General features: G+C 42.4%; 1 protein-coding gene across 1 annotated transcript; it reads left to right on the top strand.

Moving 5' to 3' along the window:
- Positions 1 to 5,193: 5,193 nt before the first annotated feature.
- Positions 5,194 to 45,031, top strand: NR1D2 (nuclear receptor subfamily 1 group D member 2). The gene is made up of 8 exons (XM_073677975.1): positions 5,194 to 5,482; positions 18,939 to 19,253; positions 20,929 to 21,017; positions 23,118 to 23,262; positions 28,844 to 29,517; positions 29,671 to 29,856; positions 33,876 to 34,086; positions 37,090 to 45,031. The coding sequence occupies exons 1-8, from the start codon at positions 5,467 to 5,469 to the stop codon at positions 37,284 to 37,286; spliced, it is 1,833 nt and encodes a 610-aa protein (XP_073534076.1). The 5' UTR covers positions 5,194 to 5,466; the 3' UTR covers positions 37,287 to 45,031.
- The last annotated feature ends 27,058 nt before the right edge of the window (positions 45,032 to 72,089 follow it).

Genomic DNA, 72,089 nt, shown 5'->3' on the forward strand with positions numbered 1-72,089 from the left:
TCAATAAAGATGAATATACTTTTATTGGTGAACTATTTAGCTCCTCGTTCTCAGTGTTCTATTCAAAAGACATACTGATCAGAAATTTAGAGTGTAAACTCCAATGGGGGCAGTGATGATAATGTCTGTAAAGTGCTGTGGAATTAATGGCGCTATATACAGGTGCATCTCACTAAATTAGAATATCATCAAAAAGTTAATTTATTTCTGTTCTTCAATACAAAAAGTGAAACTCATATTATATAGAGTCATCACAAACAGAGTGATCTATTTCAAGTGTTTAATTCTGTTAATGTTGAAGATTATGGCTTACAGCCAATGAAAACACAAAAGTCATTATCTCAGTAAATTGAAATAATTAACAAAAAACGAGGGTTGTGTAGATTGGGAGAAAGAAGGCGCTATTAGGCCGCTCACTATGGTGGCTGCGAGTTTGTGGACAGGGAACCGATTCCTGTCCGTAGGGATGTATGTATTGTAGATTTAGAGTTTAAATTTGCGCCAGCGATAGTGGAATGGATTAGGGAGACGAGGTAATTAGTTAAAATTCCTTTATTGGGTTACAAATTATTAAAATGTGTAAAAGTGAAATGAGAATTGATATAAAATAGTCCGTAAAAAGTACACTAAGTCCGGGTGTGTACAGTAAATATTCAATAGATAAAATAAAATGAAATAAAATTCATAAATTTCAATATATCAGTGTATAGTTCAATAAGCCAGTAGGTAGTTCAATGGAAATAGGTCAATTGTGGCATATGATCCCGGTTTTCCTTGATGGAGGTATTGGTACGGAGACCTGGTCAAACGTGATGATCGATCCTCAGCGTAGTGGGGGGTATTTTTGTCAGCTGCTTCTTTTTGGACTTAGCTAGGGAGGAGGGGGGAGGGGGAATTTTATTTTTGGAGTGAGGGGATTCTTTTTAGTATAGGGTTGTGCATACAGTTTGGTGATCAGGTGTGTGATCACGTACCTCCTGCCGGATTGGTGGAGGTCCAGCTGCTGGGTGTGATTGTCCCATTTTTTCCGTAGATCCTGTCTATGGAGCCTTTAGGGCCTGTAGACTTCACAGTATATTAGTCATATTCAACCGCTTTGTCAGATTCAAACATGGCCAATGTCCTGAGGAGGAATAAGCAGGGTGAGCTGAGTCCTGCCTGGGGACCCTGTTAGAATGGGGTCCGACCTAGGTGGGGTACCCGCCCTTTTGTGGACGTGCTTTAGTGTGTAAGTTCACTGACCTGTGATGGGTCCAGAGGATGGGTGTCGTTGCTGAGAGTCACCTGGGTCTGAGCGGGGTGGGTGCAGCAGGAGGCTCTGGTTGAGCTGTCCGTGGCGGCTGTGATTGAGGTTAGCGTCCTGAGGGGCTGAGCAAAGGTGAACAATGGAGGTGGTCACAGAGTGATGCAAAGCAAACACAGAGGGGTTACTGTAGTGCAAGGAGTACTTACACTGAGTGGTCATGCCTTAGGTAAGCCAAGGGGCTTAATGGTGGTCCAGAGGAGTGGTAGTAGAGTATTATGGAGAGGCACTCGGTGTCATATGGTCAGGTGCAGCAGGAGAGGCACTTGGTTTCATAGGGTCACGTGTAGCAGGAGGCTCTGGCTGCGCTATAGGGGAACAGTGGTAGGCAGTCAGGAAGTTGTCACAGAGTGATGCAAGGCATATACAGAGGGGTTGATGTAGTGCAAGAAGTACCTTAGATGAGCTGCGAGGCTTATTGGTGGTCCAGAGGAGTGGCAGAGTATTATGGAGAGGCACTTAGTCTCATATGGTCAGGTGCAGCAGGAGAGGCACTTGGTCTCCTACGGTCAGGTGCAGCAGGAGGCTCTGGCTGCGCTATGGGGAACAGTGGTAGGCAGTCAGAAAGTAGTTTAACGTTTGCGGTTGGGTAGTATACGTTAGGGGGCCTAAGCCCACTGGTACTCACGGTCCTGACGGTCCTGGAGGTACAGTCGTGGCGTCTGATACCCGGAGCGGGTGCGGTGTCCCGGCCGGTGACTGCCGCAACCTGCGTAGTTCCGGTGTGAGGAGATGGAGAGGAGGAGATAGGGACGCGCGCTTCCTTTTCTAGACATATTTTTTATGTGGTCACATAGGAATTGGAGACTAGGTGACCACATAAGAAATATGTCTAGAAAAGAAAGTGAATGGATCTTCAAATTAAATACACTAAAACCAAAGGGACTGAACACTGAATTAGAGCTATTCGCCTTTAATGATTGACAGGTGGACTGCGTACACTATACCACCACAAGGTATATAAGGACACCATACTACTGGGCAGGGCTATCCCTGATGAAGACAGCCGCAGCTGTTGAAACGCGTTGGAAGGACTGTCTCTAACCCAGACCAGGAAGCACACCCAGGCTTCCGTACCTCGTGCACTCGTGCACCGCGTGACGCTGTGTCACACGCCCAGCATCTCGCGCGCTTCTCTGTAGGAAGCACGCGTCCCTATCTCCTCCTCTCCAGCTCCTCACACCGGGACACCGCACCCGCTCCGGGTATCAGATGCCACGACTGTACCTCCAGGACCATCAGGACCGTGATTACCAGAGGGCTTAGGCCCCCTAACGTATACTACCCAACCGCAAACGTTAAACTACTTTCTGACTGCCTACCACTGTTCCCCATAGCGCAGCCAGAGCCTCCTGCTGCACCTGACCGTAGGAGACCAAGTGCCTCTCCTGCTGCACCTGACCATATGAGACTAAGTGCCTCTCCATAATACTCTGCCACTCCTCTGGACCACCAATAAGCCTCACAGCTCATCTAAGGTACTTCTTGCACTACATCAACCCCTCTGTATATGCCTTGCATCACTCTGTGACAACTTCCTGACTGCCTACCACTGTTCCCCTATAGCGCAGCCAGAGCCTCCTGCTACATGTGACCCTATGAAACCAAGTGCCTCTCCTGCTGCACCTGACCATATGACACCGAGTGCCTCTCCATAATACTCTACTACCACTCCTCTGGACCACCATTAAGCCCCTTGGCTTACCTAAGGCATGACCACTCAGTGTAAGTACTCCTTGCACTACAGTAACCCCTCTGTGTTTGCTTTGCATCACTCTGTGACCACCTCCATTGTTCACCTTTGCTTAGCCCCTCAGGACGCTAACCTCAATCACAGCCGCCACGGACAGCTCAACCAGAGCCTCCTGCTGCACCCACCCCGCTCAGACCCAGGTGACTCTCAGCAACGACACCCATCCTCTGGACCCATCACAGGTCAGTGAACTTACACACTAAAGCACGTCCACAAAAGGGCGGGTACCCCACCTAGGTCGGACCCCATTCTAACAGGGTCCCCAGGCAGGACTCAGCTCACCCTGCTTATTCCTCCTCAGGACATTGGCCATGTTTGAATCTGACAAAGCGGTTGAATATGACTAATATACTGTGAAGTCTACAGGCCCTAAAGGCTCCACAGACAGGATCTACGGAAAAAGTGGGACAATCACACCCAGCAGCTGGACTTCCACCAATCCGGCAGGAGGTACGTGATCACACACCTGACCACCAAACTGTATGCACAACCCTATACTACAAAGAATCCCCTCACTCCAAAAAATTTTTTCTCCCCCCCCCTCCTCCCTAGCTAAGTCCAAAAAGAAGCAGCTGACAAAAATACCCCCACTACGCTGAGGATCGATCATCACGTTTGACCAGGTCTCTGTACCAATACCTCCATCAAGGAAAACCGGGATCATATGCCACAGTTGACCAATTTCCATTGAACTACCTACTGGCTTATTGAACTATACACTGATATATTGAAATTTATGAATTTTATTTCATTTTATTATATCTATTGAATATTTACTGTACAAACCCGGACTTAGAGTACTTTTTACGGACTATTTTATATCAATTCTCATTTCACTTTTACACATTTTAATAATTTGTAACCCAGTAAAGGAATTTTAACTAATTACCTCGTCTCCCTAATCCATTCCACTATCGCTGGCGCAAATTTAAACTCTAAATCTACAATTAACAAAAAACACCTGCAAAGGCTTCCTAAGCATTTAAAAACGTCCCTTAGTCTGTTTCAGTAGGCTCCACGATCATGGGGAAGACTGCTGACTTGACAGATGTCCAGAAGGCAGTCATTGACACACTCCATAAGGTCCCAGAGTTCCATTTTTCATTTGGAAATCAAGGTCCCAGAGTCTGGAGGAAGAGTGGAGAGGCCACAATCCAAGCTGCATGAGGTCCAGTATGAAGTTTCCACAATTAGTGATGGTTTGGGGAGCCATGTCATCTGCTGGTCCACTGTGTTTTATCAAGACCAAAGTCAGCGCAGCCGTCTACCAGGAAATTTTAGAGCACTTCATGCTTCCCTCTGCCGATAAGCTTTTTGGAGATGGAAATTTCATTCTCCAGCAGGACTTGGCACCTGTCCACACTGCCAAAAGTACCAATACCTGGTTTACAGACAACAGTATCACTGTGCTTGATTGGCCAGCAAACTCGCCTGACCTTAACCCCATAGAGAATTTATGGGGTATTGTCAAGAGGAAGATGAGAGACACCAGACCCAACAATGCAGATGAGCTGAAGGCTGCTATCAAAGCAACCTGGGCTTCCATAACACCTCAGCAGTGCCACAGGCTGATCGCCTCCATGCCACGCTGCATTGATGCAGTAATTGATGCAAAAGGAGCCCCGACCAAGTATTGAGGGCATTTACTGAACATACATTTCAGTAGGCCAACATTTCGGATTTTAAAAACATTTTTCAAGCTGTTGTTATAAAGTATTATAATTTACCGAGATAATGGCTTTTGTGTTTTCATTGGCTGTAAGCCATAATCATCAACATTAACAGAAATAAACACTTGAAATAGATCTCTGTTTGTAATGACTCTATATAATATATGAGCTTCTCTTTTTGCATTGAAGAACTGAAATAAATTAACTTTTTGATGATATTCTAATTTAGTGAGATGCACCTGTGAGTAAACTAAATGTGTGATTAGTGACAATCTTTAGTCAGAAGCATCTGACACACTGATTGATAGTCCAGCCTGGAGGTCGGCTCCTCAGTGGTGCCCGGCAATGCTAGCACAGCACACCGTGTCCCATAGAGGCCCCGGGTGGCAGCTGTCAGGAGGACACGTGGCAGGGCCGGCTGTCACTGGGAGCTCCGCCCCGGAGGAGGAGCTGCTGCAGCAGTCAGCCCACAGATCCGCCCTGGGGGGCAGTGTCACAGCAGAGAGCAAAATAGTTCATCATTTACGGAACCTGGGGAAGAGAAGGTTACACAGCCCGGACCGGGGACAGCACTGGCCGCCTGCACACGTCAGTGTATGGACCACCACAGCAGCGAGGAGGGCGCCCACCATGGATCTGCGGGCCGCATGAGCAGCTGAGGACAGGAGCCGGCGGAGGGGAGCGCCACCTGCACCGCACAGCAGCCAGCCGGGCAGGAGGTCGCCTCAGCGCCAGTCACCATGGAGGGGTCCGCAGGTGAGTGCAGCCCTGGTGGGGGAGGAGGACGGGGTTATCAGCCCTGTAAGGAGGCTCAGGCTGGAAACTTTAACCCTTTCACCCCTATAAAGAGCACGTAGGGACCTGTAGAAATGCTCTTCAGCGGTTGTCACACTACAAGTCCCAGCGTGCCTGTCTCGGTTGTTGGGAGCCCTATTGCGGCAGAGTATGGCGAGAAAATGGGTTACAGGGAGGAGGAGGCGGCCGCTGTGCTTCCCGCCTGCATCCTGTCACCCAGCGCATTCACATGGCCTGCCCTTCCTAGCCATGTGCCGCTTGTGTTTACGTTCTGCCCAGCGCGGCTTCTGATTGGCCCTCAGCCTGCGTGACGTAGTGATTAGATAATGGGACAGGGCGCCGAGCGGCTCTCCAAGTGAGGCTCCCGGGGGGGGGGGGGGGCGCGCTGCACTGACCTACTTTCTGCTACACGTGGATTCCAGACATCAGCTCTCCAACCAATCAGCGCCGGGACTGCGTGACTGGGGCCACGCCCATTCATAGACCTTTCACGACGTCTCCAGGCGCTCGCTGATTGGCTGGATGCGGAGAGTCAGCTGTCAGGACATGCGAGCACACGTGTGAGGCGCCGCGGGCGGGAGAAGGCATGAGTCAGGCCTGGTGACTGGGGCGGCACCCCACCGAGCCTGGTGCCCCGGGATTAACCCCGTTCGTCTCCTCACACAGGCCCCGTGTATGTTGTGTGACGTCACACGGACATGGGCCGCACACACAGGGGCTACTGCTGTCCACGGGGTGGCCCTCACCGACTTCCGTACATTTGAAGGGAAGTTCCAGTTTGGGCGTCCTGTCCTGGTGACTGGTTCTGTGTGTGCCTAGACTTTTTATAATGGGGTCACAGTGTACCTGTCTGGTATTAGCCGGTTTTCACTGGGCAGGAACACTTGTTACAGCTATTCCCCTCAGTGCCCTGGTTCTGGGTCCAGAGCTGAACCGCTGAATAAAATATCTCATTCTCCCATCTACAACAAACCACTGACCAAAAAGTCCACCATGGCAGAATAGCTTAACTGATTTGTTTTCTGAGTTATTCCTACTAATAATAATGGGGGCGCACACGTCACTATGTCTGTCAGACCCCTGGGACCACCACTGATGTGTAGCTGGACCCCCCTTTCACTGCTTCCTGGGCACTCACTGTTCTCAGGATCAGTATGAGGGCAGACCCCAATCATTAGAGTAGTTGCATGTGCTAGGTGGCACTTTAAAGTGGTTATTTTACTTAAAGGGGTTGTCTATTCTTATTAAACTGCTAAAATTGCAACATGTTTGTAATAAAATTAGCAACTTTGCAATTTACCTCTGTTCTCAAGACTGGAGGGATTTTTCATTCTATAGTTTAAAGCTTGGTGCCATGGTTACTGGACACCTAATAGGAGGAAGTGGCTGGTTTCCTAGACAAGGATTATTATTATTTATTATAGCGCCATTTATTCCATGGTGCTTTACATGTTAAAAATCATGGCACGTTACATAAAAAATAAAAAAAAGGTATGACCTTAAGACAATATAAGTTGCTGACTGGTACAGGAGGGCTCACAATCTACAAGGGATGGGTGAGGATACAGTAGGTGAGGGTAGGGCTGGTCGTGCAGCAGTATGGTGCAGCGAGGGTTACTGCAGGTTGTAGGCTTGTCGGAAGAGGTGGGTCTTCAGGTTCCATTTGAAGGTGTCCACGATAGGTGAGAGTCAGAAATGGTGGGGTAGAGAGTTCCAGAGTAGGGGGGACGCACGGGAGAAATCTTGTATGCGATCGTGATAAGAGGGGAGTAGAGAAGGAGTTCTTGTGAGGATCGGAGGCTGCGTGCAGGTAAATACCGCGAGACTAGATCACAGATGTATGGAGGAGACAGGCTGTGGATGGCTTTGTATGCCAAGGTTAGGGTTTTGAACTGGAGTCTCTGGGCAATGCCAGAGAAGGGATTGACAGAGAGGAGAGGCCTGAGAATAGCGGGGCGACAGGTGGATTAGTCGAGCAGCAGAGTTTAGGATATATTGGAGGAGTGCGAGAGTGTTAGAAGGGAGGCTACAAAGCAGGAGGTTTCAGTAGTCGAAGCGGGAGGTGATGAGGGCCTGCACTAGTGTTTTTGCAGAGTATTGGCTGAGGAATGTGCGGATCCGGGAGATATTTTTGAGTTGGAGTCGGCAGGAAGTGGAAAGGGCTTGGATATGTGGTTTGAAAGAGATAGAGATAGAGTCAAGGGTTACCCTGAGGCAGTGAGCTTGCAGGATTGGAGAGAGTGAGCAGCCATTGATCTTGATGGGTTGATCAGATGGGGGGGTTGAGTGAGCTTGACAAAGCAAAATTAATCATCTTTCCCCCATATCAAGTTTTAGAAATATAGCAGAGAGGAAAGATGAAATAGCGGACAGACCTTGTGGGATTCTGGTTAGTAAGGAAGAGTCTGTAATAAGAGGGAATGGTCCACTGTATCGAAGGCAAATGACATGTCCAGGAGGAGGAGGACAGAGTAGTGTCGCTTGGATTTGCCAGTTAGTAGGTCATTGGTGGCTTTAGTCAAGACCATTTCAGTGGAATGATGCAGCCAGAAGCCAGATTGTAAGCGGTCGAAGAGGGGGCAGGAGGAGAGGTGGGAGGACAGTTCAAGTTGAATGTGTTCCAGTAGTTTTGAGGCATAGGGGAGAAGTGACAATAGCTATACACACAGGATGAATCAAGGGAGGGCTTTTTTGATGATGGGTGTGATTGAGGCATGTTTAAAGCATTAGGGGAAAACACCAGTTGTTAGTGATAGGTTCACATACTTGTAAGCTAGCGTCACTGCGCCCGCTCTCCTACCATACTGCGGCCGCACAGCTGCTTCTACTTGCACCATTGGAGAGGGTACAGGTCAGTGCACACTGACCAGTCAGTTTTCTGGAGTGCAATTTCCCTGGGAATTGAAAGTGAGACAACTCCTTTAAGAGTTTAATGGCATGTAATGAAAATTTGGCATCAATGGTTTAAGTGTGGGAGTCCAAGCACTGAGCACTAGAATATTTCCTTAGCATAGCTAATGCACAGTGTCCTGACTGCTTCTTATTGCTCCGCCTTTATATTTTCACGATTGCTCCACTACAGCCAATGTTCGACTATGCAGCATCAGTAATCACACACTTGGGGTACGTGCCTATGATCCGTAATGTCAGTGGTTTGGACACAGCTCACCTGCGCTGCTTCCAAAATGCTGCGTTGCACAGTGGATGGGATATATAGAAATCTCACGCCCACTGTGCTTCTATTTGACGTTGCGTAAACTCAGTCGGTGCGGCTCCACGAGCTGCAGCATGTCAATTTTTATTGCAGAGGCGTCTCTGCAACAGAAATTTCCCCAATACAATTGTATTGGGTGCGGTACCTCTGTATGTCTTCAATTAACACATGTGGATTTATCTGCGTGATCGGACGCAGTGAAAATACGCTGCGTCCAAAGCACTGCTATAGCCTGATCGTGGGCAAATAGCCTTACAGCAATGGGTGGGGGTCACAGGGGTTGTGTCCCCCGCCACCCCAGACACTGATAATTATGTTATAACATATCCTATTAGTATGCCATTAGAGAGAGCCTGTCAGTAACACTATGCTGCAGAAGTAGAGGGAGTGCATAATACGGCAGTGTAAAACATTATTTGCTATATTAGGATTCCTCTAACAGCGCCATCTGTTGCACTGAAATGTGTATTTTATTAATATGCAAATTAGACTAGCCAATGCACCTCCCAATGTAAAAGCAAGCCAAGCAGGAGCAAGGCCTCATTCAGGAGTCCGTTATTATTTTCTCTTCAGTGCACTTTCCATCTGGCTCCTTCTCACTTCTCCCTGCTGGCGTCACCCTGCACATGGTTTACAGTAGATAAGTGATATTACATAGCAGAGCTTCAGTCTCTACTGTCAATCAAAAAGCGGGCGCTAATGGGCAGAACAGGATTTAAAGGCCCTTATTTATTAAGACCAGCGTTTTTCACACTGGTCCTGGATAAGGAGGCGTGCTGGAGTCAAGCTATTTCATAGAGAGGCACACACTGCTTAATGAATCCAGTGCATCTGAAAAGTGTCGTGTGCCTTGTGTTCTGTCTCCACACACGGTGATTGGAGATGTAGCTGATTGATAAGCTGCTGTCAGATTTTTTCCCTTACCTCCATATCCAAGATGCTCATCGTCTGTAGACTGAAATGTAGAACCACAGCAAGGTTGCAATTCAAGACTTGGTTTATTTAAACCCGGATACAGGAATAATACTTGTTAGTACAATCCTGTAGCTTTCTCTAAAGCCGTTGACATCGGTTGCTGCTGGTCAGAAATTGATAACTTCACAAGCATGAGCTGCTGCGTGAAGCCACGCCCTGTTGGACCCAACTTAATAGGAGCGAACAAGAGCCAGCCGTAAACAAATACTTGCCAGCAGATGGCGACATAGCAAGATAATACATTTAGCAAGTAACAAACAAATGTAGAACTTATTTTCTAACATATGCGAACCAAACAGCTGAATAGTAATTTTCTCTGGGGGAGCAGCATACCTTGCCACCAAAAAATGGTTTCATAAGAGTATTTCTAGTGGAAAAGAGAGGTGCAGCTGTTACTAATATTTCTAGTGATTGCTCAGTTTTGGGTTAAAACACATGACCATTTTCTCTTGATCCCATGAACAACAGTCTGATTATGCTAATATGAGTTTGATCAGAGAGGGATCCGGTTTTCTTGGAGGTGGAGAGAAAAAATGTTTCTCAACCTCCTCCATTCGGTCAGTCTGTGAAAGTCGAACTGCACTTTGTGTCATCTGAGGGTGGTCTGAAGTTTTTCACGGACCCATAGACATGCATTGGTGATTTTGATCCGACAGATCGAAATCAGACAAGTCAGGATGCGACCTGTCAAAATCATGGATGGCACTCGTCTGAGCTAGACTGCCATGTGCACGAGCCCTTTAGATGAGACTACACTGTCCAGCAGGCTACGTGGCTGAAATGCCTTATGATATCCCTGTAGAATGTAATCCCGCAAGGACAGAGTCCTCTTCCCTCTGTACCAGTCTATCATTGTTAGTTTGTTACTGTAAGTGATATGTATTTTGGATGTAATCCCTTCTTATGTACAGAAACATGGAATCAATGGCGCTATATAAATTAATAATAATGATATAGGCCTACAGGTAAATTCCTATGCTGCAGATTTTGCTGCAAAAATGTCCGTGACTGAATTTTGTTTCTATTCGTCTTTCTGATTGTGGTAGTTTAAAATGAATGGCACACGTGCAGAACAACAATGTTCCACAGCAAAATCTCCAGCAGGTGAACTTACCGAATGAGGTAGTGGAGCCAAGTCTTCCCACCCGAGCACAGTTCCTGTATTATCACCGATGGGGCCGCTTTGAGTCGCTGCTGCTTTCAAGTGAATTAGAAATTGAGTGGAAATTGTTTGCTATTATTATTGACCGCATGGTTGTGCAAAAGCTGCACACCCATTAGCAGTAAGTGATCAATTACCACCTAATTGTAATCTACAATTTGAAAGTGACCTGTAAATGTGGCATATTTGCCTTGACTGCCAAATCCTTTGATAGTCGCTTCTTTTTGTCCCAAGACGTGTTCTGGGATTCTCCTTGGTGGCCATACACATCAGATGCATGTCACCACTATCTTTCCCAATCACCCAACACGATCTGTTAGGTAAAGTCTGCTAGTTGTCATACAAATTACATGGTTGTCTGGTTGGGCTGAAATTGGTGAGATCACCTGACATTGACCTGTATGGCCATCTTGTCTCTGTCTATGGTCAGCAGCCATATTTGTGTATAAAGTATTCTGTTGTGGTGTATTTCAAATCCTCATTTGACCTGTTGGAGACGAGCCTTGGAGCTGTGTACATTTTCCTCACAAACATCCGGCTGTCACCCATATTTTGTTGACATGTCTAATTTATCTTGCTAATGTGGCGCCCCTGAGGGTTCGACCGCCACAGCAATGCTGCACTTCTGTAATGGAGTGTAGTGTTCCTCCTCTGAGGTAAGAACCGTGTGATGATCAGGACACTTCCTTTACATCCAACACCACATTTCTCCACCAGAGGGGGCTAGAATGCACTAGGTGCTGCCCTCCTGGTTACAGGGAGACTGGGGAACCAAGAGTGAGGGGAACCAGTTAGTGGGTGAGGGTGGAGGACTTACAATTTAGTGACACTTAAAATGTCATATTTAATAAAAAGCCATTTTGGCTTCTTGTCCTTTTCGAGCCTAGTTTTTGTTAGTCAAGTCTTGTGGGGCCGTCCGGTACTGTGATCTCCCACCCTGAACGTGGATCCTGTGTGGACCTGCAGCGGATGGAGACACAGCCCTCGTACCTTAGCCTTGGGTCAAGGGGCAGGTTGCAGACAAGGAATGTCTCAACCCGGTCAAGGACCACAACCAAGAAGGCCCGGAGCTTAAGAGTGTAGCTCCACAGCAAATGGATCCCAGGGAGGATACAGACGGAGCGGTGTACGCCACCTGTCCTCACCACCTGATATATTCAGAGGGAGTCCTGCTGCAAGAGGGGTACTGGCCCCCGACACCCGACCTTGCTACTCCATGTCCTGGTCGGGAAAGCCCGGTAGGCCCTGAGGATCCCACCGGGTATCGGAAGGAGCGGAGCTGCCACCCGTGCCCTTGTTCTGAGAGGAGTTCAGAGGGAGACCCGGCCTATCTACACACACAGACAGGAAAGGATATGGTCTGTAGTTCAGGAACACTCTGGTGCGGGGTCCCGATTGAACGCTGGACTTGCTCGGAGGTAGTCGGATCCCCGTCCCCGGTGACCGCAGGACTCCGCGGGGAGCAGGGAGTCGCCTTCCTTCTGCCGTTTCTTATGTGAGTAAAGCCTTGGAAGTTCACCCCTATGGCTTCCGGAATGTTTATTCTGCGCTACACCGCACGACGCGACACCCGTTCTCCTCTACTACTACCCCCCTCCATCCTGTCCCTCTACCCTGGGGCCTTGCTCCGCCTGTGGGGAGTAGTAATAACGACGGCCTCCATAACATCATGCCTCAGCGGACTGCAGTGGCGCTGGTGGCCTTCACCAGGTACCACAGGTGGCGTAGTCGTAATCAGTCACTCAACCCGGATAAGCCCACACCATCCAATTTAATGTGACGGCCCTGAGCACGGGTCGGGTCCGGGCCATGGCTGCACCCCATCTCTCCATCACAGGACCCGACTCCGAGTCCCCCATCTCCCAGGGTAAACCAAAAAGGGCTTCCGAGAAGAGACGTCACACTACCAATTCTTGTAAGCTAAATACTAGCACTTAATGTGACAAAACAATCTTAGGTCACTAGCGAGTCATTGTGATACATAGAAGAGCTGTCATGTGTCCTAAACCTTTATTACCTTGCCAAAATCCCAGTGCTCTGGATCTGCTGCTGCTTTCCTTTTTTAATTTCGTCCCTCTGTCACGGAGATTGTGTGTGTGTTTTTTTTTTTGTTTGTTTTTTTGAATATATATAAGAGAGAGGGTGTATCTCTCAAAGTAAGAGACAATTAAAGCAGCGACAGATTCAGGACAGTGCAAGGATTTTGGCAAGGAAGTACAATTTATTTATTTATTTTTTTGGACACGTGACGCTAGATGGGTTGTATATGTGCCTGTACAATAATAAGATAACATAATAAGCAGATGATAGAGAAGGTCACACATTTCTATAGAAGACACTCAATATTTGATACTGTGGGAAAACACGTGTTCAGCCACTTAGATCCCGATTAATAGAGACACAAGGACACTGTTAGCAAAACATGTGTTTTTAGTATGGGGAGGGAGTGTGACCGCACAGGGGGATTTATGTAACTAGGAGCTGAACGAAGGAGAAAGCAAATGTTTTATTCTAGGTACAAGGACACTGCACTCGATGTTGGAAGGGCATAATAGAAGGAAGAATAGAGCTGTTCTGTACAGATATGGTTTTCTTAAGATTTCACAGTTCAGCCCCAGCTTTGTACAGATAAGAGCATTTTTACATATCAGTGTTTCTAATAATAATGGTTACCCGTTAGTAAGGCTGTGACATTATTAATTGCATAAAAGGTTTAAAACAAACCCTAATCTAAGAAAGGCCAGTGAAAGCTATCGGTTCATGTGGGTGCAAGTGTATAGATGCGCGGTTATTCATAAATCATTCTTTCTTTGAAGTAAAACATTGATTTAAAAACAGTCAGGGAAATGTTTTATGTCACAGAAAGAATCAGCTGTGATCCCCTGCTGTACTGTCTGTATACTCTTTTGCTTCCTCCCCTGCCCAGGAGATGTGGTATGATCAGATCATGTACCTGCACAGTCAGACACAGTCATTACACAGTACACAGCAGGGGCACATTTATAAGATTATCTCCGCACAGGAACATTTTATTTACACACATTCAGTTGTGGAACTTATCATTCCAAGATCTACTGATTAAAATTAACTTTTGTTTGTGGGAAAACCCCTTTAAAGTGGTTGTCGTATAAAGACAACCTATAGGGCATATAGGTGTCATAGAGGAGGCCCATCTCGTGGACTGGAGCTGGTCATGTATTACACAAACACCTATCTTAAAGAAGTTGTCCACTACTTTTTACAATTGCCCCTATGTATTTACCCTGTGCCGATAAGTGTTTTTGTAAATACCTTTAGTTGTCCTCCTTGCCTGTGAGCGGCTTTAGCTCTTCATTCATTGGGAAAGCATGTGGTGGATGCTGGGTGTGACGTGTCAGGTTATCCTGCCCATATCCAAGCATCCACCGCGGGGACCACGTCACTGATGTCACGCCTCACTTGACGTGACCTGAGCTGAAGGAAGAGCCGGCTGCAGCCGGGGGTCACGTGATGCCTGTGAGCAGTCAGTGATAGCGCCGCTCACAGGCAAGAAGGACAACTAAAGGGATTTACAAAAACACTTATCGACACATACATACTTCGGCAAATACATTGGGGCCATTGTAAAAAGTAGTGGACAACTTATTTAATTGCCGTTATGTAATTCTGTTTTACCACAATGGCTTCAGAAAGAAAATATCTGACCACCATTTCCAACTGCTTGCCGGGAGCTAGACCACCACTGCATGAATGCAAAACTAAGGCCACATTCACATGTTGAGTATTTGGTGATTTTTTTTTTTTTTTTAATAAACCTCCGTATTTATAAGCCAAAACCAGCAGTGGGTGATTAATAGAAACATGTCACCACTTCTGTATTTATCACTCCTGGTTTTATCTTACAAATACTGAGGTAAAAAACTCACCAAATACAGGGCCCAGATGGGGATCCCCTTTGATGGAATTATCAAAAATTGTCAGCAGATTCTGCTTGTTCTTTCAGGACCGAATAAAAGCTAGTATAAGGCTATGTGCCCACGATGCAGAAATGCTCAGGATTTTTTCCTGAGCGTTTCTGCATCTCCCTGGCAGAAAAAAACGCATGTGGATTGTACATGCGGATTGTACATGCGGATTGTGCATGCGTTTTCCTGCCAGGGACATGCGGATGTGAAGTGTTCTTCACATGCATTTCCGCATGCTGGTTGACAAGCGCTTTCCAAGCGATTTTAGCATCACTTGGAAAGTGCTTGTCAACTTGGTCACACTATATAAATCCATGCAAAAGGCATGGATTTATATAGTGTGACCGAAAGAACAGAAAAAAATAAATATATACTTAGTCTCCGATGGCCCCCGGAGTGTTGTTTCCCTCTGTCCCGGCTGCCGGCATCGGTAGAGTGAAGGACCTGCCAACGATAGCGTCGCGTGACCGGTCACATGACTCTGACGTCAGCGCAGGTCCTTCATTCCATCGCGAACTGCTGCCAAGCAAGGAGGAGCGCACCGCGGGCCGCCAGAAGGTAAGTATATATTTATTTTTTATTTTATTCTTTTTTTTTTTACAGTTTTCTATGGTACCCGGGTCCGGAGGAGAGTCTCCTCTTCTCTAGACCTGGGTACCATCCGCACATTGGAACGCATGGAATGCGTATCTACATATACAGTGATGTGTAATCCATGCGTTCTAATGCAAGTCAATGGCGGCGAAAACACAGCACTTCCGCAAAATAATTGGTAGTGCTGCGTTTTTTTCTGCAGTGATAATCCGCAGCGGAAATTTCCGCAGCATGTGCACAGCACATGCGGATTATCATTGGGGAACATGGCAGGCCTTCTACCATGCGTTTTTTAAGCGTTTCTGCCGCTGCGGAAACGCTTAAACGCATCGTGTGCACACAGCCTAAGTGTATGATGGCTGCACAGTTGTCCACAGATATCGTCTGTTGGGGAAAACGAGCTTCGATATAATATGTTTAATCCTTTAATCAGTTTTCCACTGATATTGCAATTGTCCATAGACTTTCCCTGTTTAGAAATAACAAAATGAACTTTACTCTGCACCTGCTACTCCCCTGGGCTTTATTGACTGCATTGACGTCACGTCTACTGCATGTAACCACTGCAGCCAGTCACTGGACTCAGTAGTCACTGCCTAAAGCTACTTTTTTATTTGTAGCCAAAGCCAACTTATGGACAATTGTTTAAAAGTAGTTAATGCCTTTAACTCATTTGTCCTTCAACTAGGAGGTACTGGAGAGAACTGGCCCCTGTGATGGTAGAGCCCTATGGGAAGTTACCCCATTTACCTTACTTATAATCCAGCTTTATGTACAGCGCTGAGCAGGGTAATTAATTGTCTGAATTATTGTAAATATACTTAAAGGGATTGTCCACTACTCAGACAGCCCTTTCTCAAGCTGAGTGTTTGCCCCCATTAAGATAAAATCACTTATACCCGCATCTCATGCTTGCGCCGTTCCAGCAGTGTCGGCACTCACTCTCCCGAGGCTCGTGAGGTTGTAGGTCATGTGAGCTCTACACGAGCCTTGCACCCAATCAGCACTGGCGTCACTGTCTCCGTCTTCGTTTCAATGAGTAATCAAGAAGTCAGGGTTGCTGTTGCTCTCTCACTCACTCTTGATTACTTATACGTCCAAAGGTGGGACAGTGATACCAGCACTGATTGGGTTGGGTGCCGGGATCACGTGGCATAACAACCTCATGTGAACCCCGGGCGCACGAGTGCCGACATTGCTGCAATGGCGCCAGCGCAGGGAGTGAGTACAAGTGTTGAGTACAGATTGAGAAGAGGGTTGTCCTAGTAGTGGACAACTCCTTTAAAGCGCTGCTCCAAATTATTAAATTGCTTCTGTTAGACAGCAAGAAAATAAGCAAGTTTGCTATTGAGTTACTTTTTCTACCTCATATTTTCCTGCAATGAGAGCTTTTATTGTGATTACAGTACAGCTTTTTTTCCGTAGAGCTCAGCTACCAGAGCCTGCCGAGACCCTGGCTGAGAGCGCGCAGTAGCTGCATTCCAAAAGAGGGGGTTAACTCCTAACATATCAGCCACCTCTCTTCAGCCCACTAATTTTATACAGCAACTAACTGCTAATCTTCCTCTCAGCTTCTGATAATCTTTTGGCCTCAATCTTGTAAATTCACCAGCCCACACCATAGACCTTTCCCTGAGCAGGTCTCCTGTTTATGGCTGTCTGTCCAGACCTGTATGCTTGTTCAAATGCACTGTTATCTCTGTGTAAATACAGTGATAACTGTGCCCACTCCAGAACAAACCACTGATGGCTGAATGTGTTACAGCAGAACTTGTGCAGAGCTTTATAGTTCTACTAATACTACAGCAATGCTATTCCCCAGAGCTGTAACTCGAGGAGAGCCTTATTGAAGAAACCAAAAAGGTATCCAGCTCCAGGATCCGAGGAAACAGGAACATTTTAAAATGGCAACTTTATTAGAAAAATCATAAAAATTACTCCATCCAAAAATGAAGGAATGAATAAATACAACTGAGGTACAGGTGCAATTGAATAGCTGTTACTAGGACATTTTCAGCACTCAGAGGCAGTCTTTTTCAAAGCTTAAGAGCCTTAGCCTATGTGCCCACGATGCAGAAATGCTCAGGATTTTTTCCTGAGCGTTTCTGCATCTCCCTGGCAGAAAAAACCCATGTGGATGGTACATGCGGATTGTACATGCGGTTTCCTGCCAGGGACAAGCGGAAGTGAAGCGTTCTTCACATGCATTTCCGCATGCGGGTTGGGTTAACAAGCGCTTTCCAAGCGATTTTTAGCATCACTTGGAAAGTGCTTGTCAACTTGGTCACACTATATAAATCTATGCAAACTTTATATAGTGTGACTGAAAGAATGTTAAAAAATAAATATCATACTTACCTTCTGATGGCCCCCGTTGTCCTTGTCTTGGCTTACCGGCAGCTCGCGGTACACTGAAGGACCTGCCGACGTCAGCGTTGCGTGACCCGTCACATGACTAAATGACATCAGCGCAGGTCCTTGAGTCCACCGCGATGTGCCGGCAAGCCAGGACAAGCACACCGGGGGCCATCAGAAGGTAAGTATAATGTTTATTTTTTATTTTCTTCTATTTTTTACTGGTTATATGGTACCCGGTCCGGAGGAGAGTCTCCTCTCCTCCAGACCCGGGTACCATCCGCACATTGAAATGCATGGAATCCGCATGTACAGATCCAGTGATGCGGATTCCATGCGTTCCAATGCAAGTCAATGGTGGCGATAACGCAGCGCTTCCGCAAAATAATTGGTAGTGCTGCGTATTTTTCCGCAATAATAATCCGCAGCGGAAATTTCCACAGCATGTGCACAGCACATGCGGATTATCATTGGGGAACATGGCAGGCCTTCTACCAAGCGGTTTTAAGCGTTTCTGCAGCGGAATTGCCGCTGCGGAAAAGCTTAAAAACGCATAGTGGGCACACAGCCTTCCTTTTTATTCAATGTCATTAATTAGAAAAAATATTGAGGATTTTACGAGCATGTCACAATAATGTATTGAATTTGTAGCATGAGAAATTTGAATCTTTAATGAAATTTGTAGAAAGGTAAGGGTGGAAATATCTGTAGTGATCACATGTGCAAGGGAAATACAACAGCATGAGATCTCACACAATGTGCGTTCAGACCACCATAGTGTATTACATAGATGGAAAGCAGCGCTGCAGATATTAATGCGAATCAACCCTGGGAACTGGCTAAGGACCCTAGTCAAGAAATCCCCAAAAAATAAAGATGATTCCACCCTTCCGAACTTAGTAAAAAGAAAAAAATGGATAATTATTCACCGCTCTGCGATGTTTAGCCTCCACTCCATTGAGCAGAGCTGGTTCACTGAGCTTGGAAGTTCTGCCACATTTTACTACACGGATCAGTTGGAAAATGCTATAATTGGACTGTGAGTGAGGGCACAGGGCAGTGTATTGCAGCACATCAGGACTACTGTTTGCGGTATTACAATGCTATAACATACTATGTTGTCTTATGTGTATGACATCGTCAGGACTCATGGCTATGCCTTTTCTTGTCTAGGTGGTGTTATTGCATACATCCGCTCCTCGAGCTTAGCCTCCAGCCCTTCCTCCTGCCACAGCGACAGCTCCAATAGTAGTTTCCAGTCTGCATCCTCCTCTCTTCCATCTTCCCCCAGCAGCTCTGCTTCTGAGGGCAGTAGCGGTGGGAGCAGCTGTGGAAGCACTGGGAATGGTTCCAGGAGTGGCCTTTCAAGTGGGATCTTCACCACCATAGATGAATCTCAGAAGAACCAGCAAGTGGACACACTGTGCATAAAAACAACCTACACTAGTGCCGCCATCCTAACCAAAGCCCAAGGCGGAGGCAGCACTAGTAAGTCTGAATTTTTGCTTATAGTACTGAATTTTGACTTTGGTATAATGCCAAAAAAAGAAAACAAAAGTCAATGTGAGTGGTACTACAGGTGAAACCATGATTTCTCCATGTAGATGGAGCTAAACAAGCATCTATTGACTTGCTATATCGTCAACTGGCACTTAGTCACATTCACACATCCGTGTGTCATGGTTCGATTATAGACCGGCATACATGGACTGCCCAGAGGTCTCCTGACCCAAACTTCATAGGGATATATGAAATGTCAAGTTCAAGTCAAGAGATTCACCGACAGCCCGGGCATCTCTGTCTGTTCTCAGACCGTGACACACGGATGTGTAAGTACGGCATAAAAAGTAAGGCGCTTGTCACAAATCTGCCGATCAGACCCCTACAAATAATATCCTCTGACATATTTCAGAAAATATTAAAAGGTGACCCTTTATATAGGGAATAAGTCAGTAAGATCAACCTAAATAAACTGCATATATGGTCATGCAGGTCTTTGAAATTTAAATCCATACACATCTCTTTCTGTATTCTTGAGAAATTGGTGTTTTAATCCAAATGCAAATTAGGTGTTAAGTGCTCTTGGCGTGACAGAGCACTTCCTGAGCCTCAGTCTCTGGAGGTTGTTTCCCTGCTCAACACCAGCCTCTGTACCTTGACTGATAGCTCAGGCAAGGAAATCAGACAATGAGCTAAAGAGGTGGGAAAATAACATCAGTAGGCCAGAGCACTTAACACCTAATTTGTATATGGATGAAAACGTTAAGTTCTCAGGAATGCAGCAACAAATAGAAAATATAAAGATGTCAATGGAGTTAATTTTCAAATGGCTGGCTGCTCATATAATAAATATATATATATATATATATATATATATATATATAATTGGTAAGATCAAACAGATTCTCTTTTTGGCTATGTGCGCATGTTCAGGAATTGCTTGCAGAAGTTTCTGCACCACTTGGCAGCAAAAGCGCTGCGGGATTTCATCCACAGGCAAAAACGCACAAAAAACAGATTTGCCATGCGGTTTTTCCAATGCATTGTATAGGCAAAAGCGCACAAAGAATGGACATGTTGCATTTTTTTCCGCACATGAAATCCTGTCAGGAAAATTCCTAATCATGTGCACAGAACTTGCAAAATGTCATAGGAAGTCATGGGATAAGGTATGCAATTCTGCATGGAAAAAACGCACCAAAAACGCACTGTGTGCACATAACCTTTAAAGATGTTGTCCTGGAACATATATATATATATTTTTTTTATGGGCTTGCAGACAGAAAATCACAAACGCAGCAATACTCTCCCTCTTCAGGTCCTGCACGGTCTCTCCTTCACTGGTCCAGTCTTCATTGACAGGATAGCACACATTACACTGCAGCTAATCTGTCTTCTGAGACCAGCGATTGGCTGCAGTGGTCACGTGTTGTAGACATGACATCATTGCTGCAGCCTGTCACCAAAGACAGGAGACAACGGCCGGACTTGGGGACGCTTAGAATCATTGTCTGTGGGATTTTCTGTCTCTCCAAACCTAAAATCCAGACAACTCTAAAATACTGATGAATGTTCCTTTAATACAAAGCAGAACAGACCTATGTTTATGGAAGTCAAAAATGCTTTGACTATGGTGTTAATCATGATGTGTTGATCTTTTTAGAATTCAATGGCATGATACTTCTGTGTAAAGTGTGTGGAGATGTAGCATCGGGGTTTCACTATGGCGTCCACGCGTGTGAAGGCTGTAAGGCAAGTGTCATTATTTCTTCTATACTGTTGGTGCATGTGCGGTGGATTGTTGATCATGTCTGCCTTAATTACTGAAGTTGTTGAGTACATGTGTATATGAGGATACACAGACATAATATTCTTAAGTATTATTACTAAAAATCGAATGTGGTATATATTGTGTTTTATACATTGTTATATACAGAAATAAGTTTCGAACACATCACCAATTTTCTAAGTAAATACATTTCTAAAGGTGTTATTGAAATGAAATTCTCACCAGATGTCGGTAACAACCCATCCAATCCACACAAGCAAAGAAATCAAACCATACTGTAGATGTCCATAAATGAAATTTATGTGTAATGATGAGAAAAAGTATTGAAGACACTTACTGAAATTTATTCAGTACTTTGTACAAAAGCCTTTGTTGGCTGTATGAAGTAACTGGTCGCATGCATTGCTCAGGTGTGATTTTGGCCCATTCTTCCACACAAACACTCTTTAAATCCATAAGGTTCCATGGACTCCTTCTATGAACTCTGAGCTTTAGTTCCTTCCAGAAATGTTCTATTGGATTTAAGTCAGGTGATTGGCTGGGCCATTCTAGCAACTTTATTTTTTTTTCTCTGAAACCATTTGAGAGTTTCCTTGGCTGTGCGTTTGGGATAATTGTCTTGGGGAAATGTCCATCCTCATTTCATCTTCATTTTCCTGGCAGATGGCAGAAATTTTTATCAAGAAAGTCTCTGTACATTTGTCCATTCATCTTTCCTTCAATTATATGTAGTTTGCCAGTGCTGAATGCTGCAAGAGCCCCACTCCATGATGTTCCCACCTCCAAACTTCACTATGGTGAAGGTGTTATTGGGGTGATATGCAGTGCCTTTTGGCCCCCAAACTTGGTGTGTATTTCTGGCATCCAAAGAGTTAAATTTCGGTCTCATCTGACCAGACTGTAGTCTCCCGGTATTTCACTGACTTGTCTAAATGTTGCTGATCAAACTGTAAACGTGATTGAACATGATTTTTATTCAGCAATGGAGTCTTGCCTGGTGATCATGCATACAGGCCATGGAGGTTGAGTGCATTACTTATAGTTTTCTTTGAAACAATTGTACCTGCAGATTCCAGATCTTTCTGTAGTTCTCCACAGGTTGTCCTTGTCTTTTGGACAACTCTTCTGATAATTATTTTCACTCCTCTTTCTGAAATCTTGCAGGGAGCACCTGCTCGGGACCTTTTTATGGTGAAATGAATGTTTTTTCCACTTTAGGATTATGGCCCCATCAGTGCTCACTGGAACCTTCAGTAGTTTAGAAATTCTTCTGTGACCAATGCCATCAGTATGTTTTGCAACAATAAGGTTGTGAAGGTCTTGAGACAGCTCACTGGTTTTACATATCATGAGATGTTTCTTGTATGGCACTTTAGTAATGAGACACCTTTTTATAGGCCATCAGTTGAACTAGATAATAGTGAAAAAGAATAAGTGGCAGGATTGCTTTCCAATTACTGATAGATTTTACCTGGTGTCATGACTTTCTATGGCTTTTTACACTTTTCTTCATGTGTTCAATACTTTTCCCTTGTGTCATTTCTCATTATTACACACATCTTAATTTATGGACCTCTATGGTTTGATTTCTTTGCCTGTGTGGATTGGATGGGTTGTTACTGACATCTGATAAGAATTTCATGTCAAGAGCACCTTTAGAAATTTACTTAGAAAATTGGTGACATGTTCAATATTTATTTCACCAGCTGTATTCTTCTATATACAGGAGTGCCAATAGACCTTGGACAACTCACTAAATTTTACAAATATAACTTTCCATTTTTAAATTCAACACGGCTTTAAAAAGATTGAGTTTAGAAGAAGAGAATAGAATACAATTCAGTAAGAAATGTACACGCTGCAGATTACTGGATTGGGAATAAACTTTGTATAAGTAAATCTTCAGCCAAAAACGGAATACTTTGTGTTGGTTGAAGATTGGACCTGTCTACATAATAAGATGCTGTGGGAGGAGGGCTGCTGTGGGTCTTTTCTCCAGCCACAGCTGATCTGTCAGTTTTGGGCTGGAGACTGACTCTAATATAAGGATTATGTGCTCTTAGGGTTTCTTTCGAAGAAGCATTCAACAAAACATCCAGTACAAAAAGTGCCTCAAGAATGAGAGCTGTTCTATCATGAGGATGAACCGAAATCGCTGCCAGCAATGCCGTTTCAAGAAGTGTCTGTCTGTTGGCATGTCAAGAGATGGTATGTACCGATCGGGCATTCAGCAAAACCAAACATGGAGCAACAACTAGTCATTTCTCTTAATTATTATACAGTTATGAAACCCCCATTCATAGCATTGCATGAGGTTCTTTCTTTTTCAGAAGATGGTAGAACTCTTACTTTGCACTTCTAATTACTAAATCTAAGTATAGGGGTACGTTCACACATAGCTTTTTCAATGCGTTTTTTTTCTCATGGAAAAACAGTCTATTGTCAGAAAAGTGCAGCAGAAATTACTCTAGCTTTATGCATATTCAGTGCCAAGCCATTTTGATCTCAATGGGGAAAAAATTGCAGTAAAGAATTGGCATGCTGATTTAACAGAAAAAAAAAGGCACCAAAGGCCAAAAAATGCAAGGAAAAAAAACCACATCATGTGACTGAGATTTTAGAAATCTCATTTATTTTCCACACAAAGAAATAAGCTGAAAAAAACGCTACGCGTGAGCAAACTTTTTCGCTGTCTTAATTCTTATCGAAATGGTTATCCAATTTGTACAGAAAGTATATAGATTTTCTAGTAACTCTGATGTCAATGACACAGGGTAACAAACCCCTAAATTTTACATATTCTATTTAGCCTGTTCCAAAGGGAAGAAAGCAGACTAGTGCCACGTATTGGTGGTAGCCACCTTATAAGTTATTGTGAACACTAAAATGAGCCATTTACCACATGTTCAGCCAAAACAAAGTCTTCTGCAAAAGGAAGGGTCCTCCAACTTTGGTTTGGCTGAATATCTTCCGTCATGTGGCAAAACTCATTATATGGTCACCATTGACTGATATATGGTGGCAACCATTAATAAGTGGCACTAGAAAGCCAGCTTTATTCCTCTTGGAAAAGGCTAATTTTATGAGAGGTAAGGACCTCATGCACAAAAAAAAAAGTTATCCAGTCCTATAGTTTTAAGAGGGAGCGGCCAATCATCTGTACTGGGCTGTCTCGACTTTCCCCATTAGATGGTCTTGTTAAAAAAGAAAGATCGGCTTGTTGAATTTCAATGCCCAACCTGTGGATAAGCTGCTGCCTCCCCTCTCCACATTGAGAACGCATGTGTACTAGTCTACAGGGTAATCGGGTAAGATGGCTGTGTATCTAAGGTGTAATAACACCTTTAGAGACTTTAGTAGTGGTTATAATAAGGCGAATTCCACAATGTGGAATATGTCGGGGTGACTTTTAAAAGGCTGGATCATGACATTTTGCCATAATGCAATAGAAATGAGACATGAAGAGACAGGTCCAAAAGTCCACTGAGTGTCTGAAAAAAATGTCTGCTCTGCATTTACTTACTGTGAAGTTTCCTGGTCTCCCAGTATTGTTCTTGAATGATGGCTCTAGAGTTTCCTTAAGTGGACGATAGAGCTGTGGCGACAACATACTTATTACGTTTGGCTTATTCCATTCTTCTAACTAGCATTCATATAGGAAATGTCCATATGCTAAGTATTATATGCAGCAAGCAGCTGCCATCACTTAAAAGAACATTTATGAGCAATTTAGCCAAAAAAATGAAAAAAATACGACTTTAATTGTATAATTTCCCTGTAAATAGCAGAGAACTAGTGCAACGTGTTATAGACAAGAACCACAGATGATACACACTGACAAGGTACAGAAGATTTATCCATTCCTGGAGCCAATCTGACATGTTAATCATAGAACCTTTTAATAAAAAAAAAAACTTTTACTAAAAAATGAAACACCAGTAGAATTATATCTAGGGACATTATCACTCAAAGAGTAATTCGTAGATTCAAGATTTCTCATGAGAATGACCGTTTTTACTTGCAAAAATTAGGTTATCAGTCATCAACCGTGTTTCGTCAATACGGCTTCTTCAAGGGGCATTTTCCCACCTGGTGATATGACTGTGTTTGAGGACTGATAATCTGATTTTCGTGAATAAAAATTCTAATGATCCAGAATAATCTGTGATTCTCACAAGAAGTTTTGAGCCTGATCGTTACAGATGGTGTGATATATGTTAAACTGTGTTACTGGGACATTGATAGGCTTAATCCTGAAATACAGTGATGTGAAAAAGTGTTTGCCCCCCCTCCTTCCTGATTTCTTATTCTTTTCCATGTTTGTCACACTTAAATGTTTCAGATCACAAAACAAACAAATTTAAATATTAGACAAAGATAACACAAGTAAACACAAAATGCAGTTTTTAAATGAAGGTCTTTATTAAGGGAAATAGAAATCCAAACCTACAGGGCCCTGTGTGAAAAAGTGATTGCCCCCCACCACCCTTAATTTATGATTTAACTGTGGTTTATCACATCTTTGGGAAGCGGAGTTCAATTTTTCTAGCCACACAAAGGCCTGATTACTGCCACACCTGTTCTCAATCAAGAAATCCCTTAAATAAGACCTGCCTAACAAAGTGAAGTAGATGAAAATATCCTTAAAAGCTAGACCTCAAGCTGTGATCCAAAGAAATTCAGGAACAAATGAGAAACAAAGTAATTGTGATCTATCAGTCTGGAAAATGTTATAAAGCTGTTTCTAAAGCTTTGGAACTCCAGCAAACCACAGAGAGAGCAATTATTCAAAAAATGGCGAAAACATGGAACACTGGTGAACCTTCCCAGGAGTGGATGGCCAACCAAAATTACCCCAAGAACGCAGAGACCCTGTGTGAAAAAGTGAGTTCCCTGTAGCTAATAACTGGTTGGGCCACCCTATGCAGCAACAACTGCAATCAAGCGTTTGTGATAACTAGCAATGAATCTTGGCCCACTCATCTTTGCAAAATTGTTGTAATTCAGCCACATTGGAGGGTTTCTGAGCATGAACCACCTTTTTAAGGTCATGCCACAGCATCTCAATCGGATTAAGGTCAGGACTTTGACTAGGCCACTCCAGTGTGTTAATTTTGTTTTTCTTAAGCCATTCAGAGGTGGACTTGCTCGTGTGTTTTGGATCATTGTCCTGCTGCATAACCAAAGTGCGCTTCAGCTTGAGGTCACAAACAGATGGCCGGACATTCTCCTTCAGGATTTTTTGGTAGACAGCAGAATTCATGGTTCCATTTACCTCAGCAAAACAGTCACAGACCATCACACTACTACCACCATATTTTACTGTTGGTATGATGTTCTTTTTCTGAAATTCTGTGTTACTTCTACGCCAGATGTAATGGGACATACACCTTCCAAAAAGTTCAACTTTTGTCTCGTCGGTCCACAGAGTATTCTCCCAAAAGTCTTGGCGATCATCAAGATGTTTTCTGGCAAAAATGAGATGAGCCTTTGTTTTTTTTGCTCAGCAGTGGTTTTGTCATGCATGCCATTTTTGCCCAGTCTTTTATGGTGGAGTCATGAACACTTACCTTAACTGAGGCAAGTGAGGCCTGCAGTTCTTTGGATATTGTTGTGGGGTCTTTTGTGACCTCTTGGATCAGTCGTTGCTGCGCTGTTGGGGTAATTTTGGTCGGTCGAACACTCCTAGGAAGGTTCACCACTGTTCCATGTTTTTGCCTTTTGTGGATAATTGCTCTCTCTGTGGTTCGCTGGAGTCCCAAAGCTTTAGAAATGGCTTTATAACCTTTTCTAGACTGATAGATCTCAATTACTTTGTTTCCCGTTTTGTTCATGAATTTCTTTGGATCGGAGCACGATGTCTAGCTTTTGAGGATCTTTAGGTCTACTTCACTTTATCAGGCAGGTCTTATTTAAGTGATTTCGTGATTGAGAACAGGTGTGGCAGCAATCAGGCCTGTGTGTGGCTAGGGAAATTGAACTTGGCTTTCCAAAGATGTGATAAACCACAGTTAAATTAAACAAATTATGTCTTAATGAGGGGGGGCAAACACTTTTTCACACTGGGCCTTGTAGGTTTGGATTTCTTTTTCCTTTAATAATAAAGACCATTATTTAAAAACTGCATTTTGTGTTGATCTTTGTCAAATGTTTCAGATCACAAACCAAATTTGAATATTAAAGTGACAAACATGCAAAAGAATAAGAAATCAGGAAAGGGCAAACACTTTTTCACACCATTGTATTTCCAGGCTTGTAATGAAGCAGAGTATGTATTAACCCCTTTACAGCCTGTTCAGCGCGGGCTCCGGCGCTGAGCCCACACTTAATTGGGCACATGTCAGCTGATTTATACATCTGACATGTGCCCGCAACAGCCATGGGTGGAATCGCGATCCACCTGCGGCTGTTAACATGTTAAATGCCGCTGTCAATCTCTGACAGCGGCATTTAACAGCGCCGGAAGCACGTCACTTACCCCGCCCATCAGTGACCCCGTCATGTGATCCGCGGGTCACTGATGGGTGGGCATGACAACCCTGGGTCTGCAGCAGACCCCAGTGGTTGTCATGTACTGATCACTATGAGCGCCACCTAGTGGTCGGCGCTCATAGCACAGGAGCATTTCTGCTACATAGAGGTGATCTGATCATCACCTCTATGTAGCAGAGGCGATCGGACAGTTGCTGCTTCTAGTCTCATATGGAGACTATAGAAGCAAGCAAAAAGTGTTTTAAAAAAAAAAAAAAAAAAAAAGTTATTAAAAAAAAGTTTAAATCACCCCCCTTTCACCCCATTCAAAATAAAATAATAAAAATAAACCCCACATACACATATTTGGTATCGCCGTGTTTAGAATTACCCGATCTATCAATATAAAAAAAGAATTAATCCGATCGATAAACGGCGTAACGAGAAAAAAATTCTAAATTCCAGAATTACGTTTTTTGGTCGCCGCAATAAAATGCAATAACGGGCAATCAAAACATCGGATCTACCTCAAAATGGTATCAATAAAAACTTCAGCTCGGCGCTCAAAAAATAAGCCCTCACCTGGCCCCAGATCCCGAGAAATGGAGATTCTACGGGTCTTGGAAGAGAGCGCCATTAATTTTTTTTTAAGCAAACTTTGGATTTTTTTTTTCCACCACTTACATAAAAAAAGAACCTATACATGTTTGGTATCTACGAACTCGTAATGACCTGGAGAATAAGAATGGCAAGTCAGTTTTAGCAACCAGTGAACGTGGTAAAAAAAATTTTAAAAAAAGACATCTGTGGTATTGCCCTTTTTTCTTTTTTTTTTTTTTTTTTTTTTTTTTTTTTTTTTTTTTTAAAATTTCACCGCACTTGGAATTTTTTTCCTGTTTTCCAGTACACGATATGGTAAAACCAGTAATGTCGTTCAAAAGTACAACTTGTCCCGCAAAAAATAAGCCCTCACACGGCCATATTGACCAAAAAATAAAAACACTATGGCTCTGGGAACAAGGGGAGCAAAAAACGAAAATGCAAAAAACGGAAAATCCCAGGGTCCTTAAGGGGTTAAAGCAAGTTGCTGAAGTTTGTTGCACAGTTTCATAGCACTTTTATGGCATTTACTACTTTCGTACCTCATGTGCTGGACATATGCTATTAATCTCTATTAAAATGCCGCCCAAACTATGCAGAGAAATTTCTTACAGATTTTAGGTCATTAAAGTCCAGTGGGGTTGTCAGGGTGTGCCGATGTCTGTGTTTAGATACTTTAAATAACGACAGTTTCACCTTTTATTTTCTTCCTTGACAGCTGTTCGTTTCGGTCGCATTCCAAAACGTGAAAAGCAGAGAATGCTGATGGAAATGCAGACCGCCATGAAGACCATGATGAACAGCCAGTTTGGTAGCTCAGGACACCAAGAAGCACTGCCAGATTATCAAGCTTCAGCTGCACTTTTGCCACCTATGCCCCCCATTGTGAAAGAAAAGTTGGGTGCCAATGGTCAGAAAAACCAAGTCAAAAGCCCCACTCTACCTGCACCTCCTTCTCTCCCGCTACCCCCTCCAGCACCGTCAGATGTTAGCAAAGAAGATGTTATTGGTACGGTAACCAGAGCTCACAGAGAGACCTTTATGTATAATCAAGAGGCTTCTGAAATTAGAAATAATGCAAACCAGCGGATGGAAGACAGGATGAATAATGTCACACACATTACGAAGAGCAACAATATCCACTTCAATAATGGTCCCAGCACTGCTCGCTGTCCTGTTAGTGAAAGCCAGAATTATATAGATGGACAGCACCGAGGGAAGAACACCACCGGCTATTCTAACATTCATTCTGTCCATTACTCCAATGACCACAATATAAACATTTCCAATGGTTTCTGCCACAAAGGATGCAGTAAAGGAGCCATGTCTGATGTGTCTCAGGCTGACCGTATGAATGGCTATCCGTGCAACAGGGGAAGGAGAATGCATCTGGTACGGAGTTCATGCCTTGTTTTTATTGCTGCAAAGGTTAATTTTTTGACTTGCCCCTAATTTAATAGGATTTCTCTACAAGAACTGTGTTGAATGTTACCTAGAAGTTGATTCTCCAGATCACGTTCTCACAGTCTATTCTGTATTTTGCAGGTCTGTCCAATGAGCATGTCTCCTTTCATTGACCCAAATAAATCGGGACCTCAGATCTGGGAAGAGTTTTCTATGAGTTTCACCCCCGCTGTAAAAGAGGTTGTAGAATTTGCTAAGCGCATTCCAGGATTTAAAGACCTTTCCCAGTATGATCAGGTTAACTTGCTAAAGGCTGGAACCTTCGAGGTGAGCATTTGATTATGAAGATGTTTACTTAAAGGGTTATTCCACAAATTTAAAAAAAATATTTTCAAAATATCAATTTAAAAACTCCACTCTCCTTTGTAATTTTCACCCCTTTCCGCCTCTTAGGGCTTTGGCTACAATGGAAGTTTTTGTAACTCTACTGATTTGATTTTGACTATTAGGGTATGTGTCCACGATGCAGAAATGAAGTAGAAAATTTCTGCAGCGTTTCTGCATGTTCTTGGCAGTCAAAAATGCTTGCGGATTTTGCAAGCGTTTTTGACGTGTTTTTGCAACGTTTTTACATGCGGATTTGACTTGCATTGGGACCTCAAATCCGTATGCAGAAACGCACAAATAATGGACATGCTGCGGATTTTTCCGCAAGGAAAATCCGCTGCGGAAAAATCCGCAGCATGGGCACAGAACATGCAGATTTTCATTGTGAATCATGGGGCATGGATTACCAAGCGTTTTGCAAGCGTTTACGCTGCGGAAATTCCGCAGAAAAAACGCTTGGAAAAACGCATAGTGGGCACACAGCCTTAAGTGGCAGCTGCAGTCCACCCAATTGCCTAACATCTCAATCTGTTGCTTTAGGCTGTTGATAAATAGTTAAAAACCATTACAGGTGCTACAAAAAATTGCAGTGTAGCCCAGGCCCTAGTTACTCCTCTGCAGCTCTGGTCTCTTCACTTTCTATGGGCAGACATCCACTGTCTCTTCTTTCAATCACCTCCATAGATACCAACACTTGCAATTTATACGTTTTGGTCCCGCCCCCAGTCCCAATCAAAAATGCCTACTTCTGGGCAAGATTTCTGTGAATAAAGACCCATTTTCTGCAAATTGGCTGGGACTGCTTCCAAAAAATTCAGACCACCACTGCAATTTCGGCACATGAGAAAAGCTCAAGTACACCGATAAAGTGCTTGTTGGCAGTGCATTCTTGTGCCCCAATGTGTGTTTCGCTTTGCTTTGTCAAAAGGATATGCCCATGAAGGCGCGCTTTGCCTTGCAAAATGGAAAAATGCACATTGGAACTCATGGCCAGCAAGCACTTTATTGATGCAATTGCACCTTTTAACATTGTTCTCCTTTGTTGGTTACTCCATGCACTTATAACGATCATTGTATTACTATGGGGACTTTGATCATTGCACTGAGGAACCTTTACTGCTACTGTTTACATGAGAACTGTTAGCTGCATATAGCATATTGATTGTATTTTTCTTCTCTTTTCGGCTGATGTTTAATCCCAGTTTGGACACCAAGTTAGTTTATTAGTTGTACTGCTGCTGCTATCTTAAAGGGGCTGTCCACTACTTTATATGATCCCCCAATATAGTCCCCCAGGGCCCATAAGTGTTTCTCTAAATACCTTGTGGTGCCTTTTCTGCCTGTGAGCGGCGCTATCACTGGCCGCTCACAGGCATCACGTGACCCCCTGCTGAAGCCGGCTCTGACATCCGCTGACGTCACAAGTCCAGGCTGCAGCCGGGGGTCCCTCTTCCGCGTTCCACCGGTGGATGCTGGGCTGTGGTTGGGGTTACCCAGCACGTCACACTCGGCATCCACCGCACGCTCTTCCTCTTCTCATTCACTGGGAAAATGCGCGGTGGATTCTGGTTGTGACGCGGGGGATAACCCCGCCCACAGCCCAGCATCCACTGCGGGGAGCGCATCACTGATGTCACGCCTCACTTGACGTGACATCAGTGACGGGTCACATGATGTCTCTGAGCGGCCAGCGATCCCGGGGGGATACATTGGGGGGTTCATATAAAGTAGTGGACAACTTCTTTAATGTATTTAATAAAGATTAGAGAGACCAATAACCAGGTCATACAATGACTAGTATTTGCTCTTATTGTATTCACTTTATTATGCCATATTTTTTTTTTTTTTTTTTTTTTTAAATCTGCCATACAGTTCTGGAGATATGGGATTTTTTATTTAGTGCTAACTGAGATTTGTGACAATGGCCCATTGTAAAGACCATACAAATGATTACTAAAGAAAAGGCCCATGTCTCTGGATCTGTATGGCATATTTAAAAACAAACACACTGGATAAGGCTGTGTGCCCAGGATGCATTTTTAAGCGTTTCCACAGCGTTAAAAACGCTGCAGAAATGCTTAAAAAACGCATGGTAGAAGGCCTGCCATGTTCCCCAATGATAATCCGCATGTACTGTGCACATGCTGCGGAAATTTCCGCTGCGGATTATCGTTGCGGAAAAAGACGCAGCACTACCAATTATTTTGCGGAAGCGCTGCGTTTTCGCCGCCATTGACTTTCATTGGAACACATGGAATCCGCATCACTGCATCTGTAGATCCGGAATCCAAGCATTTCAATGTGCGGATGGTACCCGGGTCTGGAGAAGAGGAGACTCTCCTCTGGACCCGGGTACCATAGAACCTGTAAAAAAATAGAATAAAACAAAAAATAAATATGATATTTACCTTCTGATGGCCCCCGGTCTCCTTGTCTTCGCTTGCCGGCAGATCGTGGTGGACTGAAGGACCTGCGCTGACGTCATAGTCATGTGACGGCAGGTTCTACAGTGTAGTGTACCGCGAGCTGCCGGCAAGCCAGGACGGAGCGAATAAAGACTCCGGGGCCATCGGAGGGCAAGTATACATTTATTTTTTACCATTCTTTAAGGTCACACTATATAAATCCATGCCTTTTGCATGGATTTATATAGTGTGACCAAGTTGATAAGCACTTTCCAAGTGATGCAAAAATCACTTTGAAATCGCTTGTCAGCCCGCATGCGAAGAACGCTTCACATCCGCATGTCCCTGGCAGGAAAAACGGATGTACAATCCGCATGCGTTTTTTCTGCCAGGGAGATGCAGAAACGCTCAGGAAAAAATCCTGAGCATTTCTGCATCGTGGGCACATAGCCTAATACTCCAGAGCAGTAGGAATAAAATAGAAGCAAAACCTGTCCACTTTTGACGAGTTCTGTTTAAAGGGAATCTTTCAGTAGGATCAACCTTTTTAACTTGTCTATACGAGAATGCGGGTCAAAGAAAGTTGAATAAAATGATACCTTGATAATTTTATATGAAAATAAGCTGTTAAGATCATTGGCCTTGACACAGATCTACATGAAAATTTGCCTCTAGAGCTTATTTTAAATGTAAGGGGTCATTACCAGTGTGAACCAAGTAATCACTGACTCTTTGCTCTCATGCTGACATCTCGGAAGTAAGATCAGAGCTAGCGCGATACAGCACAGCTAATGAGACATAAGTTCACATCTGTTGTACTAACACATTTGCCCTGCAGGTGTCCTCTTATTGCTCAGGCTTCCATCTCACAGGCAGCCAGTATGGGGGAAAGGGCAGTACAGCAGAGCTGACATGACTGCAAATGTGTTTGCAATGAGGCCAGATTCCACTCTGCTGTACTGTGTTGTTTATGATCAGGCACCGCTCCTCAGCAGAGCTGACACACTATGAGACATGCTGCATATGTGTGTAATAAGACATAGTTCACTTCTTTTGTGCTTTTTTTGTGATCTCACTGCAGAGCTGTGTGTGATTATGAGAGCAGACTGTCAGTCATTACATGTCTCACACTGGTATCTTCCCCTTTCATTTAAAATAATCTCTGGAGGCAGATTCTCATGCAGATCAGTGTCCGGCACACAGATCTTAACAGCTTGTTTGCATATAAGAAAAACGTGAATTTCTCTGGAACAAAACATCGGATCGCAGATATCAAGGCATCATTTTATTCAGCTCCATATGACCTGCATGTACATGTACTGTAGATGACTCGGTGGGTTGATCCTACTGACAGATCCCCTTAAGGGCTCCACACAGAAGTCATTATATGTTTTGGATATTTCATTTGAGTGTACTCTCGGGTATAGTTTGGATATTCATTAGAAGTATTTTCAATGGATGCATTTTGTGAATACACTTCTAATGATGTGTTTTAATGAATAATGATCGAAAAAATGTAAACGTTCGTTTCCATCTTTTCTTTTGTTTTGCCAGGTACTGATGGTACGGTTTGCGTCATTGTTTGATGCCAAAGAACGTACTGTAACCTTTCTTAGTGGGAAGAAGTACAGTGTGGACGAGCTGCGCTCCATGGGAGCCGGGGAGCTGCTGAACTCTGTTTTTGAGTTCAGTGAGAAGCTTAGTGCTCTGCAGCTCAGTGAGGAGGAGATGAGTTTGTTTACAGCAGTTGTCCTCGTCTCTGCTGGTAAGAACAGAAGGATACTATTACATGTCTTGCCCTCTTCTAACAAGTCCTACTTACAGTCTATATTACTAATGCAATACAGTATTGATTACATCAAAATGTGGTGTCAAAGACTTTTTCGACCTGTCAGACAGAATAAAAGCCAGATCAGAGGTGTCCTGGAACTGGTATTCCCACCTCTCCCGAGTGGCCTGACAACTCTAAGAGATGAAAACTAGTTCTTTGAATTGATGAGCCTCATCAGTGGGCTCATCTTCCACCATTGTTTACCCATAGATGAGCCATTTATGTGGTTCTTGTTAAATTATTTGGACACCCAACATTGAGCCCAGAGTGATTAAAAAAATATCTAAAAAATCAGAAAATTGAACTCTCCACGTGCTTCCCTTCACAGTTCACCTGTCATGTGCGTTCAGTGGGAATATTTGCTTATAGGGGTTTTTCCCACAAACGAAAGTTCATTTTAATCAATAGCTCTTGCAATAATAATAATTTCCACAATTGGATGTGATTAAATAAAATGTTCCTGTGCTGAGATAATCTTATAAATGTGTCCCTGCTGTGTACTGTGTAATGGCTGTGTCTGACCGTACAGGAACATGGTCTGATCATACCACATCTCCTGGGCAGGGGAGGAAGCAAAAGAGTATACAGACATTACAGCACGGGATCACAGCTGATTATTTCTGTGAGGTAAAACATTCCCCTGCCTGTTTATAAACAATGTTTTACTTCAAAGAAAGAATCAGCTGTGATCCTCTGCTGTAATGTCTGTATACTCTTTTGCTTCCTCCCCTGCCCAGGAGCTGTGGTATGATCAGATCGTGTTCCTGTATGGTCAGACACAGCCATTACACAGTACATAGCAGGGACACATTTATAAGATCTCAGCACAGGAACATTTTATTTACACACATCCAATTGTGGAAATTATTATTATTCTAAGAACTATTGATTAAAATGAACTTTTGTTTGTGGGAAAACCCCCTTTAACTGACCGGCTCACAAGTGATTTGCACAGCTTGACATGTAGCTATTAATAGAGAATGTGGCTAGTGATGAGCGATGTTTTGTTAAGCAGACATTCCTCACATGTATTAAAGCTGTCAAACAGTCGCAAATCATGCACACGGGAGTGATTCAAACATATCACCGAGCAGCTGTAAATACTCTGTGCTCGCCCGAGTATACTCGGTGAAAGGGTTAACAGAACATACTCGCTCATTACTAGCCACACTCTATTAATAGCTACATTTCAAGCTGTGCATCACTTGGAAAGTGCTTGTCAACTTGGTCACACTATATAAATCCATGCAAACGGCATGGATTTATATAGTGTGACCTTAAAGAATGTTTAAAAATAAAAATTAAATCTATACTTACCTTCCGATGGCCCCCCGCAGTCTTGCTTCGCTCCGTCCTCCCTTGTCGGCAGATCGCGGTACACTACACTGAAGGACCTGCTGTCACATGACTATGACGTCAGCGCAGGTCCTTCAGTCCACCGCGATCTGCCGGCAAGGGAAGACAAGCGCAGCATGGGCCATCAGAAGGTAAATATAATATTTATTTTTTATTTTATTCTTTTTTTACAGGTACTATGGTACCCAGGTCTGGAGGAGAGTCTCCTCTCCTCCAGACCCGGGTACCATCCGCACATTGAAACGCTTAGATTCCGCATGTACAGATCCAGTGATGCGTAATCCATGCGTTCTAATGCAAGTCAATGGCGGCAAAAACGCAACGCTTTCGCAAAATAATTGGTAGTGCTGCATTTTTTTTCACAATGATAATCCGCAGCGGAAATTTCCGCAGGATGTGCACAGCACATGCGGATTATCATTGGGGAACATGGCAGGCCTTCTACCATGCATTTTTTAAGCGTTTCTGCAGCGTTTTTGCCGCTGTGGAAACGCTTAAAAAAACGCATCGTGGGCACACAGCCTATTGCTTGCTATTTCTTTTTATTTTACTATAAATAGTGATACGTAAAAAAAATTGTCTGAAATGTGTTTTTCAAGGTAGTAACATTGCCGTTTTTGCTTTATTTGATGTATGTATTTGAACAATAAAAAATAATTAAAGCATGTAAGGAAATAATGAGATCAGAAGCATTTATTGGAATTAGAGATGAGCTGATCTATTCATGCAACCACTTTCCAAGTCAGTGCTCTCTGGCCGTGGACAGGAGCTGCGTGAATTTTCTCAGCTTCCAGGTTTCGTGGCGCTGCATTTAATTCGCTGTCCTGACGTAATGTCATCTGATGTGCTGTCTCTCCAGCCCGGCACATCAAAAGCCGATCCTGGCATCCCAGGTAAGGAAATTTGTGAAACTTCTGTCCACGGGCAGAGAGCATCAACCTGGAACAAGGAACAGGGTTTTACAACGCGATCCGCTCATCTCTAATTGGAATACAATGCCACAACTGACGGCAATCATGAAATCAGATTTGAAAAAAGTCTACAATAGATCTATGTCTACTTTAATCTTCTGTCACTCCCACTCCCGTTCTTAGAATGAAGTACTTTTTTCCTTTACTCATTCTTATCCTCTGCTGACAACAGCCCTGAACAAGTTTTTGGTTCTGAAGAGTCGCTCTTCAAACCCATTTACCGTAGCTTTTATTTGTAACATCCAACAGCATCAGAAAGCTGTCAGTCTATCCCCAAATTAAAGTTAGATAGCATGTGTTGCCCATGATGCCCCTATGTGTAGCCATTTTGATGGAGGCAATGATGTTATATTATGTAGACCTGACATATTCTCCCCTAGAAGCATTGGAGGGTACAGGGCCTCAGTGGCACATTGGCTGCCTACCGGACCCCCAATGTGGACCATGTTCCATGTGCTGCCATAGTGGATCTATGTACAGCGTTTAGTGCAAGTCCTGTGGTGATGACTGTGTGAGGTATTCATCTGTATGTGCTATGTACTGCTCTGAAATATTTTTTAAAATTATATATCTATATATACATATTTATTTTTTTACACATTGCTTTTAGATCGCTCAGGTATAGAAAATGTCAATTCTGTTGAAGCATTACAAGAAACACTAATCAGAGCACTGAGGACTTTAATCATGAAAAAGCATCCCAACGAGGCCTCCACCTTTACCAGGCTCCTCTTGAAGCTAGCCGACCTGCGCTCGCTCAACAACCTGCACTCCGCTGAGCTTTTGGCTTTCAAAATTCATCCATAGGCCTATAAATGACTAATGTATGCCGTCTAATGTATAACCTGTAACAGATTAGGTTTCCGTAAGGTCCAGTCTGGAAAAAATAGATTCATACCAAGTCCAGAAGTAGCCTGTAGGAGAGGCAAACTAAGGCGTATGTGCAGTCCACTAGAGCGTAGAGATTGAAGTACTAGTACCTAGAGGGTATTTCCCGTGAATATTGGTGCAGCCTACAAGCTGGCTACCTCTGCGTAGACAACGTAGACCACATCTGCACTTTATGCTGCAGCATTACATCTTCACACAGACTCCTCAAGCCTTATTCTGCACTAACTAGGAGCTTCTTAGAAATTGGCAAAAGAAAAAAAAAACTCGTTCAGAGAAAGAAAATGTCTGAGCCTCGAAGAAAGAAAACTGGGCACTAATTTGGCTTTCTGCATGTTCAACCATTTAGTGAACCAAATCTGATTTCACCAAATCTCTGTTGGGCATTCTCGTGGCTATATAAGACTGTTTATAGCCCGGCACACTTTTGTAGGTGTCTGGAAAATCCTCTGAATGACAAAGTACGTATCTCATTACCATTTCCAAACGCTTTGCTGGTCTGTTATGTGCCTCCGCCACGATCTGGATTGTTGTCTGTCACACAGATTTTTAGCACGTGTATTAATTTTTCTGTATTTATGTGTATATCATGTCATCTTTTACTGACACTTTGTGTTTAGAAACTGTATATAGACCTAGGTAGAGAGTTACAGATGAATATATGCCAGCTTCCTTGCAATATTTTAAGCCGTGAAGGAAGCTGTTACAAATAGATATTATGTATAAGATTTCTAAAAATGTACAAAGATTCATTGAAAAACGTATTTGTTACTTTCTGAAAGATCTAATAATGTATGCTGCAGACATTTGTTACAGGAGGCCTCCCAGTGCAACTGTGTCTTTGTAGTTAACTGCATCTTCAATGACTTTCTGTTGAAAAGGACTATTCATTGAGTAGGTCCAGGCAAGTACAAGAAAAATGCCCCATTATCATAAGGGCTTGGCATTCAGCTGTTCTTAAGACGTCGGCCCACCTTAGTCAGCATCCATGTTTATAGGGGGAATGTAAAGCAAATAGCCTCATGGTACCATGAAGTGCTGGATTTACAAGTGACCAATGAGCAGCACAACATGGCACTCATAGTAATTATGTCTGTGGGAGAGGGAGGACTGAAATGTACTCCGGAGTAGTGGCATTGTCAGAAGCGGGGAGAAAGCTCCTGCCCTTACTTTCACAAATTGTCTCCTTTGAAAAAAAAAAAAAAAAAAAATTGGGAGAAAGTTTGTGGATATATGTCTGCTCAAGCTTATAAAGTGCAGCTTTAAAACAGGTGTAGAAATGTAATTTAAAAGTTCCTAACACTGCTAGGTTTAGGTTAGATGAGATGTGCACTTAAGATTTTGAAACTATAAGTAAAGCTAGTTTTATATGGGGAAGACCATCTTTAAAGTAAAGGAGGCATATGTAACTCCTCTTTCATAACAACATCCAACTTTTTACAGCACAAAGTAAATTATCCATTCATACCAATGTCTAACATGAGTTACAGGGCTTTTTGTTACTAACAAGTTTTCAATTTTCATATCTCACCATTGGGTTAATACATCACCCAACTAAGAGGGCTAATCTTTCTCAAGCTGCGGTCTATGTCCATTTAGGTGGTCTCTTCCCAATGGCAGCATGCGAATGTCATCTAAAATAATATATTTTTGTGTAACGTCACTGAATTATATAAAAATCTGACACCGTGCTGATTTATAACAATATGTGAAAAATGTCTGAATGATTTTCTCCCATTGGATACATTTTTAGGAATAAAAGCGCTAGTTCATCTTAAGGAAACCTTTTGGAGGAAACAAAGAATTCACCTATGCCTTTTACTGGCCCTTCCTTCATTGCCCTAATGTATCCACTATAGGGGTTCTTGTATTTGTGCTATATGAGATTGAACAGTACTACTGATCTACTACTGATACTGTCCATTGCCTCTCACACCGCATAATGAATAAGACAAATACTCCCGTGGATCTACCTGGGCCAGAGGGATACATGACATGAGCAAGTTACGACTGTCCAACATTAAATATTCACAGGCAGATCGTCCCTATATATCCTGAAAGCAAAGATCCAAGGATTTGGGGTCAAAGAATTGCCATTCTTTTTAGGTAAAAATGAGCAGTAGGTTTCTTTGAATTGGATTTCTGATCTTTTTATACATAGCCTGTTGGAAGCCATTCTGATAAAAGCAGAAAAGAAACTTTCCTCACCACTGTAATTTGTAGCCCACTTCTTCGGTCTCCACTGGACCACAACTGATGACTTCATGACCACCAGTCACCTGATTGATGGTTTGGACGTCATTGATTCCTGTCCTGCAGAGACAGTCGGCGCGACAGCAGATACCGGTAATAAGTAAAGCGTCTTTTTCTTTTTTTACCAGGATGTCTTCCAACTGGTAATTTTAAAAAAAGATCAGAAAACTCATTCACATTTAGAAACTGCAGGACATAAATTTTCTTTACTGACTGTGTTGCACCAAAAAGCAGATAACATTTTTTTATATACATATTTTTAAGTTTTATTTTATTGTTATAAAAGCTAAAAAAAAAAAATGTGTGATCGGAAATTCTTTAACCTTTCTGATTTGGGCTTTTCTTATTAATATTTCTTATTTATTTATTGCATTTTCTGTGATTTCTGTTTCTCTTAATTCATGTGCCATACCAACTCTGTTTTCTGAGTTTTCATTTTAATGCTATAAAATCAATAATAATAATAATGTGACTGGCTCTATCGAATTGATATTATGTAAATGGCTCTGCTCCAGAAGTAAGCTCGCTCTCTCTAGTACCACCGATTGGAAGTTGCTACTCTATAAGTTAATGTCCAAATCTTTAAGGAGCCTAGCAAGATAACTAAAGATACAAGCCAGAGTATTACAGCCCTGATCTCTTTAATTCTGGTGCTCGTCACCTGTCCAATGTCGGTGAATGGCTGCCATCGCCGTTGTGAATCGAAGGCACTTTAAGTATGAAGCTCCCAGTGCTTTAGCAAGCAGATATTCTCCAGCATCTGTTTAAATGCCACAATATTCCAGGACCAAATGTAATATTTTCTCTACAATCCTCTGTTTTATTGCATGAAGCTGCTAGAGAGTTAAAGTGTATACACTTCTGAGATCTGACCTATGATGAGACGTCTCATTTATACTTATGGAGTTTCTTTCAGCTGCATCTACATTTTTTCTTTTGCTCTGTTTCATGAGATGTACTAAACTCATATCACATTAGTATATTTGAGGTATACAGTGGGAGGATTGCCTGGAAAAGATTTCCAATGTAATCCTTCAAACTATGCCACTGTATAGCCTTTCATTAAACGCAGTCTGCTGCACTTTTCTATACTGGAAAAAGGATATGTCAATGCATACTACCCCCATTGCGGCCACAAAACCACAAAGATACTTTTTTTTTTTTTTTTTTGCCTCAGTCGGGTGAATGGTTACTTTCGGCATATGTGCTGATCACTTCATGTAAGATCATCAAGAACCGGTAACATCCCTGGTGCAGGTGACGAAATTAGGAGAATATAACAGACTGACATATGTATTCCATGCCCAAGAGCCTCATACGGGACCTCACCTGTCACAAGAGCCATGTTTGACACCAGACAACTTGTAAGACACTTCTAAGACATGCCTGTCTGATACTTCTGTGTGTCTAGCTCAGCTATATATCTCAGGAAATATTTGATCACTCAGATGCCTGGAGATCATAGTCATAAGCTATATTTGATAAGAAAGCTCTTCATTGCAGGCATCAATTAGACTGAAATCAGATAATTGCTGCTAAAACCTAAAGCATTACACCCAGCTTACTGCCACTATGAAGTGTGCAGTGATTCCTCTATTATAACATGTAGTCTTGGTCCTATATGAGCCCAATGTTTCCATTACTTCCTCACCGTCCTACCTCTACCTTCTACCAGTCTTATTTCTGGGGCTCTCATGTGGACCCTTATCCTTTCAAGCACTCCTTTAAGTAATTTGTCCTTTGGGATTGTGTACATGTCAATGAGTGGTGCTAGAATATTTTCTGTTCTCTCCTGAAGGAAAACTAAAAAAGGTTCTCCACATAATGTAACCTGTGACTAATACCAGATTGTGAGATGAAGTTGGCATGTTATGATTGCCAAACTGGTTTAACCTTCTCTGCGTCAATAGCAACAGTTTTGCTTTGAGCTAAGCCATTGTCTTGTTTTGCAGCCTAGTTGCTAAGGGAATACGGTCAGTTTACTAAGGTGTTTCGCTTAAGGCAGAGTTTAAAAACAAAGAGGGTGGTGGGAAGGTTGAGGGACCTAAACTCTTGCTTTTCTCTACCTCCTAGAACTATTTTAACCATAGTTAATGAAATAATAAATTAAGAAGTTCCTCTTTAACAAAGTGCAGTTGCTGTTGTCCATTCTTCTTGTTCTAATTCTGTTTCTGTACTACAAAACACTTAGCAATTCTTTCTGTGGGCCCAAAAATCCTTTCATGGTGTCTTGTAATCGTGCTGCTTTAGACTTCGTGCAATGTTCTGTTAAATTACAATTTGAAATGTGTCTATTGTGTTTATACACAAAATTTCCTTTAAAGAGGACTTTTCACCAATTTGAGCATGTTCAACTGGTCACACCATGGAATACTGACTGCAGCACTGATGAAAACGTAGTTTTATTCTTTTAATTTCTTCTCTCCGTTGTGGAGATATTAGCTTGTAAAATTTTAATTATTAGTAGTCTGTGTGGGGTGAGGAGGGAGTAGAGAGGAGCTGTATGTCATTACAAACACCTATTGCAGTTTCAGATCTTCGCTCAGTGCTGTCAGCTCTGCTGTACTTCCCCACCCACCAACTGACTGCTGGAGGATGAAAGCTGGAGGTGTTTGTAATGGTACACAGTTCTACTCTACTTATATATTAGTCATTACCGCTCACAGGAGAAAGCATGTTCTTCTGCCCTTCTATGGGTGTGTTCTTTTTTTTTTTTCCTGTTGGTTGACGCCTCCTGCTTATGATTGGACAATGTCATTCAGGTGAGAAAGTACACATACCAGAAGAATCTCTGGTAACTTACCATTGGGTGTATCATTAATTATAACCTAAACTTTACAAGATAATTTCCCTTTTTCGTTGTGGAGATAATTAAGAACTAAAAACTATGTTTTACTTGGCGCTGCAGACACTATTCCATGATGTGGCCAGCTCAACATTCTCAAACTAGTAAACGGTCCTCTTTAAGGGTTCCAGTAAATTATTCCATTTATATGGACGCAGTAGACTGTCCAGGACTGGAGTAGGGGTGGTTGTTACTTTATCAGAATATTTTTATATTGCTTCATTTACCAGTAGCAGAAGACTTATACAGTAGGCACAGGTGTACAGAACAGATATACACATATAATAACATTACATTTATCAATATTTGCCATGCTTATAAGGACAAGGGAAGGGCTTAAGTTGACCATACACATGCAAGTTTTGATTGGCCTAGGGTGCTTGTTTATGGCATGGGAGGAGATAAGTCTTATCTACTGAAGGAACCAAAAAATCTGTCATATTGAAACCAAAATGCCTGTGGATTGTTTCCTCCAAACAGTTTGGCTGGCCCTAATATACATTAATTTGCTGGCAGGTCTCAACAAAATGGCCACCTTTTGGGGATGTATTGAATGGCCAGCGTCAGTGGCCACAAGAAAATCAAGTTAACCTTAGTTGCTCAAGGCAGATTAAGACAGCTAAAACCATGGCAGATCAGACCAGTCATCAAGACGAGAGAGAAAAGATGCCAGAAAATCACTACTTTTTGCAGCACAAGGAATAAATACTGGGCATTATCCTGTTCATGAGAAGCATGTAGTTTTCCAATGTGTCATTGTGTAGTAAAAGACAAAACTAAAAATAGGAAATATCCAAAATGTATTTAATAAAATCTTTGAATCTGCAGTGGACCCCCATGCTAAGTGTAATGTCAGGTATAGGCCAAAGGAAGCCACAAACTTTGGCTTTGGTTACAGGAGAACCTATAGAAAATCTGAAGAGTTTAAGGTGAACAATACATATTTATTTTTTATATTGAATTATCAATGGTTGAATTTATGAACCTACATGAATAGAGAATTTTGTATCCTAATACTCTTCTGTACTCTGGATGGTCAGTGCTGTGATAAAGGTGCCGATCCTTCGGGCAATCACTTTGGTCTTTATTTTTTCATTTTCTGTTGACTTTGGACTTGAAGCGTGGATTTTGATTGGTTGCTCTGAGACACATTGTCCCTATGATAACACTAACCTGCCAGAGAACAGGAAGATTTGGGAGTACTATAGAGCCGGAGAAGCTGAACATATCAATACTGGTGTGCCCCCCAATGGGGACAGTGATGATGAATGTAAAGTGCTGTGGAAATTAATGGTGCTGTATAAGCGAGTAAAACAAATGTATATGGAAAACATTCAGTATAAATATTTTAATCCTATAAATCCCTTCTCGTTCTTGGCCTTTATTAATTTCTAACTTTTTTTTTCATCTTCAGTGATCTAAATCACAGCTGTCAATCACTGAATAGGACTGCCCACTGGACCTTTAAAGTTTAGAATTACAAAGGATTTGGGTGAATAAGTTTCACTGAATCTTTTTGCACAAACATTTATTAATCTGGTCAGCTTCTCCAGCTCTATAACATGTCTGTAGATCAGACTGTTTGTTTGGTGTGACAGGTTCCTTCAAAAAATATCTTATGTTTTTAAAGGCTGTACATAGATTTTTAGTTTATCCTCCCGTAAATGTTCTCCATCTAAATCTATACTAACAAATATCTAAAAACCTGCACTTTCCCGCTTCCATGCCTGTTTGCACCCCATATTTAATGCCACTGTGGCTTAGAGACTAAGAATACCAGGGACTGAGCCTGATAACCTTTTAAACCAGGCTGTAAAGCATTATTGATGGTGATCGTTACGCCAACACCTACCTCCCCCTTATACACCAATCCTTGGCACGGCTGAGAACACAGACTCCTTCTTTAGATTATCACCATTGGAAATCCAGCAGGCCAGATCCTTCTCTCCGCCGACAACATCTATCAGGAGAGTCTCGAGCCCCCTTTACATATTAGACAATCTTTTTTGGTTCCAATAATATTTGCATATAGTAGTAGTATATAAATGGCCAAAAGGTTTAAATGGCACCTCGACAGGATCTGTTACATCATGCAGCTTTGCTCTAGCTCTTGGTAATGTATAATGTATGGGGTGCTGAAATGCCAGATTACGGATTACCCTCCAACAGAAGAATTCACTACAATATGGTGTTGTCTTACATTGTGTGCTGTAGATTTCCAAACATCAACACAATGATATTCCGAGCTGCATTTCTGAGGGATTTTTTACTCTACTATAGTAAAATGACCATTGTTGCCTGCAAGGACGAAACTCAAGATGTAATTTTCTTTATAGAGATACTTGGCATAGAAGTGATCCTAGGCTGCATAAGGCTGTGTGCTTTACTGTGGACCCTCTAGCAACTAGGAGCTTCACTTCCAACCTTTTCTCAACCTTTACTGAATGTAACATATTAGAATTTCAGAGTATAGATTAGGTAGACATGGTGAGAGAATTGTTTTCTACATTGTATTGATATGTCTGTATTGACTGACTGAAATAAAAAATGCTTATAGTTGAAATAATGTCTGAATGAACCACTTTAACAATCCATTGTGGAAAGAATGGTCGGGAGCAAAACAATCAGGTGCAAAAATGTTTTGACCTAGACATGTACTCCATTAGTTGTCATTTTCTGCTACACTGAGATGTCTGTACAAAGCATTTATTGTTAGCCTTTTCAAATAAACAACTTTACAAAACCCATGTCTGTCAGATTTATAGCCCGCGAGGGTACTGAATGTGCAGGGAGAAAGAGCGAGCGTGGGTGGGTGGAGAAAGAAGCCTGCAGATCGTCCAGCACCACCGGCAGGCGCGCTTTTCGGCTGCTTGAGGTATTAACTGAAAAACACAAAAAACTGAAGTGTAAAATTATCCTTTTCTTTCTTAAAGTTAACATCCCTATAGGTTGTGTGTAACCTGATAGACCAGCAGTGAATAAACTGCATATTCATTTAAATACTTGTATATAATACAAGAGTGAGAGAAAGTCCATCATTAAAGTGGTTGCTCAACGCAAATTTTTTTTTGTAGACATGGAAGCTTTAAAGGAAAAACACCAAAAATTGGAGGCATACTGTTGTACCAGCAGAGTCATTTTGAAGTGACAGGACTGCAGAAACCTGCAATTGGCTGTTGCAGTCAGGTGACTAGAACAGTGTGTCATTGAATGTTTCTCTGATGACCGTCTTCAGTGGTCCCATGCGTTACGAACAGAGCAGACACTGCTGGAGCTGGTGTGGACCTCGAGAGCAGCCTCCGCTGGATCCACAGGGCTATTGGTAGACGAGTATGTCTTCTTTTTTATTTCTAAAAACATTAATGCCTAAAAAATAGGTTTTTTTTTCATGTCGGACAAACCCGTTAATCTTCAATACATACAGCAATACATAAATGCATTATTGTGTCTGTATATCTATGTATATATATATAATATATATATATAGTAATGTGTATATGAGATATACATATATGAAATACACAGTACTTTACATCAGTTTTTCACATCTGCCTAAAACTTTTGCAAAGTAAGAATACTCTCAAGAATAGAAGTGTTTAAAAGTTTATTTTTGTCAATTTACAAAATGCAAAGCGAATGAACAAAATAGAAATCTAAATGAAAATATCAATATTTGGTGTGACAGACCTCAAAGCATCAATTCTAGACACATTCGCAAACCGTTTTTGAATCTCCTTCCATGGCAGGGAGAACTAACATCTTGGAGAACTAACCACAGATCTGTGGCTTTTGGCTTGCACAAATCCTTCTGTCTCCATGTAATCTCAGACAGATAGTCCTGCAAGTGATAATATAGCCCGACAATCTCAGCATAGAGTCTGTCTATAATTACCTGAAGACACAATTTATGGGGTACTTTGAGGAATTTGAGGTTTAACAAATATTCTGTTTTTTTGTTTCAAACCTTTTCTCTACTCCATGTTTCCATGTGTTCCTTTGTGGTTTTGCTGCCATCAGTCAGAATCTACAATGTGCACATTCCAATAAGAACAAAGAAAACCATTGTAGGGTCATGTGTGTCCAAAATTTTGATTGGTACAGTACATTGCACATATGATACATATTCATACATACTGTACATATGCATTGCACATGACATACATCCATACATATATACATGCCACACAATCACTTGCACTTCACATATAACACACATATACACGCCTTTTGTGCAGCCTAGTTTGATCTTTATGGGCAGGGAGGCTCCTTAGGTTAACACTTGCCATGTGGGATTGGGTACATCACTGGCTTGGTCTTCCTTGGCAGTGGAGCAATGCAGTAAAGCTTACTCTCTCCCACTTCCATTTCCAGAGCTGGCTTGAAGGTAACCAGGAATTTTTGAAGCTATACCAAGAAGTGAGGAGAAGCACAGGGGGCAGGAGAAGTCTTGTGAAAGAAGTGCTGGTCAGGTTTTCGAGCCAATGTTTCGACAGTAAACTCTGCTGCGTGCCTCCCCTCCTAACTTTCTGAATTCTGCCACCTGAGGCAAGATGCTCAACGCTCCTCATGGAAATGTGGTCCTGACAATACATTGTGAATATGTATCTGTTAGTCCTCGAATATCTATAAAATATTTCAGAAAAAGGTGATCACACATCAACGTGCACTTGGGAGAATGAAGTACTGCAGACATGCTGAGCTGACTATAGGGGTATGTGCTAGTGATGAGTGAGTATGTTCGGTTAACCCTTTCGGCGAGTACATTCCTCACATGTATTAAAGCTGTCAAATAGTCGCAAATCATGCACACGGGAGTGATTCAAACATATCACCGAGTACGCTGAAGATACTCGGTCCTCGCCCGAGCATACTCGCTGAAAGGGTTAACCGAACATACTTGCTCATCAGTAATATGTGCCCACGATCAGTATTTTCAGCATTTTGGACACAGCCACCTGCATCCAAAATGCTGCGTTGTACAGTAGAAGGACAGTGGATGGATTTATAGAAGTCCCATGCCCACTGTGCTTCTATTTGACGCTGCGGAAACTCACCCGCGGTGCGGCTTTACGAGCCGCAGCATGTCAATTGCTGGTCTCCGCAACAGAAGTTTTCCCAATTGAATGTATAGGATGCGGTATCTCCACATGTGTTCAGTGCACATGTACGGATTTACCTGCGTGATTGGATGCAGCAAAAATACGCTGCATCCAAAGCTATGCTATAGCCTGATCATGGGAACATAGCATTAATGTTTGGAATGTAAAGGTAATACACCAAAATACTGAAATTACGAGGGTCAGTCAATAAGTAATGCCTCCTATTTTTTTTCTCCTTAAATAAGGTAGTTATGTTAAATATTTGAATTTGGCACAATTCCTCAAACCTTCTCCAATCCACAGCAATTGCAACTTCCTGCACCAACAGGTGGCAGGACTGTATCCGTTTGCAAAATGGCTGACCTCGATGTTCGTATTAGACAACGTTCTGTGATTGAATTCTTGCATGCAGAAGCTGTAACACCCATTCGAATTCATGAGAGACTGAAAAATGTGTACGGTGATGGAACAGTGGATGTCAGTACTGTTAGATGATGGGTTCGTCACTGTAACACAGCTGAAGGGCCATCACCGTTGGCTGACAAAATGCGGAGTGGCAGGCCAGTAACCGCAGTGACTCCAAGCAACATTCAGCGAGTCGATGACATCATTCGTGGTGACCGCCGGGTGACTGCAGATGAATTGTGTGGCATTATCTGCCTCAGTAAAGGCAGTGTGATGAAAATTATTGGACAACTGGGATACAGAAAAGTTTGTGCATGGTGGGTCCCAAGAATGCTAACCGATGAGAACAAAGAGACAAGAAAAACAATAGCCTCCGAACACTTGCAGCGCTTCCATTTGGAGGGGGAGGAGCTTCTGAAAAAAATTGTGACTGGAGACGAAACATGGGTTCATTTTTTTGACCCAGAATCAAAGAGGCAGTCAATGGAATGGCATCACACTGAGTCACCGAGGAAGAAAACATTCAAAACTGTGCGAACCACAGGGAAAGTTATGGCGACTGTGTTCTAGGATGAGGAGGGTGTGGTTATGGTTGATTTTTTGGAGCAGGGATCCACAGTAAATTCTGTCAGATACATCACAACCCTAAAAAAACTTAAAGCACGTCTCCAGCGAGTTCGCCACGCTAAAGCTATGGCGGATGTTCTTCTTTTGCATGACAATGCTAGACCACACACCAGTCGTCACACCACTGCAGAGATTGTGAAAATTGGATGGGAAGTCTTGCCTCATCCCCCATACAGCCCTGACCTAGCACCATCAGGCTTCCATCTGTTCGGGCCGCTAAAAGAAGCTCATCATGGGATTCACTTTGAGGATGAGGAGGCCGTGAAAAAGTCCGTACGTCAATGGCTTAGGAAGCAAGACCATGCTTTTTACCATGCTGGAATACATGCCCTTGTTAAACGGTGGACCAAGACTGTGGCAATCGATGGAGATTATATTGAAAAGTGACAAATTAATCGTTAATGTTGTGGTTTTCATTACTTATTGACTGACCCTCGTAGCTACACATCTACTACAATAATGCCGCATAGAGTATCTAGAACAATGCAGTGTAGATTCTCCCTTAGATCTTTACCACCTCAATACAAATGTAAATTTTTTTTGTCAGGAGTGGGAGTCAAAACCAGGAGTGGGTGATAAATGCAGAATTGGTGACTTGTTTGTATTATACCTTTTCTCTGATTGTTCCTCACCTGGTTTTGGCTCCCACTCCTGAGAAAAAATACTGACCGAATACTGACCATGTACTGATAGTGAGGCCGGGGCCTTAGGGCTCATTAACACATCTGTTTTTCACGTATAAGTGCTATCCTTTTTTTTTTTGGATACCACTCTTGCCTATGACAGACAATCTGTGGGGCTGTTCACATGTCTGATTTTTTCCTCAGACGGAGTGGTCCATGCAAAATCATGGAGACATGTTCAGTACTGATCCGGGTGTTGCATCAAAATCGGCAATGTAAGTCTATGGGTCAGTGAAAAAATTAGTCCGCACTTGGATGCCATCTATTTTTCACTGACAGGAGAAGGTGGAGAAACTTTTTTTTTTCCTGTTAGTTAAAAAAAACTAATGAAAATCTGAGCAAACTCTGATGAAACTTGGTCAGTTTTACTTGTACATGAAAAAAACTGATGTCTGCATCATTTGATTATTTTTCCTCTTTATCTAAGTTCATTCAGTAGGTCATTGCAATCAATCAAGGCCTGACGAACCAAGGTAATAGAATACATGGAAGGTAGGCGTGCTAATGGAGCATGTATATAGTAAAGCAGCAATATAAGTAGAGAAAAAAAGCTTACATGCAAAGCAAAACAGCACATCCCAAATAAAGATTAAATATTATTATTTAAATATGAAAAAACAAAACAGACATTGTTAAAAATACTTACACTATTGTTTTTTTAACACAACTCACCCATGTCAAATATTAGGCACCACAGGTTACCGCACCTTCCAGACCAATACATCTACATCCAAGATACATCCACATTTAGAAAAAGAAAAAATGCCAAACAACAAATTATACATAGTAAAGTTACATGATTGTTAACTCCCGTCATACAGGACAAACGTACCAACTTACAAGTGTAGAATGTTGGTATCGCTAGCAAAAAAGCAAATATGACATCAACCCTCATAAGAAAACATAATGGGTACAGGCCAGCCGTACCTGGAGGGTGAGGAACTGACACCTACACGTTCCACCACCATTAGTGGCCTATTCAGGGGAAATGAATGTGCTGAAACTTCTGTGTGTAGGTAAAAAAATGGAAATAAAACAAGGAATAACACATAAATAACATACATAAACTACCTGAGAACTTGTCCGGTCCCCAATAGCCGTACTCCCTTGTCACAAGAACCATAGTATGTCCAACATGTGTTGATATAAAAAGGTGACCTGGTCAATAATCATTGTTTGACCAAGTGCTACCAGACAGACCTGTTATGTACAGGCGCGGTAATCATGGGAGATTTCACGAGCTGGTGTACACTCCAGTAGCCTCATGTGGGACACATCACAAGCGCGCATGCGCTGGTTTTGGGAGACTGTAAAATCTAATACATCCACAAGCATGAGCTGGTAACCTCACATCACTAGCTGGACAGATGGTCAGTGAGAGCGTGGCAGTGTCTGCCAAAATCCACCCAAATCTAATGAATTAGAATGACAGAGGGGCGTAGCATGGAGCCAATGTAAAAACTTTACAAGAAAAATAATAAAAAAAAATGGCACAAAATGGCACAAAATAGATGGAAGCCATCATGTTTATGAAATGAATCATGAGTAATAAACCTAGTTTCACAGTTGAGAGCTTTGCATTACTAACCGCATAGTGTGACATTTGGGAGTGTTGCATTAACCACACGCAGTACCGCTGCATCCGATCCAACAATGGGAAGCCTATGCATTAGGAGCTCAATGGTAAACAGTATGTTCAGTCATCATGGAAATGAGCTCAGTTGTGATACATTTGTACAATCTTCCACTCTAATTCTGGATGACACTACTGTAATGTGTCTGGAGCTCTGTAGGTGGCAGTGTTGAGGTTTGTAGAACAACATTCAATAATAAGAAATAGTAATCTACAAAAGTAAAATGTGTTAGATGGTTACTGTTAGTATATGTATTAAATTAATACAGAAAAGATTGTGCTTGCTCTCCTTGATAGATGTCCCAAGCAATCTTTTCACTTTTTTGTTTTACTTGTGGACTATTGAAGCCACTGTTGGTGACGACACGTGTAGGGTGTCCACACACTCACTTTCCAGGCACGCTTGGTCTGGATATGTTCCTTTTCGATTCCGTGTTGTATTTGCAGGTTTATTTTATGTATTGCTGCAGTGGTTTTCCGTGGCATATATGCACAGTCCAAAAGACTATCCATGTTACTCACTCAAAATTACAGACAACTTTAAAGGAAAAACATAAATCAGGGTCAAATCTACAGCTAGCAGCCTATAGCTTGGTTTCCTATCCTGATACCCTCTTAATGTCTCTTGCTGTATAGTGGTAGCATGCTTCCAATGTCAACAATTAAAAGGATTGTTAAACGGAATCCATAAGCAGTTTTTTCTGTGTAATCTGAGAGAACCATGATGACACTGATTCCAGTGATGTGTCACTTACTAGGCTGTGTGTGGTTGTTTCAATAAAATCAGTGTTTTATCAGCAGGACATTATCACTAGAGGACATACTACCTCATACCTCCTAGTCAACCACGCCCCCAGCACTGATTAGCAGCTTTCTCTCAATATACAATGTACACAGAAAAAAAGCAAAATAATTGATCACCAGGATCATAAACATGTTAAGTTATATAAAGCAGGACAATGTAGCACTGTTCAACGTCTATATCAAAGCGAATCAAAAAGAAGAAAAACGTATAACGAACAATATCTGAAAAAATCTCATACATTTTATTGATATAAATTCATTAAAACCGTACAAACTTTAGAATGGCAGGAAGTATATTAGTAGTAAGCCAATAGTAAGGCACCACAGATAGACAATCACAATCCCCGGAAGAAGGCACAGCGCCGAAATGCGCGTAGGGGCGACGGCACCTTGACTGACAACACACACGTGAGTAGCGACAGTATATCTAATTGCATCTAGGTGTGAGATGGATTTTTCTTTATGAAATTATGTAATGCACTGTGCACTTTAGCACCTGGTTATGGTTCAGACATATGAATGTGTTGACTCCTTGGAGAGGGTATCTTGGCTATATCCCTCCTTATTGTCTGTAACAAAAATTGTTTTTTGAATCTCCTCCTCATGTGATTGTCTATCTGTGGTGCCTTACTTTTGGCTTACTACTAATATACTTACTGCCATTCTAAAGTTTGTACGGTTTTAATGAATTTATATTAAAAAAATTTATGAGATTTTTTCAGATATTGTTCGTTAATGTACACAGAAAGCTGCCAATCAGTACACAGGGCTCCACATTTCGAGGTCTGCTAGATCTGCAGCAGGTACAACTCATTGTATCTCAACTGCTGCACCTAGTAAACTAAGTGACACATCGCTGAAATCAGGGTTTCTGTGCCTACATCAGGCTGCTCTCAGATTACATAGCAAAAGCCTGCTGACAGATTCCCTTTAACATCTATAATATACTTGCCTTGTAATGTCTTCACATCCTGTTCCGTCCAGATGTGTCCGGATCCCAGAATTCCAAGCGGCGGAAGTTCGTCGACCGCCACATTGGGACACCCGTGATGGGTGTCTCAATATGGAAACCGCTGGTGGTACCAGCCTCTTGCGTGGTACCACTAGCGGAGCACCATCGCAAACACGCCGCCGCCGGGATCAACCGAATGATTCACTGACCGCCGCCATCTTTGTACAGGAGGAGCGCATGCGCAGTATTAATGTGACCGCCGCTATCTGCCGGCACAAAGATGGCGGCGGTATGATTTACTGCGCGGGGAGACAGCTCAAATGAGAGAACATATGAGGGAAGAAGACAGCACAGGGGTGGTGGAGAGAGAGCAGACAAGGGGGAGAGCACATGGGGTACACAGGTCAAAGAAGAGAGCACAGACAGGAGAAGACAGCAGATTGGGGAGAGAGTGCACAGGGGGGAAAGAGACAGAGCACAGGGGGGAGACAGCTCAAACTGGACAACACATGAGGGGAGAACACAGCACAGGAAGAGAGAGACAGCAGACAAGGGGGATAGCACATGGGGTAGACAGGTCAAAGAAGAGAGCACAGATGGGAGAAGTGAGCACATGGGGGAAAGAAAGAGTGGATAGGTGGGTGAGCACATGGGGGGGGAGAGATTCTCAACATTGCAAAGCCTGCCGCCATCGTGACATTACCGCCCTCCCGATGTGATCAGGCCTCCATCTAGTTATAAATATAATTTTCATCCCACATCACCAAAATGAACAGGATATACTAAAATGTGCAATTAGGAAATATTGGATATTATATAAAATAAGGAGGATGTAGCCGATAGTGTAATATAACTACTTTTGGTTGTATTTCAAAATTTGAGACCCTGATTCCTTAGAGGATGTTATTAAGTGGCAAAGAATGATTGTACATTCTGTTCTCCAATTTATTACCTGTAGATCTGATTTCATAGTATATGTGATATTTTTGTCACTGACAAGTTATTACATTGAAAAAACGATTCACAATACAGATAAATAGATGTGTACAATGAAACCATAAATCATGTACCACATGTATACATTATTTATTAGAAATATTAAAAAGACATATTGTATCACATTCATTATATGCTAGGGGAATGCAAAACAAATGGACATAAAAGTAGAATATCAGATCATGTAATCGCGATGAATAAATCCTGCAGAGTTGTATGTACTAAGACAAAACAGATAAACATGGTAAATCCATCTATTTGCTGCTCAGATGCAGTTATGCACATGCATATATGATAATATATAAGACAAAGTATGATCATTAGTATGCTTAAGAGCAGGGGCGTACCGTCCATAGCGGCAGCCCACGCAGCTTCTATGGGGCCGTAAGACAGGGGGGCCCGATGTGAAACAGCATCGGACTGCTCCATCCTCCATCACAATTTCAACAGTATCTGCATTTCTAGGATGCAGATACTGTTGTAAACAACCAGGCTCGGTCAGAATCACCGGAGGTTTCGGGGAGCTGGAGTCGGGGAAGTGTTCACCTCTGGCTGCACTATTTCCGGCGCAGACTGCAGAAGATGCATCAGTGTCTGCTCTGTTAGAGCAGGAGTGGAGGCTACGCACACCTGCTCCGGCCTCCAGCACAGCAGAGCAGCCGCCTACAGCATGGCCTCTGCTCTCTCTGCCCCCTCCCCTGCTCTGTATGTTAGTGCTCTGCTCTCCCCCTCCTGCCTTCTGCTCTGCAATTATAGCAAGAGAGGAGACAGCTCTGCAGTCGGGCCCCAGGAGGAGGGAAGACTGCACCACAGAGAAGATGGAAGTACAGTCTACAGGAAGAAGAATCTGGCAAGTGAGGACCCCACTGCTGTCCAGGGCCACATTCATCATGTGCAGTCATCTGTAGAAAGGATAAGTGCATGTGTAATATATGTGTTGTCTAATATGTTTCCGTGTGTGTCATGTCCATGTATCTGTGTAGATATGTGTATGTGCTGCCCATGTACAGTACAGACCAAAAGTTTGGACACACCTTCTCATTTAAAGATTTTTCTGTATTTTCATAACTATAAAAATTGTACATTCACACTGAAGGCATCAAAACTATGAATTAACACATGTGGAATTATATACTTAACAAAAAAAGTGTGAAACAACTGAAACTATGTCTTATATTCTAGGTTCTTCAAAGTAGCCACCTTTTGCTTTGATAACTGCTTTGTACACTCTTGGCATTCTCTAGATGAGCTTCAAGAGGTAGTCACCGGAAATGGTCTTCCAACAATCTTTAAGGAGTTCCCAGAGATGCTTAGCACTTGTTGGCCCTTTTGCCTTCACTCTGCGGTCCAGCTCACCCCAAACCATCTCGATTGGGTTCAGGTCTGGTGACTGTGGAGGCCAGGTCATCTGGCGTAGCCCTCCATCACTCTCCTTCTTGGTCAAATAGCCCTTACACAGCCTGGAGGTGTGTTTGGGGTCATTGTCCTGTTGAAAAATAAATGATGGTCCAACTAAACGCAAACTGGATGGAATAGCATGCCGCTGCAAGATGCTGTGGTAGCCATGCTGGTTCAGTATGCCTTCAATTTTGAATAAATCCCCAACAGTGTCACCAGCAAAGCACCCCCACACCATCACACCTCCTCCTCCATGCTTCATGGTGTGAACCAGGCATGTAGAGTCTATCCGTTCACCTTTTCTGCGTCGCACAAAGACACGGTGGTTGGAACCAAAGATCTCAAATTTGGACTCATCAGACCAAAGCACAGATTTCCACTGGTCTAATGTCCATTCCTTGTGTTCTTTAGCCCAAACAAGTCTCTTCTGCTTGTTGCCTGCCCTTAGCAGTGGTTTCCTAGCAGCTATTTTACCATGAAGGCCTGCTGCACAAAGTCTCCTCTTAACAGTTGTTGAAGAGATGTGTCTGCTGCTAGAACTCTGTGTGGCATTGACCTGGTCTCTAATCTGAGCTGCTGTTAACCTGCGATTTCTGAGGCTGGTAAACTTATCCTCAGAAGCAGAGATGACTCTTGGTCTTCCTTTCCTGGGGCGGTCCTCATGTGAGCCAGTTTCTTTGTAGCGCTTGATGGCTTTTGCAACTGCACTTGGGGACACTTTCAAAGTTTTCCCAATTTTTCGGACTGACTGACCTTAATTTCTTAAAGTAATGATGGCCACTCGTTTTTCTTTACTTAGCTGCTTTTATCTTGCCATAATACAAATTCTAACAGTCTATTCAGTAGGACTATCAGCTGTGTATCCACCTGACTTCTGCACAACACAACTGATGGTCCCAACCCCATTTATAAGGCAAGAAATCCCACTTATTAAACCTGACAGGGCACACCTGTGAAGTGAAAACCATTTCTGGTGACTACCTCTTGAAGCTCATCAAGAGAATGCCAAGAGTGTGCAAAGCAGTCATCAAAGCAAAAGGTGGCTACTTTGAAGAACCTTGAATATAAGACATATTTTCAGTTGTTTCACAATTTTTTGTTAAGTATATAATTCCACATGTGTTAATTCATGGTTTTGATGCCTTCAGTGTGAATGTACAATTTTCATAGTCAAGAAAATACAGAAAAATCTTTAAATGAGAAGGTGTGTCCAAACTTTTGGTCTGTACTGTATTTAGTACATCCATGTATTCACATATGGTCATATGCGGCATTTCAGCTCCATTACAACTTTAAGAGAGGCCCCGTGTGATGGGGCTGAAGGGCCACATGTGAACATATAGGTGAATAAATACATTTAAAGTGAACCTGATATAAGTGCCCACACTGTGGGTCGCATGTCGCAGGCACCAGCTGTATGATCCCAACCAGGAATGTCTAAGGGTATGTGCCCATGGTTAGGAGCCGCCTGCAGCCCCGACGCTGCAGAATAGCCGCGCGGCTTCCGCTCTCATTATGCAAATGAGAGGCGCAATTTTTTTTTTCATATGCTTACATTCCTCTTAGATGTTAGTCTTAGGGGGAAATCCACATGAGGACCCGCAAGTGAAATTGACATGCTGCTTTACTGAAAGACGCGTCGCATGTCAGTTTCTGTGGGTGATCTGCAGGTGCACAGAGACACATAATGGACATGGGATTTCTAGAAATCCTATCCACTATGCTGTAACATCTGGACTCTGCGGGTTTGACAATGCATAAACACGCAACGTCAAACCTGCAGCGGCTCTTGACCGTAAGCATGTACCCTAACTGGGAAACTGCAACATTTCAGAGAAAAACACTTTACACTGTGTGCCGAATTATTAGGCAAATGAGTATTTTGATCACATGATACTTTTTATACATGTTGTCCTACTCCAAGCTGCATAGGCTTGAGAGCCAACTACCAATTAAGTAAATCTGGTGATGTGCATCTCTGTAATGAGGAGGGGTGTTGACTAATGACATCAACACCCTATATAAGGTGTGCTTAATTATTAGGCAACTTCCTTTCCTTTGGCAAAATGGGTCAGAAGAGAGATTTGACGGGCTCTGAAAAGTCCAAAATTGTGAGATGTCTTGCAGAGGGATGCAGCAGTCTTGAAATTTCCAAACTTTTGAAGCGTGATCACCGAACAATCAAGCGTTTCATGGCAAATAGCCAACAGGGTCGCAAGAAGCGTGTTGGCCAAAAAAGGAGCAAAATAACTGCCCATGAATTGAGGAAAATCAAGCGTGAAACTGCCAAGATGCCATTCACCACCAGTTTTGCCATATTTCAGAGCTGCAATGTTACTGGAGTATCAAAAAGCACAAGGTGTGCGATACTCAGGGACATGGCCAAGGTAAGGAAGGCTGAAAAACGACCACCTTTGAACAAGAAACATAAGATAAAACGTCAAGAATGGGCCAAGAAATATCTTAAGACTGATTTTTCAAAGGTTTTATGGACTGATGAAATGAGAGTGACTCTTGATGAGCCAGATGGAAGGGCCAGAGGCTGGATCAGTAAAGGGCAGAGAGCTCCACTCCGACTCAGATGCCAGCAAGGTGGAGGTGGGGTACTGGTATGGGCTGGTATCATCAAAGATGAACTTGTGGGACCTTTTCGGGTTGAGGGTGGAGTGAAGCTCAACTCCCAGACCTACTGCCAGTTTCTGGAAGACAACTTCTTCAAGCAGTGGTACAGGAAGAAGTCGGTATCGTTCAAGAAAAACATGATTTTCATGCAGGACAATGCTCCACGACATGCATCCAACTACTCCACAGCGTGGCTGGCCAGTAAAGGTCTAAAAGAAGAAAAAATAATGACATGACCCCCTTGTTCACCTGATCTGAACCCCATAGAGAACCTGTGGTCCATCATAAAATGTGAGATCTACAGGGAGGTAAAACAGTACACCTCTCTGAACAGTGTCTGGGAGGCTGTGGGGGCTGCTGCACGCAATGTTGATTGAAAACAGATCAAGCAACTGACAGAATCTATGGATGGAAGGCTGTTGAGTGTCATCATAAAGAAAGGTGGCTATATTGATCACTAATTTTTTTGTTTTTTGTTTTTGCATGTCAGAAATGTTTATTTCTAAATTTTGTGCACTGATATTGATTTACCTGGTGAAAAGTAACAAGTGAGATGGGATTATATTTGGTTTTTATTAAGTTGCCTAATAATTCAGCACAGTAATAGTTACCTGCACATACAGATATCCTCCTAAGATAGCCAAATCTAAAAAAAAACCACTCCAACTTCCAAAAATATTAAGCTTGGGTATTTATGAGTCTTTTGGGTTGATCGAGAACATAGTTGTTGATCAATAATACAATTAATCCTCTAAAATACAACTTGCCTAATAATTCTGCACACAGTGTATTAGCAGCCGGGGACAGATCTGTGCTGTAGACTAGTCTGACAGGCATGTCCCTGGCCACTTCTCACCGCCCACGGCAGTGACTGTGCACTTAGGCAGAGACATGTCAGTCATTGGCAGAAGATGGTGGGAAGTGGCCAGGGACCCTCCTGTCTGACTAATCTACAGCACAGCTCTGTCCCCTGCTGCTAATAAAGTGTTTTTCTCTGAAATGCTGCAGTTTGACAGTTTGACATTCCTGCTTGGGATCATACAGCCGGTGCCTGATACATGCGGCCTATGACTCATAAGTATCAACTGTTAAAGGAGTTATCTAAAATAATGAAATCGCTGCATGCCAGAAGTAATACATGTACTTTATAGAGATTGTCTGGACAAAAGGTTCTAATGTGGTTAGATTGTGCACAAATAACAAAATAAATCATACTCGCCTGCTGTCTCTCTTCTAGATCCAGCGCAGATTGATCTGTGGTCTGCGCCAGCATCAATGTTGCCACCGTTCTACCTGACACAAGACCACTGCATCTTGCATAGGAGGCAGCAGTCAGGTGACTTGAACTGTATGCATCACAAGCTGTAGCAGTTGTGTGTCTGGTAGAATGATGGCATCATTGATGCTGGCGCAGACCACAGGGCGGCCTGCGATGGATCCGGGAGCGCCCTGAGAATCAATGTCACTGGTGGGTCCATGACCGAAAAACTGCAATTCTGCCATTTAATTTTTTTTTTTGTTTTTCATTTCAGCATTCACTATATGAGGTTAATATTTTTAGATTTCATTAGTTTGAACAATTATGTGCATGGCAATACCAAATATGTTAATTGTTGAGAAAAAAACTGAGAAAAGGTGGGGGTGATTTAATTTTTACAGTTCAGGATTTTTAAATATTTTTGTAAAATTATTTTTTCATGTTTTTATATTTTTAGAAGTTTTGTGATCACAAGAAAATATACTGCAATACTGTGATATCAAAACAAAAAATCTGAACTTATAAGCTGTTATACATGCAAAGTATAAATGCACGTTCACAGTGTGGGCATTTCATAGACAAAACCCAAGAAAAGATGAAAAATCAAAAATGAGCATATACCAAATATCAAGTAAATAACAATTGGTAATAGTACATGTAAATAATATAGGGTACTTAGTTAACACTATTCTGATAAAAAAAAACATAAAAGCCATCTCACCAGGACAAGGTGTACTCATTGGGACGGTCCTAACCTGTCTCTAGTATTAAAACCTTACCTTATGTCAAACAACGTCAATGTGAATAAGGACAGAGCAGGACAGGCCTCGACTGAGACACCCATCCATAGGAAACTATACAGATGGAATATTTAGCTCAGAAGGGGAAGCCATGCCCCCTGTTTGTACAAAGTAGAAGAGATTACTGCAAAACCCCAAAAAATGAGCTAGGCTTTAAACTGGAATAAGTGCTAAGTGTAAAAGCATGTTCACACTGTGGCCATTTTATAGGCCACACCCATTGATAACCTTTTAAATGCAAGCAGATTCTGTTTTGCTGCATCCATAATGGTCCAATCTATTTAAATATAAAATATATTAACCCTAATAGCAAATGCCTTAAAGAAAAAAGAATCAGAATGCCAGAATTGCCATTTTTCGGCAACTGCACCTCCCATAAAAAATACAACAAAAAGATATCAAAATTTCTTTGTACCTCAAAAACGGTGCAAAAAAAAAAAACCACAGGAAAAAGCACTGATACAGATCCATAGATGGAAAAATAGTTATAAGTTATAACTCTCAGAAAATGGTAACAAAAAAACATTTTTTTAACAAATTTCAGAATATTTTAAGTCTACTAACAAATAAAAATTATAAAAAAAAATTATATTCAAATTATTATTATTATTAGAATTGGAAGGGACCTCCAGGGTCATCGTGTCCAACCCCCTGCTCAATGTAGGATTCATTAAACCATCTCAGACAGATGTCTGTCCAGATGAAGACTTCCATTGAAGGAGAACTCACCACCTCTCGTGGCTGCCTGTTCCACTCATTGATCACCCTCACTGTCAAAACGTTTTTTCTAATATTTAATCTGTATCTTCATCCTTTCAGTTTCATCCCATTGCTTCTCGTGTTTCCATGTGCAAATGAGAATAAGGATGATCCCTCTGCAGCGTGACAGCCTTTCAGATACTTGTAGACAGGTATTAAGTCTTCTCTTAGCCTTCTTTTTTACAAGCTAAAGATTCCCTGATCCTTTAACCTTTCCTCGTAGGACATAGTTTGCAGTCTGCCCACCATCCTGGTAACTCTTCTCTGAACTTATTTCAGTTTTTCAATGTCTTTTTTAAAATGTGGTGCCCAGAACTGGACACGGTATTCCAGACACGTCTGACCAAGGAAAAGAGGGGGATAATTATTTCATGTGATCTAGACTCTATGCTTTTCTTAATATATCCCAGAACTGTGTTTGACTTTTTTGCTGCTGCATCACAATGTTAACTCATGTGCAGTCTGTGATCTATTAGTATACCCAAGTCTTTTTCACACGTGCAGTTGCTTAGTTCTTTTCCTCCCATTCTGTAATGTAATTTTCGTTTTTCTTGCCCAAATGTAGAATCTTGCATTTCTCCATGTTACCATTCTGTTAGTCGCTGCCCATTGTTCAAGCTTATCTAGAGCCTTCTGAATCCTTTCTCTGTCTTCTCAAGTGTTAGCTATCCCTCCTAGCTTTGCACCGTCTGCAAATTTGATTAGTTTATCTTCTGTTCCCTTATGTAGATCATTTATAAAAATGTCGAACAACACCAGGGCCAGGACAGAGCCTTGTGGTAACCCATTTGAAATTATATTAGTTTGGTATCCCCATAGTTCTGCTGACCTGCGGAACCATGTAACAGGTCATGTTTAACACTTATAGGAATCCTTAAAAAGCAACACCCGAAAAACAATGGCGGTATTTTGTTTTTTCATCATTTCACCTCATTTGGAATTTCTTTTTCCCGGTTTCCAGAACATTATATAGTATTATGAATGGTGGTATTCAAAACTACAACTCGTCCCTCAAAAAAAGTAACATATGGCTATGTTGACGCAAAATAAAAAAAGTTATGGCTCTTTGAAGAAGGTTAGAAAAAAACGAAAAATGTCCAAGTTCTGAAGGGATTGAACTGCGCTGGTAAAATGAAATCATAACTTTAATTGGGAAAGGCAATAAAGATATCATGCTACACAAACTGCACAAGTGAAACAGGGTCCTGTATATTAACCCCTTAAAGACATATGGTGTACACCGTACGTCAAATGCTGTTTCCCTGCCTTTGGTGCAGGCTTGCATGCAGAGCCCGCATCTTTCCCGGCAGATGATGGCTGTAATCATCAGCCATTATCTGTCTGTAACAGTCATGGGTGGAGTGGAGCTCCCACCGTGGCTGATAACTTGTCAAATTCCGTTGTCAATTTGTGACAGCGTCGTCTACCACGGGAGGCAAGCCCATCGGCGCGGGGTCTGCTGAAGATCCCTTGCTTGTCATGACGGGACTACTGTTAAAACCAATCCCTGGCTGGCGTTCATAGGAAACCTTGATTTTTGCCATACACAGCAATACTGTGGTATTGCGCTGTACAGCATAAGCGATCAGACAATCGCAGATTCAAGTTACCTAAGGGGCCTTAAAATACAGTCAAAAGTAAAAAAATGTGTAAAAAATAAAAAAATATAAAAAGTTCAAATCACCTTCCTTTTCCTCCATTAAAAATTAAGAAATTAAAAAAATTACACATATTTGATATAGCTGTGTTCGTAAAAGTCTCCTCTATCAAAATATAAAATAAACTAATCTGATCGTTAAATGGCGTAATGAGAAAAAAAATCAAAACGAGAGAATAACGTTTTTTTGGCCGCCACAATAACACAAATATATGTAATAACAGGCAATCAAAACATCGTATCTATCCCAAAATGATATCAATATAAACTCTCCGAAAGCTCCATATCCCGAAAACTGAAAACATTACAGCTCTCAGAAAAGAAAATTATTTTTACAAATTTTTTTTCACCACTTAAGTAAAACAAAAACTATGCATGTTTGGTATCTGAGTAATCATACTGAGATGGCGAGTCATATTGGCAGGTCATTTTTACTGTAATATGAACGATGTAAATAAAAAACCCCGAAAAAAATTCAGAAATGCGCTTCTTTTGCGATTTCACCAGACTTGCAATTTTTTTCTTGCTTTCCAGTACATTGCATGATAAAATGGATTGTGTCATTCAAAAGTACATCTCGTCCTGCAAAACACAAGCCCTAACACCGCTATGTCGACTGAAAAATAAAAAGTTTTGGCTTTTCAAATAAGGGAGGGAGAAAATGAAAGTGCTAAAGTGAAAAATTGCCAAGTTTTTAAGAGGGTAAAAGGGGTTTCCAATTTCAGAAAACCCCTGTCTCCAAGTGCAGTTTGTTATTAACCCCTTAAGCCCCGCGGGTGGTTTGCACGTTAATGACCGGGCCAATTTTTACAATTCTGACCACTGTCACTTTATGAGGTAATTACTCTGGAACGCTTCAACGGATCCCCCTGATTCTGAGATTGTTTTTTCGTGACATATTGTACTTCATGATTGTGGAAAAATTTCTTCGATATCACTTGCGTTTATTTGTGAAAAAAACGGAAATTTGGCGAAAATTTTGAAAATTTTGCGATTTTCAAAATTTGAATTTTTAAGCCCTGAAATCAGAGCGATATGTCACACAAAAGAGTTAATAAATAACATTTCCCACATGTCTACTTTACATGAGCACTATTTTGGAACAAAATTTTTTTTTGTTAGGGAGCTATAAGGGTTAAAAGTTGACCAGCGATTTCTCATTTTTCCAACAAAATTTATAAAACCATTTTTTAGGGACCACATCACATTTGAAGTCACTTTGAGAGGTCTTTATGACAGAAAATACCCAAAAGTGACACCATTCTAAAAACTGCACCCCTCAAGGTGCTCAAAACCACATTCAAGAACTTTATTAACCCTTCAGGTGCTTCACAGGAATTTTTTGAATGTGGAAGAAAAAAATGAACATTTAACTTTTTTCACAAAAATGTTACTTTAGACCCAATTTTTTTTATTTTCACAGGGGTAACAAGAAAAAATGGACCCCAAAATTTGTTGTGCAATTTCCCCTGGGCACGCAGATACCCAATATTTGGGGAAGAAACACTGTTTGGGCGCACGGCAGGGCACGGAAGGGAAGGAGCGCCATTTGACTTTTTGATTGTAAAATTTGCTTGAATAATTAGCGGACACCATGTTCTGTTTGGAGAGCCCCTGTGTGCCCAAACTTTGTAGCTCCCCCACAAGTGACCCCATTTTGGAAACTAGACCCCCCAAGGCACCTTTCTAGATGCATAGTGAGCACTTGGAACCCCCAGGTGCTTCACAAATTGATTCGTAAAAATGAAAAAGTGAAAAAAAAAACACTTTTTCATTTTTACGAATCAATTTGTGAAGCACCTAGGGGTTCCAAGTGCTCACTATGCATCTAGATAGGTGCCTTGGGGGGTCTAGTTTCCAAAATGGGGTCACTTGTGAGGGAGCTCCAATGTTTGGGCACACAGGGACTCTGTAAATGCAACATGGTATCCGCTAACAAATTGAATGGAAAATCGGCTCAAATTGTTAGCGGACACCACATTGCGTTTGGAGAGCCCCTCTGTGCCCAAACTTTGGAGCTCCCCCACAAGTGACCCCATTTTGGAAACTAGACCCCCCAAGGCACCTTTCTAGATGCATAGTGAGCACTTGGAACCCCCAGGTGCTTCACAAATTGATTCGTAAAAATGAAAAAGTGAAAAAAAAAACACTTTTTCATTTTTACGAATCAATTTGTGAAGCACCTAGGGGTTCCAAGTGCTCACTATGCATCTAGATAGGTGCCTTGGGGGGTCTAGTTTCCAAACTGGGGTCACTTGTGGGGGAGTTCCAATGTTTGGGCACACAGGGACTCTCTAAATGCAACATGGTATCCGCTAACAAATTGAATGGAAAATCGGCTCAAATTGTTAGCGGACACCACATTGCGTTTGGAGAGCCCCTCTGTGCCCAAACTTTGGAGCTCCCCCACAAGTGACCCCATTTTGGAAACTAGACCCCCCAAGGCACCTTTCTAGATGCATAGTGAGCACTTGGAACCCCCAGGTGCTTCACAAATTGATTCGTAAAAATGAAAAAGTGAAAAAAAAAACACTTTTTCATTTTTACGAATCAATTTGTGAAGCACCTAGGGGTTCCAAGTGCTCACTATGCATCTAGATAGGTGCCTTGGGGGGTCTAGTTTCCAAAATGGGGTCACTTGTGGGGGAGCTCCAATGTTTGGGCACACAGGGACTCTCCAAATGCAACATGATATCCGCTAACAATTTGAGCCGACAATTTGTTAGCGGATATCATGTTGCATTTGGAGAGTCCCTGTGTGCCCAAACATTGGAGCTCCCCCACAAGTGACCCCATTTTGGAAACTAGACCCCTCAAGGCACCTTTCTAGATGCATAGTGAGCACTTGGAACCCCAGGTGCTTCACAAATTGATTCATAAAAATGAAAAAGTGTTTTTTTTTTCACTTTTTCATTTTTACGAATCAATTTGTGAAGCACCTGGGGGTTCCAAGTGCTTACTATGCATCTAGATAGGTGCCTTGGGGGGTCTAGTTTCCAAAATGGGGTCACTTGTGGGGGAGCTCCAAAGTTTGGGCACAGAGGGGCTCTCCAAACGCAATGTGGTGTCCGCTAACAATTTGAGCCGATTTTCCATTCAATTTGTTAGCGGATACCATGTTGCATTTAGAGAGTCCCTGTGTGCCCAAACATTGGAGCTCCCCCACAAGTGACCCCATTTTGGAAACTAGACCCCCCAAGGCACCTTTCTAGATGCATAGTGAGCACTTGGAACCCCAGGTGCTTCACAAATTGATTCATAAAAATGAAAAAGTGTTTTTTTTTTCACTTTTTCATTTTTACGAATCAATTTGTGAAGCACCTGGGGGTTCCAAGTGCTTACTATGCATCTAGATAGGTGCCTTGGGGGGTCTAGTTTCCAAAATGGGGTCACTTGTGGGGGAGCTCCAATGTTTGGGCACACAGGGGCTCTCCAAACGCAACATGGCGTCCGCTAACAATTTGAGCCGATTTTCCATTCAATTTGTTAGCGGACACCATGTCGCGTTTGGAGAGCCCGTGATGTGCCTAAACAGTGGAGCTCCCCCACAAGTGTCCCCATTTTGGAAACTATACCCCTCAAGGATTTTATTAAGGTGTATAGTGAACATTTTGAACCCAGAGGTACGGCACAGAATTTGTTTACATTAGGTCATCATATTGAATAAGTTGTCATTATTCTTGAGCGCAAGTACTCGCTACTTGAGTTTGCATCGGGTACTCAGGTATGCACCATGTACAGCGTGTGCTTGAGTGACATGCTCGAGTCCCTGCTCCGCATGTTTCACGGTTATTAGGCACCCAAAAAAAAACATGCGGGGATCGCTCGTGCATGGCAGGCAATCCCCGTAAAGTTTTTTGGCCGCGAAGCATATGGGGCAGAGACTCGAGCATGTCACTCAAATACCCACGATACTCAATGCATACCAGAGCACCCGATGCAAACTCAAGTAGCGAGCACTTGCTCTCAACACTAGTCACCATATCGTCATCTTTTTTTCTTACTTTTGAAAAAAATCCCAACCCCAGCCCTAGCCCTAGCACAACCCTAGCCCTAGCACAACCCTAGTCCTAGCACAACCCTAGCCCCAGCACAACCCTAGCCCCAGCACAACCCTAGCCCCATCACAACCCTAGCCCCAAACCCAGCCCTAACCCTAGCCCAATCCTAACCCAAGAGTTTATTTTTGACGCCGTTCCTTGTGCGGTATAAGTGATTAGGCGACTTTATTCTTCGGGTCGGTGTGATTACAGCAATGCCAGAATCATATGGGGTTTTTATGACTGACAGCTGTCACACACTAAAAGACGCATTTTTTGTAAAATCTAGTTTTTGCATCGCCATATTTTGAGAGCTATAATTTTTCCAGATTTTGGCAGACAGTCATGTGACGGCTCGTTTTTTGCGGGATGACTTGACGTTGTTATTGGTGCCATTTTCAGGCACGTGACATTTTTTGATCGCTTTCTATTCCGATTTTTGGGAGGCAGAATAAACAAAAACCAACAATTCAGGAATTGTTTTTTTTTTTTTTTTTTTTTTATTCTGTTCCGCGTGTGGTAAAATTGATGAGGTAGCTTTATTCTTCGGGTCAGTACGTTTACAGCGGTACCACATTTGTATAATTTTTCTATGTTTTGGCGCTTATACACAATAAAAGCTATTTTATAGAAAAAAATATTTTTTAGCATCGCTTTATTCTGAGAGCTGAAACTTTTTTATTTTTCGGCTGATGGAGCTGTATGGCAGCTTGTTTTTTGTGGGACGAGATGACGTTTTCAGCGGTATCATTTTTATTTATATGCGTCTTTTTGATCGCGTGTTATTCCACTTTTTGTTTGGCGGTATGGTGATAAAGCATTGTTTTTTGCTGCGTTTTTTTTTTTTTTTTTTTAACCGTGTTCACTGAAGGGGTTAACTAGTGGGACAGTTTTATAGGTCAGGCTGTTCCGGACGTGGCGATACCAAATATGTGTACTTTTATTGTTTTTTTTTTATTTTTTTTATAATAATATTTATTGATGGGTACATTATATTTTTATTTTTGGTGTATTATTTTTTTTATTTTTTTATAATATTTTTGCACATTTTTTTTTTTTTTCCACTTTCAGACAGTTTGTACACCTTATTACTTTGTCCCACTCTGGGACTTTCACTTTTTTTTTTCTGATCGCCTGCATGGCATAGGAATGGAGCACCATCCCTATGCCATGCAGGCTGTCAGAAGTGCACAGTGTTAAGATTGCTTGGAGATGCACTGCGCATGTCCAAGCAATCTTCCTGCTCTCTGGTGACCCGGATGTTGTCATGACGACATCGGGTCGTCATGGCAACACCCGGGAAGCCGCTGCAGTCTGCGCTGGAAGCCGGAAGAGGAGGTGAGTATCGCCGATCACCTCCCCTTGCCCCCGCAATGCCGCGATCGATTTCGATCGACTTCGATCGCAGCATAGCGGGGGTTAATGTGCTGGGAGCGGTGCAGGACCGCTCCCTGCACATAGTACCGGGTGTCAGCTGTGACAATCAGCTGACACCCGGCGGCGATCGCGCCCGCACAGCCTGTGTGCGCGCGCGATCGCCATGACGTACTAATACGGGTCTGGCTCTTAAGTCCCAGGGCACAGACGCGTATTAGTACGTCAAATGTTCTTAAGGGGTTAAAAAAATTATCTGAGCTCTACTCACCCTCCCAGGTCCAATACTCATCAGTGAGCTCAGTGGCACTGCCCGAGTAGACGGTAAGAGGCTTAGAGCAGCTTAGCTTACTGATTGGCTGCACCGTTGTTGACAAGATGTCAGCACTGCAGATGTCAGCACTGTTAACAGAGAGAGTCAGCATTTGAACCTGGGAATGTGAGAATAACTATTTATTTATTTTTAACAAAATGCAGCCAGGGAAGAGGGATTTTCTGAAACTGGAAAACCCCTCTGCATACAGCGGGTGAAATAATTATTGAACGCGTCACCAATTTTCTAAGTAAATACACTGCTCAAAAAAATAAAGGGAACACTTAAACAACAGAATATAACTCCAAGTAAATCAAACTTCTGTGAAATCAAACTGTCCACTTAGGAAGCAACACTGATTGACAATCAATTTCACATGCTGTTGTGCAAATGGAATAGACAATAGATGGAAATTATTGGCAATTATCAAGACACCCTCAATAAAGGAGTAGTTCTGCAGGTGGGGACCACAGACCACATCTCAGTGCCAATGCTTTCTGGCTGATGTTTTGGTCACTTTTGAATGTTGGTTGTGCTTTCACACTCGTGGTAGCATGAGACAGACTCTACAACCCACAGAAGTTGCTCAGGTAGTGCAGCTCATCCAGGATGGCACATCAATGCGAGCTGTGGCAAGAAGGTTTGCTGTGTCTGTCAGTGTAGTGTCCAGAGGCTGGAGGCGCTACCAGGAGACATGCCAGTACACCAGGAGACGTGGAGGGGGTTGTAAGAGGGCAACAACCCAGCAGCAGGACTGCTACCTCCGCCTTTGTGCAAGGAGGAACAGGAGGAGCACTGCCAGAGCCCTGCAAAATGATCTCCAGCAGGCCACAAATGTGCATGTGTCTGCACAATTGGTTAGAAACCGACTCCATGAGGGTGGTATGAGGGCCAGACGTCCACAGATGGGGGTTGTGCTCACAGCCCAACACCGTGCAGGACGCTTGGCATTTGCCACAGAACACCAGGATTGGCAAAGTCGCCACTGGCGCCCTGTGCTCTTAACAGATGAAAGCAGGTTCACACTGAGCACATGTGACAGACGTGACAGAGTCTGAAGACGCCGTGGAGAGCGATCTGCTGCCTGCAACATCCTTCAGCATGACCGGTTTGGCAGTGTGTCAGTAATGGTGTGGGGTGGCATTTCTTTGAAGGGCTGCACAGCCCTCCATGTGCTCGCCAGAGGTAGCCTGACTGCCATTAGGTACCGAGATGAGATCCTCAGACTCCTTGTGAGACCATATGATGTTGCAGTTGGCCCTGGGTTCCTCCTAATGCAGGACAATGCCAGACCTCATGTGGCTGGAGTGTGTCAGCAGTTCCTGCAAGATGAAGGCATTGAAGCTATGGACTGGCCCGCCCGTTCCCCAGACCTGAATCCGATTGAGCACATCTGGGACATCATGTCTCGCTCCATCCACCAACGTCACGTTGCACCACAGACTGTACAGGAGTTGGTGGATGCTTTAGTCTATGTCTGGGAGGAGATCCCACAGGAGACCATCCACAACCTCATCAGGAGCATGCCCAGGCATTGTAGGGAGGTCATACAGACACGTGGAGGCCACACACAATACTGAGCTTCATTTTGACTTGTTTTAAGGACATTACATCAAAGTTGGATCAGCCTGTAGTGTATTTTTCCACTTTCATTTTGGGGGTGACTCCAAATCCAGGCCTCCATTGGTTAATAAATTTGATTTCCATTGATGATTTTTGTGTGATTTTGTTGTCAGCCCATTCAACTTTGTACAGAACAAAGTATTCAATGAGAATATTTAATTCATTCAAATCTAGGATGTGTTATTTTGAGTGTTCCTTTTATTTTTTTGAGCAGTGTATATTTTGAAAGATGCTAATGACAAGAAATTGTCATCAGATGTTGGTAACAACCCAAGGTGCCACGCAAGAAACATCTCATGATGGGTAAAACCAGTGTGCTGTCTCAAGACCTTCGCAACCTTATTGTTGCAAAACATACTGATGGCATTTGTTACAGAAAAATTTCTAAACTACTGAAGGTTCCCATGAGCACTGTTGGGGCCATAACCCGGAAGTGGAAATAACATAATTTAACCATAAACTGGCCAGAACCAGGTGCTCCCTGTAAGATTTCAGACAGAAGAGTGAAAATAATTATCAGAAGTGTTGTCTAAGAGCCAAGGACCACCTGTGGAGAGCTACAGAAAGACCTGGTATCAGCAGGTACAATTGTTTCAAAGAAAACTATAAGTAATGCACTCAACCTCCATGGCCTGTAAGCACGCTCACCATGCAAGACTCCATTGCTGAATAAAAAGCATGTTCAAGCATGTTTACAGTTTGCTCAACAACATTTAGACAAGCCTGTGAAATACTGGGAGAATATAGTCTGGTCAGACGAGACCAAAATTGAACTCTTCGGATGCCATAGTACACACCATGTTTGGAGGCCAAAAAGCACTGCATATCACCCCCAAACCACCATACCAACAGTGAAGTTTGGAGGTGGGAACATCAGGATGTGGGACTGTTTTTCAGCATACGGCACTGGCAAACTTGTTGTAATTGAAAGAAGAATGGACAAATATATCGAGACATTCTGATAAAAATATGCTGCCATCTACCAGGAGGATGAAGATGAAACGAGGGTGGACATTTTAGCAAGACAATGATCCCAAACACACAGCCAAGGAAACTCTCAATTGGTTTCAGTGAAAGAAAATAAAGCTGCTAGATTGGCCCAGCCAATCACCTGACCTGAATCCAATAGAACATTTATGGAAGGAACTAAAGCTCAGAGTTCATAGATGGAGCCCACAGAGCCTTCAGGATTTGAAGAGTGTTTGTGTGGAAGAATGGGCCAAAATCATGCCTGAGCAATTCATGCGACTAGTTTCCCAGTACAGGAAGTGTCTTGAAGCTGTCATCACCAACAAAGGCTTTTTTACGAAGTATTAAATACATTTCAGTGAGCGTGTTCAATACTTTTTCCCTGTGTCATTTTTCATTATAACACATAACTTAATTTATTGACATCTATGGTTTTATTTCTTTCCTTTGTGGATTGGATAGGTGGTAACTGACATCTGGTGAGAATTTCATGTCAATAGCACCTTTAGAAATATATTTACATAGAACATTGGTGACGTGTTCAATACTTATTTCACCCGCTGTATTTCATTATACAGGTATTGAACTGTATTTAGCAAAGCTGTAAGAGGAATGGGCATTTTTGTGTGTTTATTTGGACTCTAAAGACTCATGTAACTGTGAGAAGAGAAGGGACTTCCTCTGTATACCATAATGTAATTTTTGTGAGCATTTGTTTATGGATTATTTACCTAATATTTCTCACAAAAGTTGTGGTAAGTAATAGATAATGGTAAAAGGTACCTCTGAAAATGTACCATTTGTTTAGAAGAGCCCTAGCCTGGTACGTTGTTTGAATTGTATAATTAATTACCTGTATAAATTTCTCAGGTTCTCCTGGACACAGCAGACATTACTGTGATGAGCACGATTATTGCAAATATTTCCTTTATGTGTAATAATAATAGTGTGTATGAAGTAATATAAGAAACTCTATGTTTGGCCACAAGATGTCGCTGTGTGAGTGCTTCAAGTAACAATACACTAAATGGTCACTTGTATGTAGATATCTAAGAGTTGACCATATTAAAGTGTTGAGTTTTGTAAGTATTTTTGTAGTCTTTGCTTTTATGACTATTTCTGTCTCTTACAACTAGATCATTCCACAAGCTTTATAGCACTTAAGATCTTCTATTTCAAAATCAAGTCCCTAGTTGACTTTGACATGGGCATGTGTCATCATAATCACATGGAAGGCCGCTCTGCTCCAGCTAATTCTACTGAAACAGACACTTTTTCTGCCTCCTCTTCCTATTGTGATTCTTCTAACCATACCCCCTAATTGTTCAACTTTTGAAGAAACAGACAATCCCTAATTTTAAGAAATCTCTCCCAACCCTCTTTCATACTTTCATCCTAAATTATCCCATTTTGCATTTTAACTATACATCTCCTAAGTTTGTGAAAGTGATTAATGTCAGCTTACCTACATGTTAGATGTGACACATTGTTACAGACTGATCAAAGTCATCATTGGTGAAATAACAATGTTGATGTCCTTCTCCCTCGCTCGGCCTGGGAACTTTTAAAGGTATAGGTAGTAAGGAAAATGCCAGCTCACCTGCAGCGGTTT

This window comes from Phyllobates terribilis, unplaced genomic scaffold (genome assembly GCF_046119375.1).
Source record: "Phyllobates terribilis strain yellow unplaced genomic scaffold, ASM4611937v1 Scaffold_4__5_contigs__length_816908805, whole genome shotgun sequence".
Classification (NCBI taxonomy): domain Eukaryota; kingdom Metazoa; phylum Chordata; class Amphibia; order Anura; family Dendrobatidae; genus Phyllobates; species Phyllobates terribilis.

Bases quoted from the DNA above. Each gene is read 5' to 3' on its own strand.
- NR1D2 (XM_073677975.1), top strand. The intron at 19,254-20,928 runs GTAAGTCTGAAT...TGATCTTTTTAG, and splicing joins CCAAGGCGGAGGCAGCACTA to AATTCAATGGCATGATACTT. The intron at 23,263-28,843 runs GTATGTACCGAT...CTTCCTTGACAG, and splicing joins TGTTGGCATGTCAAGAGATG to CTGTTCGTTTCGGTCGCATT.